Here is a 71,554-nt window from a genome sequence, read left to right as displayed (position 1 = left end):
CATATTCAGAAGATGCAGGGATGAAGTCCCAGCTTCTCTCTGGGCTGAACAACGCCATCACGCAGGGAGGACGCCATCTATCTATTGATACGACGTATTGAGGGCTTCCTAGAGTTTCAAACTGAAAATAAGAAGCCGACAAACACGAACCAACATACTCTCCCATGACCGGTGTTTTGCCTCTCTGTGTAAAGCGTTTTTGTTTCTTTTTATTATGGACTTCGGGTCAGAAGATTATTACAAACGCCTCTTGAAATTATCGAAAAGGGTTAAACTTGCAGCGCTGCAAACTGTTTCCCGTCATATATCATGAAACAAGTGAGAAAAATCATTTGCTGTTTCACTTATTTGCTTCTGTAACTGCCTGCTGGCACAGAGTGAAATTCGGAAGGTGAAGTCAAACGTTTACTGAATGGTTTCAACAAACGATTTCAATTTGGCGCCTGCTTCCGCATCTTCCTAAGTCACAAACAAGACACACGGTGTGCGCTGTGCGATTTGCACGCCGACGTTTTTGCTTTGATAGCGCCTTCAAACACCAGGCCAGTCATGCGGCACTGCGACCACCGATCCCGTGGACTATGCAAATCACAGGAACAGTCATTCATCGGCCTGTTCTGACCGCATGCTGTCATACTCTTGCGCTTTAATATCTTATTTACCACGAAACTTAGCTCCCTTTGAACCATAGGAGAACAAAGGGATCGTAAATTTTTTGCATATGATGCTTTGAATCGCGATACAAATCTTCGCGTCGAACAAACGTCATCATCAACGTCACCTATTCGCCCCTGTACACCTGCCCATGTACTACAAGGCGTCTACGCGATATCTAACAAAGATACCTTTAGTCTGCAGGAATGTGGACTGTCATGTGGAATGCAAGCGGATGATGTTTTGGCACAAATAAATATACACAAGTAAAAAGACAAAGGATGCTCGTGTACCGCGCATTATACTCTCGTTAAATAATCCCAGGGGGGTCAACGTTCCTCCTGAGTCCCACACTATGCAGCATGCCTTATGATCAAATCGCGATTCTGACCCTTGAAAAGCCCCGAATTCAACTGATTTTATTTTATCCTGCTTATGGCGTTAAGCGTGCGGGACACGTACCTGATGACAGCGCACTGCGTAGGCCCAAAGTCGACCGAGGACCCAGGACGCGCGGACCCCGTACCCGAGCCGGGAACCCTGAGGATAGTCGAGAGGCCCCGCTTGGGCGCCAACCGTGGAGCCCTTTCGAATAGGTGGGAGAGGGGCGTGAGCTGCCAGAGAGAGATGCCACGCGAGTGTGAGCATTGAACTTATATGTGCGAAAGTATGTCGTAAAGGCTTGACTGTTGGGCTAGTTGGTCATCCATACTTGAAGTAGTAGCTTAGCGCAAATAAAAACCACAGACACAAGGAAGACAGACAAGGACAAGCGCTACTCACAACTGTTTAATGGAAGGAAGGATAGTGCGTTATATATATATCCTCTTGTCACGCATGCGCCTACCAAGCAGAAGTGAAGCCGGTACATGCACATCAAAGGCGGTCGCGCAAGAAGTTAAATTCGGCATCCAGTAATGTGGTGGAAGGCTCACTCACACACCTATCTCTATTCTTCTTGATTAAGAAGGCCTCAAGAGCGAGCCTGGAAGACGCGTAGCCGCTCCTGCCAAGAATAGAGATAGAATAGATAGAATAGAGAAGAATAGAGATAGATGTGTGAGTGAGCCTTCCATCACATTACTGGTTGCCGAATTTAACTTCTTGCGCGACCGCCTTTGATGTGCATGTACCGGCTTCACTTCTGCTTGGTAGGCGCATGCGTGACAAGAGGATATATATATAACGCACTATCCTTCCTTCCATTAAACAGTTGTGAGTAGCGCTTGTCCTTGTCTGTCTTCCTTGTGTCTGTGGTTTTATTTGCGCTAAGCTACTACTTCAAGTATGTCGTAAAGCCTAGTATAACGTCTGTTGTCGGGCTAGTTGCCACGTGGCTATAGAAATGGTTTTAGGCGCAAAATGAGACACGGATGAAGATTAGACACGTACGGGCATGTATAGTTTAGACGCCTGTCCGTGTCTTATTTTGCGCATCAAACCATTTCTTGTTGTAAAGCCATATTCACATGATGGAGCAGGTTTTTCAAGTAGCCAAATGACGGGAGAGCGATTTGGAAAGTCACTGAAACATACATCCGGAAGAAGGTCCTTATAAGAGATAGGACATTTCTTATTACAGATGTGACATTCCTTTCCGCTCGAGTAGAAGTCGGGACTGGTACGTTTGAATACACGACGGGGGGAGACCTCGACAGCACCAGGAGCCCTCAGGCTGCATGTGCAAGAAAGTTGAACATAAGTATACATATATATATATATATATATATATATATATAGTGATGGTGCTACCTTGTCGCGATCTACAAAAAGAAGCCCGCTGTATAGATGCCTGACTAACACCGCTGCCAATACCGATAGAGGTAGTGTGAATGGAAACGGCTGCCGCCGATCTCCCACAATCCTTCGCGAACACACCCAGGAGTCCCAAGACCACTGTTTGAAAGAATTACCATCTAGTATACCGTGCAACTCAGTTCAAATCAAATCAGCATGCTGGCTATCGCTGTCTACACGTAGAGTACAAAACGCCGCACAACACACCTTTTCCGTGGTGGAGGATTCTTCCTTGGATATTTCCTTCACGTCCTCTCCGAAAGAGACGACGGACTGCAATCTCTGCCTGGGTGCAGAACTCGCCGCTAACGGAACGGCGGGGCTGCGCTTCAGAAGACCCGAGACGGTGGATGGCGTGCTCTCTTGCTGCTCCGTCAGTGCATTCTGTGGCTGCAGCACCGTCGACGTGGCCCCAGCCGCGGACTTGGAGTCGTCCCTGTCGGCGACCACCGCGACGGCAGCTGGCTTTGGCGTTTCGGCCGCTTTCGAAGACTGCGACTCCTCGACTAATTCAGGCATGCTGGCGCTTACGGCCGTTGCGAAAATTCCCTTTCGTTGCTCTTCTGCTCGGTCCTCGTCATCAACGGTAGGCTCGGGCGTAGGACGCGGGCTTCCGAGGTGGTGGTCCGCTGGCTTCCTCTTGGTGCGCCGTTCGTGGCCCGTCTTAGACATTTTTACCGCCGCCTTCTTGGCTCCCGTGTCGCCGAGCTTGCTCTTGGGGTGGTCAGAACCGCGGCTCTTTTTGAGGGACGACTTCGACAGCTGGCTGCCCTTGTGCAGGCTCTCCCTCTCGAGGCTACCATGCTGTCCACCCTGCTCTGCGTCACGCGCGGAAGCCGAAGCCGCGATTGCGAGGCTAACCTTTCTGGCTTCCAGTTGAACCAAGAATTGTTCTGGAACTTCCGGTGCTTCCCGTGCAGGTGGCCAACGGGCTTCCTGTGCATTTATGTCTGTGATCTCGCATGCGTTTGGTTCAACGAGTCGGGCGCTCGGCCCTTCGTGTCGTCGGCGCTCGGTAGTAGCGGCGAAATCGACGCCTTCGTAAGCCTTGGCTTCTCGGCCCTTACCATCACTTGAGGAACCATCAGGGTTAGCCTCCGAACCTTTCAAGTCATGTTGTTCCTCCTCTCTGAAGGAAACAAAGACGGGAGCGTTTCTTTTTCCTTGAAGGTTGATTTTGTTTGAAGCTCGGGGCGTCTGGCTACGGGAGGACCGTTCGGAGGACCTCCCCGAGGACTTACTGGAGGAAGCAGAACTCCTACACGTTTGCTGCTTTTTCTTTTCTCTCCCGTGCCTGTTTTTTCTGGAGCGCTTTTTCAAATGGGTCTTGTCGGAGGCTTCGTCGCCTTGGGCTTCTTTTTTCTCGTCGCGTTCGTCCGTCTTCAGGGCGTGGGTGGGTACGTCCAATGCGGTGGCTCTGTCTAAGCTAAATAGAACGGCCCCGTCCATCGGTGTGACACTGTTCGGAGCTGTTGCACAACCACTGCCCTGGACGGCAGGGGACAGAATGCTTGCCTCAGGTGTGATGCTGATCTCGGATTCGGCGCCGGGGATCGGAACGCCTAGCTCGTTGACGACGCCCGCAGCTGCCGTAATGAATGCCTTCCTCGCGAAGTCCAGGTGCTCGGCCAGAGCATCGAAAACGAACACTCTACCCACTTCCTTCACGTTGTCATCCTCGCGTTTGGTAGCTGGTGCTCTGCTCGACGACACAGACGCATAACGTTCCCTGCTACTCAATCGACATTCGCTCAGCTCAGTCCACGAGAGACTCGACCCTTCGTTTTCGCGATCGGCCGGACGTTGATGTGTCGGGTGCGTTTCACGCATCTTTGAGGCTGCGCGAGGCGCGTTACCCTCTTTCGATTTCTCCTCAGCGATGCGCTTGGGGCCCGACGTGCCCCCGAAGACGCTGAACTTGCGGAGCCACTGGAAGCGTGACTGGCTCGAGGGATGCTGGCTCGTTGCGCCGGTAGGAGTGTTGGGGTGCCGGTCGAGGTGGGAATCGTCTCGCTGCTTGTTACTGGACTCGTGTTGATCGTGAGACAGCCGCAGCGGTTCCGCCGTCGTTTTACTGGTGGCCATCGTGGATTGCACCGGAATCTCCGCGTCGGTCTTGCTTTCGGCGAACGTGGGATTGGATGACGGGAGCTGTTGTGGCCGTTGAGGAGGCTCCTGCTTTTGCGGCTGCCGCTGTTCTTGCTGCTGCTGCTGCTGCTGCTGCTGCTTCTTCAGCCTTCTCAACTGCCGCCGTTTTCGGACCGCAGCGAATGGCGTCGCGATGCCGAATGGACCTGTTGTAAGCATACGTAATGCGCACATAATATAAAGGGGATGGTGTGTCGCCACTGTATACGCGTTTTTCGTGGGCCGTATTTCGACTTGCGTTCTAATTCTCGCGTCTCTGGAACTGAAATACTTTCCTCGGACACCATCAATGCGTAGTCCAGCAACATTCTTTACGGATACTACACTAACATTCTGGGTGCCGAATGCGGCGATTAAAAACTGAATGAGGAATGTAAACTGCAAATGTGTGCGCAAACGTGCGTTGCAAGTTAATAGGTGTGCCCTCGTAACAATGCACTCTGTCTCTCTTTCTCAAGGAACACCTCAAATACATGTTGGCGACCCGCCGTGGTTGCTCAGTGGCTATGGTGTTGGGCTGCTGAGCACGAGGTCGCGGGATCGAATCCTGGCCACGGCGGCCGCATTTCGATGGGGGCGAAATGCGAAAACACCCGTGTGCTTAGATTTAGGTGCACGTTAAAGAACCCCAGGCGGTCAAAATTTCCGGAGTCCTCCACTACGGCGTGCCTCATAATCAGAAAGTGGTTTTGGCACGTAAAACCCCAAATATTAAAAAAAAGAAATTAAATACATGTTGGGGACGGCATGTTTTATCGTGACTACACTATATGAGCCTCTAGGTGCCATACAGGGTGATTGTAAATGCGTAAGAGGCGCGTTTCAAAGGTTTAGGAATTTGCTTTGGTAGCTGCCTACGAAACTTCGTGCTGTTCTTTCTTTTTTTCCTCTTGCGTTGCCATTTCGTGCGCTGAGTCCATAACAAGCACTATACCTTTTCGAGACTGGGGCACTTTGTCTGCTTGGCTTGCAGATGCTTGCCCTACGGGTGCAGCGGACGTTGGCATGGAATCAGCTGGGGCACTCTCGCCTTGCTTGGCCACGTGACCTAGGCATTCCCGAGGGTCGGTGGAGAGAGCGGCATCCATACTCGCGGCCGTCTGTGTCAACGCTTCCCTGCGGCCCTGCATCGAGGCGCAAGTAACAGCCGGTACCGTGAGTAAATCGCTTGCAAGGCTGCACTCGCTATTTCAGCCTGCTTAATGTAAGCGACTGTAAGACTCTTCAGCCTATCGTTGCTATGGGTGAAGACAAGACGGCTAAGACACATAAAGCGTAATCATGAGTAAGTCCGCTGCAATTTAGTCATTATGGAGACAGCCCGAAAATGAGAAAGGCGAGCGGTCAAGCGCTGGAAGATTGCAACTAGGGCTTGGTATTGAAATGTAGTGTTCAAGTCGGCGTGGTGGCTTCATTACAATATGTAACGTTGCATCTTGAGTTATACTTAAGAGGCAAGTCAATTGTAAAATTACTTCGATGGTGGCACAGGGGGTATTACTAAAAAGAAGCTTAATAATTTGTTGCCTGTTTACCTAACGTAATAGTTGCTAACTCTGTTCAGTGTTCTTATAAAAAGCCTTTTGTAGAATTTACATCCGTTTCTCTCTATTTAGCGTGATACAAATTATAATTTTGCCTCTATCAACTGGCACTCTCAAACCTGCATGATTGATGTAATCTTGAAGTAATACAGAATAACCGACTACGAGCGTGGCAATATTTCTTTTTCGAAGTTAGTTCTCGCAAATGTTGTTGCACAAGCAGCCCGATGGCGACGCTTCAGCTCATCTCCACACCTGTGCAAATGATGTCTGGACATCTCTACTGACCTTAGGCTTGGCGGGTGGTTTATTCCACTTGTACCAGCCCAGACGCCACAAGCGGAATGGCGCCTTCCTCTTGTTGTCGGCCTTGTGGGACGAGCTAGCGTCGATCCGTTGGACGTCCTCGTTAGAATGAGTCGATGGCAGCTTTCCCTGCGCAGCGCCACGGCACTTGTTCTTGTTTTGGAAGATACGCGGTATTATTAGTCCAGAGCACACCCGAACACCGCATCCGCGCACGTGAGCGCCATCCCATTTGACTAATCCACGAAGTGCTACGCTCCGCTATTCGTTTCGTCAATTCAACATAGCTGCATCAGCGGCACGTCGATATTCGTATCACTCAGTGCAGGATTCGTGGGAGACGCATTCACGGCTTTCCATGCGCTTGTCAGGAAAGTAGTGCAGCATTCGTGCAACATATGCCGTGCCCGTTCAGCACTAGCGAAAATTGCTACTGAACTGGTGGGAACTAGTTGCCAAAGTCTAAGGCGAATCGAACGGAACTATAGATAACGGACACCGTGTCTGTGTTGAAGGTCCAACGACAGTGGCCTTCAGCCGAACACAAGACACGGGTTAGGCATGGGACACTAGGTTCAACGTACCACTAAGTCGTATACCAACGAGTTTTCAACAGACTCAGTTTCATTTCCGCTGGTTCCCACATGCAGAACCACGATCTTTCAGCCCCATATCCCACTTCGTGCCTGACGTCGTGTCGCACCGTGGAATTCCGCCTTTGATCAGACGCATGGAGGCGTAGCGTACGATACGGCGTCCTATTTGTCGTGCCAACAGTCACATCCAACGAACTTTGTGCGGGTTCGGATGGGGTGCGGTGTCTCTTGTATTTCGGGCTAACCAGCTCCCTGCGCATCGTCGCATGATGGCGGGAGCAATCGAACGGCCGCTGTTAGCCGCACCGCAGATGGCTTGTGATCGACGTTGTCTGCCACAGATCCGGCGCCGCCTCCGGGCCGGTTTCTCGCCGTCGAGAGAATCCCTGCCGAGAGCAGCGTCGTACAAAGACGATTGCTTTGTGCTATAGTACAAACCAAAAATAGTTTGGCGAGGATGCGAAGTCTTCCGTGGCAATGCAGATGCGCTAGTACAAGCAGAAACACTGCATCTGTAGGCGGAGCCTACGCACCGCCCTCCTGTTCCGGCGGCCATAGAGTTTCCTACAAAAATTACTAGAGGGAACTCTGGCGCTAGTGTCTACGGGAGCTGCAACGAGAACGGTTGTCCCAGCATGGGAATTATGGGAAGTACATGGATTTGCCTAAACTTCGTTCTTTTGGCTTCAAACGGCTTTGTGACTTCGTAAACTCGTCATTTTCATCAGTATATTGCCCAATAAATAATTAAATAAACATCATTAGATTGCCCGACGGCAGGATTCGAACACAGGGACTCTAGCACAGAGGCCTGATATTGTAACCATTAAACCACGAACGCATGTATCTACAAGCGAATGAAACGCCCTTATGAATTTATCGTGGGCATGCCAGTGCCTTGAGACGCTTGGTGCGTTTCGATTTGGCCACCTGGACAAGCTCAATCGTTGCAATTAATAGCAATTGTACGCGTTCCCGGCGTCTTCTTCACGTCGAAGAATATAGATTGTGCTGAAATATACGACAATAAGATTTATATAGCCTAATATACAAAGCTACAAGAACGTCTGAATCCACAAGCACGAAGATTAGACAAATCCATGTACTTCCCATCATTCCCATGGTAGGACAACGACTGCAGCGCCAGAGTTCCCTCTAGTAATTTTTGTAAGAAACTCTATGGCGGCGGCCGTTCCGTGTACCCCCGAGTCTTCGCCGTGTGCGGCAGGTCGGACCGGCCAAGGCCATACGACAGATCGTAAGCGCTATACCGTACCGTGAATTTTCCATCTAGTTCCACATACACGCCAGCCGAATTGCCATTTCACGTGCTTTATCTAGAATGAGACCAAATGTTCTGCGGAACAAGCATATTTCACTGAAATGACACGCTCTCTTCCTTGTGTAATATTGTTTTTCTTGCTATATGCGAAACGCGTAAATTTCAAGTGACCTGTCGTGCTCACAATCGTACTCGGTGATTTCAGCGTTCGCCGCGGCTTTACCACTCCAACGTGTCGCCAGACAGATCGAATATTGTTATGGCTCACACGTGTTTCTCGCTTCCGGCGCTTAACAACACGTGCTTGGCAACTACTCGCGACCCATTGCATGACTAGCCGCGCCAACAAGTCTGCAGAAAACTTGCAAGTTTACATCAGGACTCCGAAAGAATGCAACTGGCTCCAACCTGCGGAGCCTTCAGCATTCCAATAGTGTGTCCCGACTGATGGCATGGCACGCACACGTGTTTTACCAGTCGATTGATGCTCTCCATGTAAAAGTCAAACGTCGAAGACAAAAGAAGCATCTCAAACAGCCCTTTCTTTTCTTCAGTTAGACGTGACAACTTGCCACGCCCCAAGTCTAAGTGTCCGCTGATTCATTCATTCATTCATTCATTCATTCATTCATTCATTCATTCATTCATTCATTCATTCATTCATTCATTCATTCATAGGTGTAGGTCTCAAATGGACATTTAGCTGTGCGAGCTGGACACCGTAGTGGAGCGCCTTCGATTTTGACCCCCTCAGTTTATTTAGCACACAAGTGCTTTTTCTTTTTTGCTTTGCGTCCCCATCGAAATGGCCACAGCGCTCGGGAATCGGACCCGCGACCTCCGGCTGAGCAACAGCACACCATAGCCACTGTGTCACCGGAGGCACATCAGTGCCATTCGCAGAGAATGCCCAACGAACATGGTAGAATGAAGCCCGATGTAGAAGTAACCGAAGTGCAAAAAAAGTCCCGAGTGGCGCTGTTCTACCACATTGGAAGCATGCGTTACCAAGTGATCAAGAAGTTCAGATGAACAACTTCTCTGTGTGCGTGTTTCTTCTACATTGTTCTGGACTTTTCCTGTTCACTTCCTTGCTTCTTCTATGCTTCGCATCAGTGCTTGTTTGCCCCCTACGTTCGTCCACTTATCTCGCGGTTTTTCTGGCCTCCGTGAGTTAGTTTACGGCGCACAGAGTACTAAGCATTGCAAGAGTTCAAGCACAGAGGGAACTGTGGCGCGTGTGTCTGCGGGATCTGAAATTGTGGACAGGAATTTGCGCAAACGTTTCGCTTTCGGCTTCAAACGGTTTAGTGACTTTGCATATAGTTCATTGTCCATAAAATATTGCGTTACAAGTACTGAAAATGCATGGGCACAGAAGGCCATTGCATGTTTGCGTTTAGAAATATACGTGATTGCTTAGTACTTTAGAAATAAAAAGCGTCACCATTTGCCATACGCACTGCAACCCGTCATTTTCACAGTAGTGGAACGACAGCAGCGCGCCAGTGCTTCCTCTGGTAATTCTTGCAAAAACCTCCGACTATTGCACATACCCTCCGCAACTACGCGCAGGTTGCGCAAGCTCGGGTGCCATACATTACGGCATATACTCACAGAGGTTTCATCGATAGTGACAGTAGTCGTCGCGCCGTCGGTGGGCTGGGACAGGTTGCTGACCTCGTCTGCCTCTCGCTCCCTTTTGAAGTGTCGCGTTGGGCTCTTGGGCTTCTGCGTGCTGAGGACCAGCTGCGTCAGCCGCTCGAAAAGCACGTGGTCCTCTTCGTGAGGTGGACGAGCAGCCATGGAGGCCGAGTCCTGCTGCGAGGAACGCCTGAAGACGCAGAGTGGCAGTGTGAGGTAATGCAGCAACGAAAGGTTTAACGTATACGGGTGTCCCAGCTAACTTTAGCCAGTGGGGAAGAAGCGCGCCGTCTTCCGTCGAGTGCGCGGCTCCGGAAAGAGGGAGGGCGCTTCCTACCCCCGCGGCTGTTGCGTAGTCGCGCGCGCCCGCCTGGGCCGCGCCATCTTGAAAGCCATCTGCGACGGAGGAGGAATCCGCCGCGCGCTGTGCTTTCGCGGCTTAGTTCGCGGTGATGCCAGTCGGAGTATGCAGGTCGATTCGCTCGCTGCTGCTGCCGTGTTTCCTCATTCCAGCGTTCTGACTTTCCGCGGTCATCGGGTGAGATGTGCTCATGTTTTCTTGTGCGCGCGTGACACCATGCCTGTTAGTTAGTATGCTTGTGTTTACAAATTTTCACGGCCGATAAAACTACCACCCTTACTTCGTATAGCTGTCTACTAATTTGCTGTCGCCATCGATGCTTGGCCTGTCGGGCGAAACTGCGACTTTCTTTCTTACAGACTCGCGAGGACATACAATTGGTAGTGAAGTAACCGCTGAGCACGTCCAATACATTTGAGAAGTTCTCCATAGCCGTCACTTTGCTGCTTCTACATGCACGAGCGACACTTTATAGATGCATACATGCATACATTACTGTCAATGCGATGATGGGCTAAATGAGATCAAATTCCCTCTCTCGATAGTGGTTGCCAGTGCTCATATATGCGTGTGTTACTGTTCTAATGTTTGTCAAGTTGCCTTCCTTCAGTGTACCTTCTCTTAATCTTATGTCGTCGCTTTCATTTTTTGTTTTCTTATAATATTTACATATGTTGCATTGCTTTTGTATTTTCTTTTCATGTCTGTATGTATATATAAGTACGTGCATACGCAAATATTTATGTATTCTGCCCCTCCTGCTTGGGCCCTCATTTGGGCCTGCAGTATTGTATAAATAAATAAATAAATAAATAAATAAATAAATAAATAAATAAATAAATAAATACATAAAATTTAAAATGTTTCTCATTTGCAAGCTCCTCAATTTACTGAAAGCCCACTTCTGAACAACATGGCTTGTATAAGATGGTGTAAGGAAGCCTTCTTCATATTCTCTCTTTTTACTAAACAGACTCCGCACAATCATTATATTTCATTTCGCCAGGAAATGATAAAATATTGGGCATTCGTCTCCATATCAGAAGGTTATATGCGTCTTAATATGCATCTTAATTTCGTTGACGCAGGTTCCACTGAGCAAGTGGAAGATGTGAGCAAAAATGTTTCACTTAGTGAAACCTTCCGGCGGCTGTTGTTGCGTGCTGCTCTTAATATCATTCTACTTGTGATCCACAGAGCGTTTCACTAAGTGGAACGCGCTGATCTCGTTCCACATATGTTTCACCAAAAGATTAATTGAACGTAGCCTACTTAACAACTTGTTGCAGGGCTAGTTGAGTCATAATGCTTATTAAAAAGACTCTATCCTGCTAGTTCCGGCCATCCGCCATTGAGTTCCTGTAACTTATCTTCTAAGTGCCGGCCCCAATGTTTATTACTGTTAGAATACAATGATAATGACGGTTCTTTTTTTTAAGAATATAGTCCGACACTCATAATTCAAGCTAAAGCTGGGGTGCGATCTTGTACGCGTTCCAAAATAGAACGGAGGCGGTTCGTTCCACCGAGCCAAATACGGTTCGTCAATTTGAACCGCGCCGAACGCCATGACGTCAATTGTGAAGTGATATCTGCTGCCAATCATTCCGTGTCGTCTGCTATCGGACGAACGGAACGGAACATACCGCCTATTTCGTGACGTAAAGAACCAACCGCCTCCGTTCTATTTTGGAACGCGTACAAGATCGCACCCCTGAACTCCGTACGCAAAAAAGCTTCGTGCCTGCGCGGGGGCGGTGACCAGAGGGCGCCACCATCCTGCGCTTGGTCCATGTTCTCCCTGAACGTCGTGGTCAGCACGCGGTCCAGGAAGTACAGCAGCGCCGCCGACGCGACGGCACTCGAGAAGACCCACGAGCACGCGAACGAGCAGGCGCATGCGCCGGCGAACAGCGGGCCCCGGCGCAGGCCGAAGCGCGCGCACATTCCCTGCGCCGTGGCGAGCACCACGTCGCTCCAGCGGTCCATCACCACCACCAGGAACAGCAGCGGGACCATGGTCAGGACGTCGGCCTGATTCGAAGACGGTTTCGCGACACCCCGCGCCGTAGTCACGACTCTTGACTGTTTATGGGGCAGTAAACAATAGTAACTCGCCCTAGCGGCGCGGTAAGCCGGCCCAGTGCGCGGGGGCGTGAAGTATTATTGCCAGACGAAATTCTGGAGAGCACAACTACATGGAAGCCACTCGACGCGGCAGCTGCATGGCTACGCCGTTATGTTGCCAAGCACGACGTCGAGGGTTCAGCTGCGCCAGCTGCACTACGACAGAAGGTTGAATGCGAAAATGCTCGTGCAACGTGGTGTCCTAACTCTCCGGAAGAAACATAAAGTGTGAGAAAATTACCCACTCAATCCTTGTATAAAATAACATTTCAAATAAGGCATGTCCAAAATCATCAGCTTTCGCTCAGTGCATGGTTCCTATACATCATCACTAGATGGCTACAGCGTGTGAGATGCGTTGAATAATTATTACAATAGATGAAGTATAACCACGATCAATGTGAAAGGCGAGAGAAGCGTGCGTCAGATAGTTTCAAACCCAACTTGGAGTGATTCGTAGCGGCCACCGTGGGAAAACAATGCGGACTGTGAGAGGCCATCTCGTTAACTGCCTCACCACCTGCCTTTCTAGAACGCAAGTGGCACATTTTGTCGGTGGATAGTTTCGGTAACGCCTTTGGATACCAGAAAACTGGTAATGCATTCCAGTGTAGCGATAAATATCGCAGCGGTGGTACTGCTCATTACAAATATGAAATGAATGTGACCGCAGGCGGAAGTCAGGGCGGGTCGATTGGACATGTAAGGTGCCACGTTACCAGGGCTGTGGAAACAAATCGCGGCAGAGTGCCATCGGCGAACTCAACAGCGCCTCCCTCCCTACTTCGATTTCGACGACGGCCACTGCCAATGGATTCTTTCTGGGTTTGGGACCATCTTACACGTGCTCCCGCGTTTCTTTTAATATCGCTCGCTTTGCACGTCCTGTCAGGTTGCGTTACAGTACACATCTCACAGCCAACAGCACACACTTGCCTACAGAACGCTGTAGTGCTGTGTGGCAGTGTGCACTGGCTCATTCTAGTGGAGGTCAGTGCAACGACAAGTAATACGTCCCCAAATGTACTCTCTAGACCAGGAATTGGCACTGCTTCTGTGGGGATAAACCATCTTTTGCCGAGGACTGTGGGTACTCGCGATAAGAACGAAATAACAACCGCTGTAACGCTGAGCCTGAACATTCTTTTCGCATTCTTACCACCGGTGTTCACTCTACGTGGCGTTGTCGACAGCTGCCCCGTCATCAAACCCGCAAACCAGCCCAGGATGCGCCGCCAGTTGGCGACGGAGCTCGAGATTAGGTGCGCTGGTTCCCCTGAACCGGTGGGCGAGAATGAAATATCCTGGTGCCGTACTCGCAAAGCTTTTCGTTTGTAAGAGTCACTTGCCATTCGCCGGCAACCTTCGTTACTATTCGTCCAGCATGAGGATTAGCTAAAGTTTGCTATTAAGTATGCAATTATATATCAAGAGCTTCCTCGTGAATACGGCGCCTAGCCTATACTGTTATGATCACCGCTTGTCACCCTGTCCTATGTGCAGCAAAGAGAAATGATATGGCGAGCGATAGGTCACGCGGAGTCATAAGGCTCATGATCGTTTTCCATATTGGCAACTGCCGAGGCCCGCCTAGAGTATAGAGCAGTATGGTGGGCAAAAGGAAGCCGTAAAGGCCAGTTGCCATAATCGGAAGCGCAAGTAGAAGGAATTAGTACTTCTGGCGTCGAGTTCACAAAGGTACTTTGTTTAAACCAGCGGCCAAGGACAGAAGGCTCAAGCCCCTCTGAGTGCACCACTGCAGAGCTTGAGACGAGCGTGCTCGACACTGTACCAGTCATTTTTCGCCGCTAAGTTTCCTTCTGCATCTATGAGATTGAGATAACACTATGTTGAATAAGTTAAGTGGCAAGGGAGGGCTTTGAACATCGAAACGATGCATGCACACACAGACATATACGCACTGCAAGGTATTTGTGAGCGACGCGTTCTGTATCCATGAGGCCCAGCAGCGGCACGGTGACCAGATGCACAAGCGATGTGACAGGCTTGGGCAGCGAGTTGAAGGCCCACAGTAGCAGCGGCAGGAGCAGGCAGTACAGGCAGCCTCCATACTGCATACATTGCGGTAAGCGGTATGGATATAAGGCCGGAAATACGTGAATGACCAATGAAAAAAAACGTATCAGGCGTCGACAACATGAAACAACTGAAAAAAAAGAGCAATACCAGAACAAGCTGAAAGCAGGAGCCAACGTTTCAACAGGTGGACTTGCCTTTTCTTCCTTCAAAAAAAAAAAAAAGTCAACCAATAGAATATTGGCTCCTGGTCTCACTTGGTTCTCGTTTTGCTCATCGCCTTCACTTTTCAAATCTCGCATTTCCCATGTTTCAACTGAAAAAGAAAAACATGATAGTTTGGCCGCCACAAGGGTCCTTTGCTCCTAATACTTGATATATGTACATTATGTATGCACATAATTGGGAACAAAACCTCCGTGTGGAGGTCAAATTTATTCACCTTGGTCGGCATCTGTTTCGTTCGCTTCATGACCCTTCACCAATCAGAAGAGACTTCGTCAGACTCTCGACTGCCATGCCTCAGTAGTTCGTTGAACTTTCCTAATGCGGTATCTCATACCGATGTGGCAGCGCTTACGTGAATTCGCTGTGTGGGCGACTACCCGCGTATTCTACTCTTCTTCGACCACGCTTTCCTCTGCTCAATGATGACTATAATGATCATAATGACGATGATGGTATGAGCATCCTTTTTGGAACTGGATGCTGGCACATGCCACCATGCTCGATCTTTTAACCTTTTCGGTTATATAAATGTTCAAATAACATTGTAGACTATGCTTTATTACTCACAGTACAGCAAGCGTTCACAGGAAGATGGAGATTTGAAATGATCAAAAGTGTTTAACAAGCGATGACTCTACTCCGTAGACATGTTTCGAAGCGGAAGCGGCACGTTCCATTCAGCATATTTTCGCAGAATCGCAGACTCATTGAATATTCATACAGAGATAAATGAGGAAGTATAGTTAGCCTGCCCTGGGCGTTAGGTTTTAACAACAGACGTAAGTTAATCTTCATTGAAGACTAGTAAGAAGCGGCTGATATATTCTTTGCGCAAAGGGGGGAGTAACGTACCATCAAGCGAGCATCCTATTGTGAACAATGGTCGAATCTGGTGCAAATTAGAGACGTTTCAGGAGCCAACGTTTTGACAAGAGGACTTGCCCAGTCAAAAACAAATTTTCTCGTTGAAACGTTGGCTCTAACGATATTTCTTGCTTCCAGTAATTTTGGCCATTGTTAACCATAGAAAGTTCGTCCCTATCCTTCCCTTTGCGCAACCAATATGTCAGCCGTCTCTTACTAGTCTTCATCGAAGATTCGCTTACGTTTCTCTTTAAAGCGTAGCGCGCAGTATAGACTGACTATACTTCCAGATTTATCACTTGGTGAATATTTAATGAGTCTACCAAAATGCCCTGAATGGTTTGTGCGCCGCTTCCACATGCCACGTTGAATTGGAGTCGTCTTTAAAGGTGGATGCAGTGCAGCGGTTAGGATGTTATGGTCCCCGCGCTACATTAACAGTCCGTTCGTACGTCCATCCAACTATTCATACACCCACCCACAAACCTAGTCGCCTACCAAGTCCTGTGAGTCGAGGTGGTGCGACAAGCGGATGAAAGTAGGGCAGTTAACTTCCGTTTGGATGTCCGCATTGTCGTAAGCATGAAGCTAAGCTAAGAAACTGCGACATAGGCGATCGATCGCTCTCTCTACCTTGGGGCCGAAGAACAGCAGCGGCAGCAGGTAGAGTGGCATGAAGATCCCCAGGTGGGAGAGGCTGCGACACTCCTTCCATTGCTCCTCGACCACCGACATGGGCGTTGCCGGCGGCTGATGGGAGTGCGAGTGGTGGGGTCGCTGAGTGTCTAGCTCCACGTGCCGCTTGCCTGCTCAGCGGTAGTAGAAAGTAGTGAGCAAGATGGTGGTATTATGGAGTGCAGTAGTAGTAGGAACTAATAGTAGTAGTAGTAGTAAGTGGTAGTAGTAAGCAGTACTACTAGTAGTAATCGTAGTCGTAGTTGTTGTAACTGCTTCCTTGATGAGCGGGTTTTAAGGCTTGGGAGGGGGTTGGGTAAAAATATCGCCACGCTCATATCGCTTCCCAGCAGAGAGGCCATTTTCATCTTGCAAGCTGACTTATCCTCGAGCAGCACGTCGATATGGAGTACTTTCAGTCGCTGCGAATATTCACAGCAAGCACCGGAGGAGGAGGGAAAGAGATAAGAAGAAGGCAGGGAGGTTAACCAGAATCACGTCCGGTTGGCTACCCTACACCGGGGGAATGGGAACGGGGGAAACAAAGATAACAGGGAGAGAGAGGAGGGAAGGAAAGAAGGAAATTGCAGTGAGTTCACTGACGTGTGTGGCCTTACAGAAATTGCATTAATAGTCACAAATGGTCGCACAAGCCCGTCGTCCTTAAGAAGCACAAAAGCGCCTTCACCGCTTTATGGGCCGACAGGCGATGGGGGCGGTGTTCCAGCAGCACCGGATGTGTACTGGCTCAGTCATCATCTTGACGTATAGCGGAAACATGAGCGTACGCATGCACCGGAACCTCTAGAGACGCAGAAGCGAGCATCAACGCAGATGGCGACACCTTGAGCCGCTGTGTTTCATTACCACACTCAGCAGTTCTAACTCCCTCTCAGTTGCACCAACAGCCAAACTGCGACACCCTCTGGGCATGCACAACTGACGAATCAGGTCGAGGCATCTAATATGGTACGCACGTACACCGCCTGGCTTCCAGCGGGCCGTAACCGAAACTTCCCATTGGATAATAGAAGACACACTTATCACTGAAGGCTAGCCTTGCGTACAATGGCTGCGTCTTTCCATGCAATAACGGGACCTGTAAGTGCTTTTGTAGCATACTCCGCACGGTGCTGAAGCTGCAAGCAAGATGAGATTGTAAACAGCCGAAATAAAGTTTCCTTCAGTCATTCATTTATTCAGCAGCAAAACGCCGTGGCCACTGAGCGCACCATGACCTATACGGTTTTCTTGAGATTGGCATCACATCAGCAAAAATATGGGCACGTCTATGGCCTTTGAAGCTGACCGGTACATTTCTACACACTAACCATTTTAACTCCTTTACGACTGTATGAGGGTTCTTGGTTGTCCATTGGCTAACACCCTCACGTTTAAGGGGTATATATCGAATCGCTGGTTGGGACCAGTGAAGTTTGCTCATATGCCGACTTTATTGGGGGATGTGAAAATGATGGTAGCCACGACAGACGGCATGACAACTGAAACAAATGAACTTTCATGGCTATCGCTGTCACATTATCGGGTTCAGATATTTAGGTAGCGCCAGGAAGTCGGACTCCTTAACGCAGTTCTTAATTACGCCATTTCTCATCGCAAACGTAGTAACAGGTCGCTGTTGTGCGCAATAAAACTTGTATAGCCCTAAAGGCAAGGGTGTTAGGGTATACGCCAATACCCTTAAGGGTGCAAAAAATTTTTAGAGTGTGCGCACACAGTGTACAACTGCTACGAGTCTGATTGCTACCAGCTACTACGGCTCTTGACTATCGGGCCTCTCACCTTGATCTGAGCCTGGCGCGCGTTCCTCGTCCTTCGCCAGCGCCTGTCGCCGAGGAGGCGTGCCGTAACCAGGCATAATTCGCGTGCGTAGTGCGACAAAAGCAGTGCGAGAAGTGCAATTCGAGCGACGAGAACCGCTCGGAAGCACCAGAAGCAGGGAGGCTCGAGCGCTGTTGTCTTCGTCTTCGTGCGGCGTTCCCACGCGCTTCAAATAAAGTCACGCGCTTTTGGGTTTCTCGAACGACAAGAGACTTAAACTTATTATATTCCTCCATACAGCTTCCTACTGGAATTATTAGACGGAGCTCTGGCACTACCAGCTACCATGGTAATGATCGATGCGGCGCATAATTTGTCTATTCGTCATGCTCGTTGCTACGAACGTTCTTATGGTGGTGCTGCATCTCTCGCTGTATCTTTGTAAATTAACATCAAAAGATGTGTTTCTAAACGCATCAAGACAATAAAGAATGTGTACATATGATCAAGCATTACGAATGGTCCCCTTTATAAAGTAATTGATTGTGTAGTCACGACATTGTACGGGGCAAAAAGGACGAAGTTTTAGGCAGTGGGTAACCGCCAAACTCATCAAGGACATCATCATCATCATCTTGGCCAATCTCCCACAGCGGGTATGAGCCAGTGACAGAGGGCAAATAAACAAACAAACAAGCAAACAAACCATGTACGCAATTTACGTTCCGGATGAACCGTTACCACACTTGCTGCTCCCGTCGACATTAACGCCAGCTTTCGCTCTAGTACTTCTTTGCCCGCGGAGCTCTCTGCTTCCCCACTACGCCCCAGAGTGGTGAACGACTGTCTTGCCTAGTAAGCTTGACCGATATCGCAGAAAGTGTACATACTCACACGAGTGGGCCGTACCTACACCCTCCGGATGCACTCTCTCTCGAGGTCCTTGCCATTGTACATGCCCTACAATCATTTCCCTCCCTGCCCTCGCTCCCAGAGTACACGATATACACCGACTCCCAAGCCGCCATTCGCCACATACAGAACCGCACCCTACCCCATTCACTCCAACAAGAGGTCGAACGAGCGGTCTCCGCACTGCAACCTTCCACCGTTTTCCTCCGCTGGGTCCCTGGGCATTCGGGGATTGACGGCAATGAGCTGGCCCATCAGCTCGCCCGTGATGTTTTTAACCGGGCACCGTTGATCCCCTGGTCGGGGCCCTCGCAGGATTCTGGGGGACTCTCCCTGCGCCGCACTATCAAGGAAGTTTACCTCCAGCTCCGTCTCGACAAGCGCCTCTACCCTCCCCCTCATCCATCACTCACTGTGCCGGAGGCTCGCCTTCTGCGGCACATCCAAATGAATGCACTGGTTACCCCTTCCCGCCTCTTTCTCTATCGCTATCGCTCCGACCCCTCCTGTCCCAACTGCCCGTCTACTTATGCAGACCTATCCCATTGCCTATTCTACTGTCCGACTGCTCAGCAATCAAGTTCCTACCCTCCCCCTTCGCTTTCCATCACCACCTGGCTCGACTGGCTTGGCGCTGAAGGTGAAGAAGAACAGCGTCGACTGGCCGCCCAGGCGGTCGATATGCTCGGCCTGTAATTTTTGGCTGAATAAAAGTCTTATACTACTACTACTAGTAACAGTGTAGTGTATTCAAATATGTAGATGTATATGTATATGTATATGTATATGTATATGTATATGTATATGTATATGTATATGTATATGTATATGTAGCTGTATATGTATATGCAGTGTAGTGTAGTAAGACAGTGTATTCAAATGTGGAAAGTTGGGGCAGTGCGCATCCCTATGGAAGTGCGATATCAGAGCACCCACCAACGAGGAAGGAAAAAAAAAACTCAGCTTTGCCCAACACGAATGAAGCAACGGGAGTAGACATAACACGTGATCGTGACGCCAGAGTGCGTGGGCACTTGTGGTCCCGCTAAACAAGCCGCAGCGGAGCAAGTGCCCGCCAAACATTCTCGGCCAATACGCAGAGTCTGAGAGGTCCCATGTTGCACAGCTACTGCGACGTAAAAAGCGGAGGGAATACATGGCTTCACGGAGAGTTGGATTGTCAAGGCTTGCCGCAATGATTCGTTCTAATTAGAACGCTTCTTCCTGCATGGCACGTACACGCTTCGTAACATTTAACCAATAGATATAACCAATAGGTGTCTCCAGAGTATGGCCAAGTTCGTCTACCGGGTAGCCATCACTTCACTTTTAACAATCATCCTCTTCAGGTTTCTACCCAATTTTCGTTTTCAGTCTTGTACTCTGTAAATGTCCCATTTTCACTTCTAATTACTTTATCTTCTATATCGTTATTTTTCTTGTTCTGTATTGTCTTTTACATGTTTCAGACTTTCATGCTGATCACATGGAGTAGCACGGCAGGCGTACTGTTTGGCTAACATGATGATGATGATCGTCATCACGGTCTGAAACCGTGGCCTGCACTCACTGTAGCGGGGATCGGCATGTACTCTAGTAGCGCAGGCAAAATGAATTGATTCAGTGTACTAGCCGATGGCGTGTTTTACAGCACAGGAAAACAGGAAGCTTGACCTTCATAAGGCGATCTTTCACGGTCAAAATATAATCACTCAGAAGCTGTTCCATAGGGTGCCGCTCTTTCCCCTGTTTTACATAATAGTTTATTGAGTTCAATTGTACTTTATGAGGACGCAGATGTATATGTTTATGGAGCCGACATTCCACGTTTTTGCTTCAGTGAGTGACATTCGCTACGACATAGAACACTACTAGATTTTGCTAATGGTCAGCGAAAACGGAGTCACTTTGTATTTTGCTCGGATACCCGAGATATACCCGGGGAAACGCAAGTCCTTCCGCATTGGGATCATACAGGAGAGGAATGGGCGTCTAACCTACGCCAGGAGCAACGACCGCGTACTCACTCCCATGCACCACATTCAATGTACGCATGTTTGAAATCTTGTTCGCAATGTGCTGTTCGTCGTACACCGCGATCTCGATGGTTGCATTCAGTGCGTTCACGCGTTGCAGCTGGTCGTTCACGTTGTCGAAATCTTCAAGATGTTCGACTTCGTGTGCCTTTGCCGAGACAGTGTCTGCGTTAGATCTTAGAATGCGTGTAGGTCGAAGGGTATGCTGCTGTATCTGTAAAGAGGTGTTTCTATGAGATACTCCAGCCTCACCTTTATCTTGCCCTTTTGCCACGTACGTCAATCTCGCGAGGTGCCTAAGGCTCAGACGCACATTTACTGTGACGTCACCGTATATCTTACGTGAAAGCGTCTGCAGTGTTTTTCTAACGTAGATGGGCGCGTTCACTACTTGTCCCTTTATTCAATACTGTCCGCGTCCGTGGAACAACTGTCGGATCGCCATGAACGTGATCCTCGAAACAACACATTCTTCCACGACGTTCAGTAGAGGAATATGGGCCGGTGTGGGTTGGTACACGTAGCTGCATGCCATAGACAGCAGGGGCAACTTCCCGTACAGAAGAGAGCTCTTGCACGAACTGCGCACGGCCAACGCACTCACATCCGCCTCTTCGCGGAATGATTGCGATAGCACTGCGGTCACAGCTTGTCTTTTACTCTCATCGGTCATCGTCGAAATGCATTTAAAATCATGCTTGAACCACAGTCGATCGCAGACTGAACAACTACGTCCAAACTCCGCGTCCACAAACATTCTCTTGAATTTGGAATTCGCCCCGGAGAAACTCACCAGAGGTGGCAATTCACCTTTCTGGCACTTGGACAAAGCCGCGTACGACTGAACTTGATCTTTACGAGTGGTTTCCTGCGCACGATCTTCATCCGTTGGTTGAGCGCGACGTCGTCGGTTGTGTTCCTGTATCTGACGTAGGCGACGTGCCTCGGACTCAGGGTCTTTGGCCGCATTCTGCTCTTTTGCACGGTCCTTCTGTCCCTGCATGTATTCGCGTTCCTGCTGTCGACGTTTTTCCGCTTGTTCTTCCAGCGTGAGCGCTCTGCGTCGTTTCACAATCTTCAATTTCTGGCAGTGCTCTAACGCGCGTCCAAGTTTTGTATGTACCATGCATGACGTCACATTACAGGGACGCGACCGAACTACGCCCACAAACGCCGCCGCTGTCACCGCACCTCCCATACTTCTGCCGCTATGCTACTGCAGCCACACCGGCACCTCGAACGCGCGTGGCGTTATAACTTATAACCACAGAAGCGCAAGCCACGTGCACAGACGCGGTCGCCGCACTCATTCCCCGTCTCCCCCCTGCCATCTCCACTGTTGCAGAGCTGTCGCCACGCTCTTTCCCTTTGTCCCCTATACCCGTCTCCACATCTGCAGCGCCTTCGCCACACTATGTTCCACTCTCCCCTCGCCCCAAATAAGCACAGAAGCGCAGGCCACGAGCACAATCGTCTACATTCCTGTCTAATCCTATCGTCTCCATTCCTGTCACCGATACGAGGTACCCCCGTTAGAACGCATGCGGGGGATGCATACCAGGGCTAGAAGTAGGATATGATAGGATAGATGAACTGTATTAGACAAATTATCAGAATAATCACGAATGGTCGAGTCTCCTAGATCAGGGCTCCGCTAGCTCTGGCCACATTCTCAGCACACTGGCTAGAGGTAAACAGCTTCGCTCTAAGACTAATATTAGAATAGAGAATTCGTGTACATTCGAGTGTGGTACAGAGCAAGGAAATTCGTGCATTTTCAATAACACAAAACTCACGCACTGCGATAGTGCAGTTACTTCGGAATAATGCGTAGCACATAAATATGTCTAGTATTTGAGATTGTGACTTCAGGCGTTTTGCCACGGAGAATACAACGCCCCGATTTTCAAAGTCCAAGGAATGATATATTTTCTAAACGCTTGAAGGCAGCGAGTCAGCGCAAACAATCATTGCGATTTGATGGCATATAGAAGCGATCAATTTGCCAAGTCACACAGCCATTTGTAGCCACAAAGGCAAAATATAGACGGGTACGGCTGTTATCAATCATTCACATGGTGGCTGGACTACCACCACTTGCAGCTCCCACAAACATATAGCGCCAAAATTTGCTCTAGTATTTTTTGTAGGAAATTGTGCAGTACGGGGTGATAGAAAAGAATAGCCCATGGGATGAATCCTTCATAGACAAAGATGCTAGAAATCTTCGGCGTACGTATGAAGGCTGCCTCACAAGGAGCGTTGCGAGGTGCGCACATGTCTGGGTGGCAAAATTGCTTGCATGTGCCAGCTGTGCAGGGTGCCTGTTCCTTCTGTCAATGACGGCCGTTCGCTGAATTAAAACACATGCATTCACCTGCTTCTCCGCTAGAATATAAGACATGCGGTTAAAAAGACAAGCGTTGTGAGCTCCGTAATTAAGTACCGTTGCTTCTGTTTTACTGTTCTCGCAGTAATTGAAAGAACAATTGGTCGCCACCGTGGGCAAACGAATAACCACTATGGAGGCCAAACGAGAAGCAAATGTGATAATGCACCTGAAGCGTCGGCCCCGAAAGCGTTGTCAAATAAACTTTTTCCAAACATATATGCGAATATATTGTACAATGTTAATTAAATATCAAAGCAAAACCATCGCACCTTATCTGAATCCAAAGCGTTCTGGCAGTAGTGGTGAAACAACTATGAACAAAAGCGACATTATTGTGTAATGTTAACTAACTATCAAGGCAGAACCAACGCACCTTCTTGGAATTTACATGCAGCTAAGCTTTGTTTAAATGCACACGCCTGCATTGTTCCTGCGTTATTGCAATGTCAGTGGTAGTTCATAGCGAAGGCCCTCGTCCAAACGGATTCATCCATGTTGCAGGCTGCGCAAACGCCAGCAGCCTCAGCTCGGTTGCGCGCACATCTACTTATTCTTGCGCAGCCGTATGTTTGTTGTTTGTTTGTTTGTTTTACTGGTGTGCGTCCAAAGTGAAGTAAGTTAAATTTGGCACACCCATTCAACGCAGCGTGAAGCCCGCGGCGACCACTTTAAAGACGTAGTTGGCGTTGACACAATAGCAGTATACGTGCGGTTCAGGCCCCACGGCTTGAGCGTCGGATTTCTCTCCTGTGGTATTTAGGTTCGATCCCACGATCAGGTACTTATTTATACTTTTTTTAATTATAAGCTGTTCAGCACGACTGCATCAGCACCCAGCAACACTCAGCAGCCATGGCCAGTGAAGTCCAGAGGGGTTCACAAAGAAATATTCGCTTTAAAGGAGCACGTATATTGCGAACATTTTTGTGGAATTGAAAAGTTACCTCGCTATCCCGGCCATGCAAAAGTGGATGCCCAGCGAAGCTGTTGCAAAACTACTACACCTGCTGATGGGTGTGTGGAATGTTTTATTACCTTTGAGTGACGCTAATGATAAACACTTTGTGATCACTGTCGCTTCTCTGGAGCCCTAATCTGCGTGACCTACCCATCGCAGTGCTTCAGCGGGAGTGTCTGTGGTAGCTGCAATCGTGTTGGTTTCGCCAGCGTAGGAATTATGGCAAGTACATGGAAGTACATCTCCAGGCTTGCAGTGGTGCCTGAAATCGACAAAAGATACCGAGAGCCAGTGCCGCAATGCTAATCGAGGTGCAAGCAAATTGAGAACACCCACTGAGCTTCAACAAAACATACTCCCTCACTACAACAGGAATTGGCCTCCCTGGTGCACTATGGCCCTCATCTCCCAGCAGCTACGGAGCCCCTAAGCAAAGCGGCGGTCAGACCTGTAACGCAGCAGAGGGTGCTAAGAATTTCTGGACCTGGACAGGCCGCCAATGGAAACTGACGCTGGCAAAATTTAACACCCGAACTCTCTCGAATGAGACTGGCTGAGCAGGACTCGCTGAGGAACTATCAGTCATTGTTTCAGACATCGTCGACCTGAGGGCAGTTAGAAGAACTGGTGAGGATTGTACAGTGCTGATCAATGGCCATGTCCTCTGCTCTAGAGGACTCCCAGATAAGAAGCAATACGGGGTAGGATTATTAATCCATAAGGACTTGGCGGGTAAAATTGACGAATTCTACAACATTGATGAGCGGTTAGCAGTAGTAACAAAGATGAAAAAGAGGTACAGAATAAAGGCATTACAAATCTACGCTCCAAACTGATGATGACGATGAAATTTATTAGTTTCATGAGGATGTTACATTAGCGATCAGAAAAGTACGAACTCAGTACACTGTAATAATGGGCGACTTCAATACAATAGTGGGGAAAATCCAGGATGGTAAAGAAGCAATTTGCAACTACGGCGTCGATGGGCAGTGAAAGAGAGAAAAAGAGAAGTTAGGTGTAGGATGTCTATAGTCTGGCACTCAAGTCTGTTGCTTTCAGGTAGGGAAAAAGCGCTCGGACTGCTTTGCAAGATATTGAAGTGTTAGGTAGGGTAAAGTGCTGTGATCATAGCTTAGTTAGGCCTAGGATTCACGTCAATTTGAAAAGAGAAAGAGTAAAATTGGTCAAGGAGAAACAGACCAACCAAGACGCGTTAAGGGTAAAAGCAAACCAATTCAGTATGGTACTTGCAAACAAATATGCATCCTTATAACAGAGAGACGAAGATGACATTGAAGTAATGATTGAAAACGTAACTAGGCTGACTTCATGAGTAGCAATTGAAGTGGGAGGTAAGGCCCCCAGACACACAGTAAGTAAGCTCTCTCGTGTAGCAAAAGACCCTATAAAAGAACGACAAAGAATGAAAGTGTCCAACACAAGAGATAATGTAAAATTAAAAAAACTGATCAACAAGGAGAAAATAAGCGATATTCGAAATTATGACGTGAGAAAGACTGAGGAAGCAGTAAAAACAGACGTAGCATGAAATCAGTGAAATGGATACATGACATAGGACAAACCAAGATGTATGCATTGTAAAATAAGCAGGGTAATATCAATAGCAATCTCGAAGATATAGTAAAAGCCGCAGAAGCATTCTATACTGACCTGTACAGTATCCAGAGGAGCCACCATACCTCCATTACAAGTAATGATCAGGTTACGAAGACTTCTTCTGTAACTAGCGACGAAGTTAGAAGGGCCTTGCAAGACATGAAAAAGGGAAAAGCAGCAGGATAAGATGGAATAACAGTCGATTTATTCAAAGATGGAGGATACGTAATTCTTGACAAACTGGCGGCCCTTTATACGAATTGCTTGCTGACTTCAAGGGTCCCAGCGAAACGGAAGAGTGCCAAGATTATGCTAATTCCCCAAAAGGGAGAAGTCAACGAATTGAACAATTAAAGGCTCATTAGCTCACTCCCAGTATATTATAAAATATTCACCAAGATAATTTCCAATTGAATAAGGGCAACATTGGACTTCAGTCAACCACGGGAACAGGCTGGCATCAGGAAGAGATACTCTACAAAGAATCACATCCATTTCATAAATCGGGTAACCGAGATATCCGCAATGTATAGTCAGCCTCTCAATCTGGCGTTCATAGATTGAAAAAAGGCATTTAATTCAGTAGAGATACCAGCAGTCACAGAGGCATTACGCAATCAGCGAGTATAGGATCCTTACTTAAATATCTTCTAAAATATCAACAGATATTCGACAACTATCCCTTAATTCTCCGCAATTCAGAAGATACATATAAAGAAAGGGGTCAGGCAAGGAGACACACTATCTGCAATGCTATCCACAGCGTGCTTAGAAGTATTCAATCTATTAAACTGGGAAAGGTTTGGAGTGGGGATCTTTAGCGAATATCTCAGCAACCTTTGGTTTGTAGTTGGTATTGTCCTGCTCAGCAACGCTTGGGACGAGTTACAACAGATGATTAAGGACCTTAACAAGAGATAGTATAAGAGTCGGGTTGAAGATTAATATGCAGAAGTCAAAGATAATGATCAATAGCTGGGCAAGGGAACAAGAGGTCAGGATCGCCAGTCAGCGTCTAGAATCGGTTTCAATTACCAAGGTCAATTACTCACAGGGAACGTTGATGAAAAAGAAGGAAACTTGCAGAACAATAAAAATGGGTTGGAACGCATACCGCAGACATACTCAGCTCCTCACTGGAAGCTTACCATTATCATTGAAAAGTAAGGTGTACAATCAGTGCATTTTACCAGGGCTGACATATGGGGCAGAGAAATGGAGACTGACAAAGAAGCTTGACAAGAAGTTAAGAACCGCGCTAAGAGCGATGGAACGATGAATCCTCGGCATAACTTAAGAGACAGAAAGAGAGAGGTTTGCATCGGAGAGCAAACGGGTATAGACGATATTCTAATTGACATTAAGAGAAAGAAATGGATCTGGGCAGGTCATGTAATGCGTAGGTTAGGTAACCGGTGCACCATTGGAGTTACAGAATGTCTACCAAGAGAAGGGAAGCGCAGTTGAGGAAGGCAGAAGGCTAGATGGGGCGATGGATGGATTGATGGATGGATGAATAACTCTATTGAGGTCGCTCGGTGCGCACGATGGGGCGACAAAATTAAGAAATGGGCAGGCGCTAGTTAAAATAGGTTGGCGCAGGACAGTAGTAATTAGAGACCGCAGGGAGGTGTCTTCTTCCTGCAGTGGACAAAAAATAGGCTGATGATGATGATAGTGATATAGATTTGCCTAAACCTCGTCCATGTGGCATTAAACGGCTTCGTGATTTGGTATACTCATCATTTTGAGCAAGGCACTGTGGAATAAATAAATAATTTCTATAAGGAAATGTTCCACGGGAACATTCGAACACATGGATTTTAACGTAACGTAACGTAACCCGCCGAGAGCAGGTTACGTTACGGAGGCTGCGTGTCCAGGTCGCGCTCACCCCGTCTGTGACCGCTCTCTGGCCACAACAGTATTATGTTCCTTACGATACAGCGTGCCCATTTTGTGACACAGATATCCAAAGTGTGACAGTGACACACCTACTATGGACGTGCCCAGGATTTCACCTAAGCCGTCTTCGTTTACTCCAGGCAACAGGCCTTCGACCTAGCCGTCCACCTGACCTCTAACGTCGCATTCGTGGTCCATGTCATCGCTCACTTACAGATTTTTTGCACACGTCAAATCAGTTAGTGTACTTTTGACATGCTTTGTATTATGTTCAAGGGCAAGCTTTCGAATGAAAAATAAAAGCCAAAAATAAAACGAGCGAATCTTTCATGTGTACGGTCGCAAGTGTATCATTTTTCTCAGTGAACAGATACCAAACCACGTTGGCTTATTCTAAAATGGGAAGAATATGACTTTTGTAAGCCAATAATCTGATTTCTAGTGTTCTGGCGCAACGATCTCCTGAGGTATTCCAAATGTTTTTCATGGCCTTCTTTTGTATTGAAGTGATGTGATCATTCCGCCGGAGGTCCGAAGTAATTATTATTCCTTGGTATTTTCTTGCTGATTACAGCAGTAAGAGAGTAGCCATTCATTCAATACGGAAAAGTCAGTGGCTGCATTGCTCTCGAAATTGTCATTGAAACGATTTTTTTCCTTTGCGTGTGTGTGTGCTTGTAGGGCTGTTTGTTTCAATGTGTGTGTGCGTATGTTTGTTTTGATGCTCATTTGGCGTTTTTTGACATCAACCATGTAATTTCTCTAGAGTAGTGTCTAATAAAAGTCAATCATAGGGAGTACTTAACTCCTGTTAAATGATGCAGTCATCCGCGAACGATTTCAACCGGTATTTCTTGTACGATGAACATTCATGAATAAGAAAAAAAAATTAATTTTCTATGGACGGACCCTTGAGGCATGCCTTATTTTACTGGTGCCGGGTGTGAGCACAAAATGGTGAACCACGCACGTTGGCACATACAAGACAAGTATGCCTCTGTTCACGAGAACAGGGAATTACCTCTTCAACAGGGAATTATTTCAGTGTAATTATTCACTCTGTGCATTGGGTTTGTTTTCATAACTGTCACACTTCTCTTGACAAATCGAACATGCCTTCTTTGACGGGGACACCTTCAATAAATAAATAAGTAAATAGATAATATGCACAAATAGAAGTTTTGCTTTAATAACCCTTGGTACGATGTGTTCATTATGCCTGATGGCTTATCGGCAACACCACAAACGACAGCACCTATCTACACGAATAAATGAACCTAAGTGTACAATTGGACAATGGACGACCTATCGCAGCATATAGTGCTCAATGCGATACACAACAGGCATAAGAAACACAGTAATGCTCCTCAGATGCGCCCCAGTTTGCAAAGCGACATACAGTGCTGCTTCTATAGCCGAAATCCCGAAATAAACCACGAAGCGCTAAACTTGCGCCAGCGAGGCAATCAACAACCCAGTAATACGCGAGCGTTGATCTTCTTTACGATCGTAAATCCCTCGGTCGCCTAATTAATCGATAAGAGACCGAACCGTTCGCTCGCGGACAGCTGCATCGCCGCAGCCGTCACCGCAGACCGGCCTGGATGTTCATTATGCCAAAATGCGGCTGCACGTTGACGCAGCCGCCCCTGTACAGGTCGAAGTCGAGGTCGTACACGGCCGCACAGCGCTGGGCGTCGGCGGCGGCCGTAGCGGTGTACTCGGCACGAATCGTGGCCGGCGACACGAAGGCGTAGTAGTCGTGGATGGCGGTTCCCGTCGGCACCACGGCGCCGCTGGGAAGCGTGACGTCGTGCTTCGTGTGGCCGACGGGTCGCTTCGTGATGCGGGTGCAGTTACCGGAAGCCCCGTACGAGGAGACCTGCACGGAATGAAGTACACTTAGATACATTGCTTTCGCCGTGTTCTATGGCTTTCGCTTAGCACAGCATATTGTTACTCTGAAACGTGTGTATATACGTATATTTAGAAGGCAAGACAAGAAACGAGGCTAATACCAAAGGAGGTTTGGAATAAACAATTTCCGGAGCGGCGATGACGTCTGAAATCTGAAACCCGAGCGCTATCACTTCTTTTTCTGGACTCGCGAGTCTGGCTCATATCAAACACGTGTTGCGACTTTCGCACGCAACAAATGCAAGACGGCCGACCATGTGCCCAACTCTGCTCCCTGCAGCGAACACTAGGAGAACAAACGGATACGCAGTCAGCAGCGGCGCCAACTGTCGGAATCGCACTGTTCTCCACACTGCGCTGTACACAGCTGGTTGGCGTATGCGCGACGCACCGTTATCTCACCTCGAACGCCTGGACACTGTCCGCAGAGCCGGCCGCAGTCATGACGATGCGGCAAGGCATGCGCCCTTCTCCCTATTACTGCCGCCATGACGGGAGCCGTGATGCTTGCCCTCAATCACCACGCTAACTTGCTGCTATGAACTATAGCGTACTACCATATACACTTTACAATGAACGCAACTAACTAGTGGCATTGGTGCTATACTCAGCTATACTACCGGACGACTTTCCATAGCAATAGAATCCACGCCTTAGCAATGGCTCCCTCTGAATTCCTGAAAGTAATCTCGAAGGCCTCAAAGGCCACGTGCGGTTACTCGTGAAGGAAAACCTACAAATATCACCGAATTTCTTGCTGAAATTACAAAAGGCATCTTTGGTACGGCAATGGTTCAGCCTCCATGCGAGTGATGATTAGTACATTAATTTCTCACAAATGATGTCTAAAACACGGCAGCCGTGACATATGCGTGTATCCGGCTCCGTAATCATGTCCGATGTGTGCACTCTACAAAAGAATATGCTTCGAGGTTTGTGTCTATTAGCGGAAACGGTCGCTGGTATGGAGATTCTGCCACCACCTATTGTTGACACTAAATGCTCGCCCCTAGTGGCCGCGCAGAGAAACAGCTCATCCAGGTTCAAGCCGGAAGCGAAAGAGGACCTCTCATCCCGACACGCGCTGAATGTCTCGTAGTTCTCAAATCTTCGTGATTCCGCCGAGCAGAAGCGGGAAAATAAAAAATAACAATAAAATTACGTAAGTCGAATTACTTGTTGCGTGCCATTATGCGTGTCATCGCGACGGAAAAACAGCAATGTATGGTTACATCTTTTCGCGAAAGAAGCAGACAACGCGCATCGGAGAGCGACTTGCATAGGAAACTTCGCATTAGAAAAGGTGACGACCGATTCTATACCGGTTTGTTCGAAACACTTCACTCGTTACTTCCGCGTTCCCGGAGAGCACAACATCGTTTTCAATATCTTGCTGGCGTTTCAAATCGCGAAGTGTGCTTTGTTTAGGCAAGCGCTTTGATCAATTATAGGGATGTGCGTTGAAGCTTCATTTGGGTTTGTTCGTTAATAGATTTCTGCACCAGCCTTAATGCTTCACGCAGCAGGAATATCCTGGCTAATGTACTTTTGTCTGCAGGCATGGTAGCAGGAATGACGACTACCTCGGAAGGTCTGAAGTTGATCATGTCATATTCACGCGGCGAGGCGATACGTCGTTTTCATAGCATGCTTTGGTTGAGCAGTGCAAGCAGAAGATGCTGTTTTCTCATTCAACGCGTTGAGTTACCAGTTTATTTGCTCGCAAGAGACAAACTTCGAAGCCATAGCAAACAGCACTCGTTCCAGCTTTGGAGAGTCCGACCTGCGCACAGCGCCGCTAGTTTCCGATACTGTGTGTACACCTAAATTCCATTGCAGCTGGTTAAGTTCATTTCCAAGTCAGGCTTTACGCTAATACAATTGACTTTGCCCAAACGGAAAGCATCGCTAAATATTGGAAGCCTGTTGGAAGAGACTTGGTCCTCCCCCCCCCCCCCCCCGTTAGTTGTTATTCAATTATCGCACTTCACTAGAGCTTGAGAATGCCTACGTGCGGCGAGTGCCTGCTGTATTCGCACGCCCGAGCCCTACATTGAGTACTGCGTATACTAGAAGCATAAACAAGTACCATTCCTTAGACTCAGACGACCTTATCACACGTGTCAGCTAACTATAAAAAGAAAGGCGCAACCTCGACTCAGAAACGGAACTCCCACTTGTTTTTATGCCAAGATACACTGACCAAGTAACATCACACTTTTTAGCTTCAGCGCAGAATATCCGTGTTTAGCTTATGAAAACAAGACATATGCTACTGCCAATATATTGTGAGATGTTATATGTGATACGCTACAACACGAGTCTCAGTGCGTAGTTGCCTACGAAGATCGAAAATAGTCGAGTGTCGTACTTGTACCAGTGGAGCAACGCCACCTCGATTCGACGCTATGAACGAGAAACGCGCCAGCGCAGCACCAAGTAAAAGAGCCGCTGTGAACCCAGAGGTCGTGGCCACCTTCGTTTATTTCGACGTTGTCAGCACATTCCGGAGTTGCCATTTGCTCCTTGTCACGTTATTGCGGCTTGTCTGAGATTGTACTCGTCTTGTTTATGTGCACGTCTGGCTTTTGCACTGTTCTGCTGCCGGAATAAGCATTGTGTGCTTGCATACAGACGTTCCGGCAAAATGACTCTGTAGAATTCATTAGGATGAGTCACAGAGAGGGGTGCGGATCAAAAATGTCAGCTCGATCTGATGTAATTGTTAACCAGCTAGCAAAATCAGTCGTCCTGCTATTCAGTGTACCTTCAAATGAAAGCTTCTCTACACATGTCAACTTGACACTGATATATACCTCAGTTTTCGTGTCACGACAGAGCGTTGGCTGCAGGTTCCGGGAAACGCACTCTTTCGTAAGTTTCTATGACATCGTTAATTAGAAGCATACTAAAGATATTGCGCACTTTTACTATAGGCCATATACAGTATCAGAAGTTACAAAGTAAAACCAGCGAATGGAATAATGTCGAAACCTTGAACGAATACTATACACCTTTACTAGAACTTGCAGTGTATAATGGGTGTATCGCACATGCTCTTTTCTATAAACGCGCAGATGATTTATAAACTTGCACCTCTTGTAAATGTTGCGAGATTTAGAGTGAATACATAATTTGTACCTGACGTCACGGACACAGCCTTCCCACACAAGCCAGTGCCCAAACATGACGTCAGTGTGCACTATACCATCACGCGTGCAGACATCCTCCTACACTTTTGGACGGTGACCTTTCCCAGTGGATTATGGCTGTCACCGATGTGATCGCTCGGTGCAAAACGCGCCTGTTTACCTTTCTACGAAGCTTCTCGGCGTGCTAATATACCCGTATAGCCTATACAAAATGGCGGCCACGACAACATCACTGGAAATCCCGCATATGCGAGGAGCCTTAACCTGGGCGACCGACGTGAGCGCGCAGAACTCGTAGATGGCCACGATGCCGGGCGTCAGGCTGACGTTCCCCACGGGCACGGAGTCCAGGACGGGTGCGGGCGGCCTCGCTTCGTAGGCCCGGCTCACCGGCAGGCCCGCCGTGAACGAGACGCACAGCCTGGGCGTCGCGACCGGGGGCTTGGTCCTGGGCGCCATCGCCGCGACCCGCTGCATGTCGGCGATCAGGGCGATCGCGTCGGCGCTGGCCGCCGAGCACATGCGCACCACGTCGCCGAGGTGCAACCGGTGCGTCTCGTAGATGACGAAGTTGGCCGTCACCTTCGCGGCGACCCGCGTGACGGCTCGCGCGACAGCCGCGTCGGCCGGGGCGACGACGCCGAGGGCGTAGTTGTCCGCGTTCAGGTTGCGCAGCCTCACGACGGCCGCGAGCACTCGGCTGAGGTACACGAAGTCGTCGGAGTAGCCGCACGCGCCGCCCATGTCCTGGAAGGGTGGCCGGAGGGGGTACTCATTTGCTGCCTTCCTTCGCGGGGTTCCACACAAGAAGATTAAGAGGAAGCTTTAGCACGGGCCCAACTCCGACGCGGCCTATTCAAATACATGTAAAACGCAAAAAACCTTTTTATCAGATAACCCCTGGACCGATTTTGATGAAATTTGTTGCATTTTAAAGAGAAAGTTAAATTCTAGTGACTGTTGGAAGCGGAATTTCGATTTAGGGCTTGAATTTTCTTAAAACGATTTTCAAATATTTGACCGTTTGAAAAAAATAGAAGCACGAAGTTTACAAATTCATAGCTCTGCATAAAGAACTGATATCGTGGTATTTTAAACGGCATCCATTAGATCATTCAAAGCGGACAAATTCAATACGTCATTTTACATCTTACATGAATTTGTTACGTTGGTTACAACGGTTTTGCAAAAGTTGTATTTCCCTATGATTAAAATTTTGTTATATTCATGTGTAACATATCAATTTTGTCCGCTTTGGATGTACTACTAGATGCAATCCACAGAATTGTATTATCATTTTTAGTGGTTGAGTTACAGAGTTCTAAACTTCATAGTTTCGTTTTTTGAAAATTTTCGATTTTCGCCAATTTTTAATAAAAAATTGACAATCTAACTCAAAAATTCGAAACCAACAGTCACTAGATTTTAAGTTTTTCTTTTAAATGCAACAAAACTCGTCAAATTTGGTGCAGTGGTTGCCGAAAAAATCGAATTCTCCTTTTACATGTATTTAGATAGGAGCACTCGAGCTAAAGCTTCCTCTTAAGTTGTATCGTTGGAGTTGACATGTGTAGAGAAGCTTTCATTTGAAGGAACACTGAACAGCAGGACGATTGAATTTGCTACTTGGTGAACAATCACATCAGATTAAGCATAAATGTTTAGATCCGCATTCCTCTCGATGACTTACCCTAATGAATTGTACAGAGCCGTTCAGCCAGAACGTCTGTGTGCCAAAAGATCGAAATGATAATGAGCTGCAGTCTGTTGTATGAGACTCCTGATTAATTTCTCCAACGAGGGGTTATTTAAGTTGCACCCAATGCGCGGTACGCGGGCGTTTTTTGCACCCCCATCGATGTGTGGCCGTGGTGGCCTGTATCGAGCCCACGACCTCTAGCTATAGAAGCAGCGCAACGCCGTGGCTGCTGGTTGACTAGGGCGGGTTCTTACAAAAAATTGCTAGAATTACCTGTGGCAGCCGCAGCGAGGACGCGATGTTGCTACCTCTTAATTTCGTAACGCGAAAGATAGTCAAGATTTCATGCAAGAAGCATTTACACGTAGAATGTACGTATGGACAACGTATTCACTGCGTATATATCACTCTAAACAAAGTTTACACCCTTAGGAGTGTATATCTGCCACACAGTAATAATCGTCATCTGCCTTGCTTGCGTTTCCTACCTTGAAAACGCCGCGCCCGCTACTTTACTGTCGGCAATGCTATGTCATGCTGATAACGCGCTTGCCCTTGGGTACTGGGAAGTACCGGGCTCGCAGCTGTAAAAAAAGAAAATGCGGACAAGTCAGATGACGTTTATTGCGGTGTGGCAAGATACGACTCAAAGGCCATAAACTTTTCTTAGAGTGTGTGTTTATATATATATATATATATATATATATATATATATATATATATATATATATATATATATATATATATATATATATATATATATATATATATATGTGTGTGTGTGTGTGTGTGTGTGTGTGTGTGTGTGTGTGTGTGTGTGTGTGTGTGTGTGTGTGTGTGTGTAATAATAATAATATATGGGGTTTTACGTGCCAAAACCACTTTCTGATTATGAGGCACGCCGTAGTGGGGGACTCCGGAAATTTTGACCACCTGGGGTTCTTTAACGTGCACCTAAATCTAAGTACACGGGTGTTTTCGCATTTCGCCCCCATCGAAATGCGGCCGCCGTGGCCGGGATTCGATCCCGCGACCTCGTGCTCAGCAGCCTAATGTGTGTGTGTGTGTGTGTGTGTGTGTGTGTGTGTGAACGAAAAGAAAGGGGGTTAACCGAGGGGCCCTAAATTTTTAGTCATATCATAAGAAGCCAACAAAAACTGACACCAAGGGCAACATAGGGGAAATTACTTGTGCTTAAGAAATGAAATAAGAAACGCTAAATTAATGGAAATTTTAGTGGATGAACAAACAACGAAATGCGAAGGTTGTGGGTTCGGTTCCCACCTGCGTCAAGTTTTTTTCATCCACTTTAATTTCCATTAATTTATCGGTTATTTATTTCATTTATTAAGAACAAATAATTTCCCCTATGTTGCCTTTGGTGTCAGGGTTTGTTGGGTTCTTACAGTACATATATATATATATATATATATATATATATATATATATATATATATATATATATATATATATATATATATATATATATATATATATATATTATATATATATATGTCTTAGAGGTTGGCGGTTGACTGACATCGCCAACCGAAACGGCTTTTGGAAGGAGCTCGTAACAGCTTACACTGTACAATCAAGTGGCCGCAGGTGGGATACGAAGCTATGCCATCGCATTACGCCTGTGATGCCCTTACCAAATGGACTATCGCGGCGCCGTTTCCCCATCCACATTCTGGGATTTTTATGTTCATCTGGTAGAACGAACTTAGTGATCGATTGAGTGCATAATTTGAAGGCCTTTTTTTAAAATTTTTGGTTAGACGTTCGATTACGAAAGCAAAAATAATTACTAGACCATTTTTTCTTTCTTTTTCTTTCAAATTTTGAACATAGGCACCAGCGCTGTCACGTCAGTGGGACGCCGCAGACTTCAGTGCATTTAAGTACTTGGGGCGGCTGCGGCGCGGTCCCGACTTCATCGGGCTCATGTTAGCGCCACTACGGTGACACCGTATATAGCGCTCGGTGTGCCACACATTCCGGTGTTACCTTAACGGTAATGGTTCAATTTGAGTCTGATAAAGTGAGGGATACCTTCCAGTCAATCACGGCACCTCCGATTCCGTGCTTGTCGCTGAAGCGCAACAGACTGGCGGCGAACTTGCTAATCAGGATCGAATCGCGGCCCATCCGCGAGAAGTGAGCGCTGTCCTCGCGGTGTCCACCCAAGCCGACGAGCAGCGGCGGCAGCGAACCTCCCTTCGCCAAGCCCTGCACGAGGTCGCGCAACTTCCAGACGCCGTAGTGCACGTCGAACTCGGGCACCCGGTTCCGCACGACGCCGTCTTCGACGGCCAGCGACCAGTAGAGCAGGCTGTTGCAAAGCGACAGCGGCATGCTCGCCGGTGCGTAGTCGTACAGGTGGGCCTTGCGGAATCGAGAGTTGTTGAACAGGCAGATCACGTCCCCGCGGTGCGCCGCGACGGCCTGCAGGGTCGTGTTGCGTACGTTGATCTGCTTGATGTCGTCGTTGAGCCTGACCGGTCGCAGGCAGTCGCGCGAGACGTTGACCCACGGGTAGGCCGTCGTCGGACGCGTCCAGCCGGCGGGCCTCGCGGGGGTCGGGCGCAGGCCGCCGAACGTGATGAACGGCGCGATGACCAGGCCCGCGGGAACGGCCAGCGCGGCCAGCACGAGCAGGCAGAGGAACCACATCTGGGAGACGCTGGCGCGCAGGCGTTTGAGCTCGTTGCGCATCCGGCGTCGCGCCTCGAGGGCCGAGAGACGACGCAGTCGGGGCACGCCCATGAGTCGGCGCATGTCCTCGGGGGGCGCGATCAAGATCGGGTAGTCGGTGGGGATGATGGCCGAGCTCGACATTTGTGTCAGGCGCAGAAGGTCCTCGTGGGTCTTGGGTGGCTCCGGCAGCTTCGGGGTCTTGAGCGACCTCTCGCGAAAGGTTTTACGCTTGGTAATGGTGGCAGTGCCGTCGCCTGTCACGCTCGTAGAGGAGCTGGTGAAGTCCGAGGAGTCCGTGCTGGAACTCGAGCTGCTCATCGAGTCGGATAGGATGCTCAAACTGGTCTTGGCGGTGGTCCCCCTGGGCTGCGCCATCTTGGGACTTGGCCGACGTTCGCCGTGTGTCTGTGGTGACCAGTAGATTTAGGGTGACTTGAGCGGGTCCTGATGATGATGATGATGATGATGATGTCCTGGATGAGTTTGGCGCTTACCCACTCGCGGGGATTGGCCAAGAGTCGGGCAGACTTTGCTTATGTGTTCAGAAAAGGAGGTAAAAATCTAAAATTTTGTTACATGAATTTAGGCGAGGGAAAATCGAAATGGTTCAGTAGATTGTCATGCTACGTAGAGGAGAAAAAAAAAAGTATCTTGAATATATCAATGAGGCAATAGAGGAGGAATGAATAAAATAATATGGTCATCAATGAAATCGGTTTGATTCAATAAGAAATTTTTCTAAGGCGAAGCAAACATTCCTGTGTGAGTGCCCAAGCACAGACGCTCCGAAAGACAGCAGTACCGGAGTGTTCAATGGCAGACCAAGCTGTCGCACTGTAATTTCTAATGTCATTTTCCTCGTGGAGGAGAAACGCCGGCATTCCAGTAGGTAGTGCTCAATCGTCTCTAATGCATTGCAAAAATGGCACAATGGGGATATTGCCAGACCAGATCGGTGCATGTAAAAATTTAGAGATGGGACTCGACAACGTAGTCTCGTTAATGTAACCTCCGTTTGTCTAGTTTTGCAAAACTTCCTGCTCCAAGGGAATTGTAAGTGGCGTAGTTCCAATGATGAATTGAGGTTCGAGTGAGATGTTAAAAGGATGTATCTTCTGAACCTGGCGGACGTGATAAAGCCCGTTGTTGGAAGAAGGGGAAGCACTGGGCCGCTGATAGAAGCCTTGGCCAAGCTGTCTGCCACCTCATTCATAAATATGCCTTTGTGGCCAGGTACCCATATTAATCGTAAACTTCTCAAATGACTTGGAGCCAGGGAGTTCAAAGTTTTCAATATGTGTGTCTCGCCGGGAGCAGTAAGTGAGGTGCACAGCGACAAAGAATCTGTGATTATTACCGCCGTTGACCTGGAAGACTGTAGCTTTCGTAAAGCTAGGACAACAGCTAGGAATTCCGCTAGGTATATTGGAGTGAAGTCGGGAAGCCGAATAGAAAAAGACCAGTCCAATGATGATGAGAAGATTCCAACTCCTGCCTTTTCATCAATCTGCGAAGCATCCGTTGCTATAATTACGTTAGTGTGGAGTTGATTCAAGTGATCCTGGAGTAAGCCGTTAAGAATATGTGAGGGAAGCTGCTTTGCATTATTTGGGTATAGGTCATCATAAGTAATAACTAGTGAATTTGAGATTCTGTTTTCTGTGATTATATCATTTATATTTACGTCTAACGGATTCAATAATGATTGCGATACAATGACTTGTGGCGTGTGAAACCGTGGCCATCTGACTCCAAAAAATTGGACTCGTTGTTTGATGAAGATCGAATGAGACCTTCTTAGTGGGGATTCATAGAGCCTTATAAACGCTTGAACGGTGAGTATTTTAAATCTCATTTCAAGGGAAGGTAATCGTGCTTCCTTGTAGAGTACAGCGTTGGCTACAAACTTTGGAAGCCCCAGACATAAGCGAAGCGCTTCCCGTTCTAGCAAAACTAGTGGGCGTAGCTTGTAAGCCGCGGCGCCGGAGAATAATACACAACCGAACTCTAGTATAGGTCGAATGTACATGCGGTAAATCATTATGAGTGTGTCTCTGCGCATGCCCCATCGATAATTACTTATCCTTCGTAATATCCCCATTGCACGAGAAGCTTTTGAAGTTATATGTTCAATATGCGGATGCCAATCAAGATTACCATTATAAAGAATTCCAAGGTACTTGACCTTTTCCACTTGTGGGATAGTGGAGTGACGGTATGAAAGGGATATAGTAACTGGGTCTCGTAGGGGAAAGACAAGAACGGCACTCTTATTTACATTAAGGGACAAGCGAATACTGTCCAGCCATGCTTCTAGCTCGCATAAGTATTTCTGCAAGCATTCGTACAGTGACTGAATATCACTTGCTGATGCAAAAAACGCTATATCATCAGCATAAACGTACGTGCTTACATTTTGATGATGAGGAATGGAGCTGAGTAGGATGTTAAACAGCAGCGGGGACAAAACTGCCCCTTGAGGAACCCCGCGTGTTTGTCTGAATTTTCCCGATGAAATTCCGCTTTGTGCACAGTAAAACTCCCTGCCCTGCAAGAACTCTGCAGTCCACGTCACGAAGTAGTCTGGCAATCCAATATCCTGCATCCTTTTTATTAATAAAGGGTATTCCACACTATCGTATGCTTTAGAAATGTCTAACGTGACTAGGGCAGCATATTGTTTTTGGTAACGAGCCAACTGAATTCGGCTTTCTAGGTCGATATGTGCGCACCAAATGGACATCCCTGGTCGAAAGCCAAATTGGCAGGGGCTCAATAATTCTCTTGTGGTTACAAACTGAACCATACGTGCGTTTAATAACCTTTCTATTAATTTTACGAAATTTGATGTTAGAGAAATAGGCCGAATATTGTCTAGGACAAACCCTTTGGTTTGGTCTTTCAGCAGAGGAATCACCTTCGCAATTCTCCACACAGGAGGGAACCATGCATATTTTACTGAGTAATTTATGGTATCTAACAAGCCGTTAGGAGCGACTTCAAAGAGAAGTTTAATCATCTTGGTAGTGACTCCATCGTGACCTGGGGCTGCAACTGGTAAACAGGAAACGGCTTGGGACAATTCTGACATGGAAAACTCTTCGAAATCTTCTGAAGTGCCCTGCGCGTAAGGAGAGAAGGGAAGAGAGGTAGCGAAGCGGGTCTCTAACCCTTGCGCGATAACATTTAGAGAGTCAGCTTTCTCACTTGTGGTTAAAACTACCGACTCCCAGTTGAAGGGGCGTGGAATCATTTTTTGGGATCTTAAAAACCGAAATAATGCACGCTTATTATTTGCTTTCGAAAGGAATTCGAAATGTCGGACATTGTAAGCGTCTTTTGCCTTACCTACCGTTCTTTTAAATGTTCCAGCAATAAATTTATAGTTTTTCCAGTTTTTCGGAGATTGGTTATGCATGAGTTGTTTCCATGCAGCCTTGCGTCGCTTGTAGTCCCGCGAGCAATCGTCATTCCACCAATTTGTAGAAGCAGTGTTTTTACATGCCTTTAACTGGAACTCTGATCTTTTGCGCGAAGTATCAATGATGGAGCAAATATCCTCGGCTTGCAATGGAGAATTTTCCATTGATTGGAAAGTAGTCCGCAGGCAATTTTTAAATGTACGGTAATCCACAAAAGAGTGGATGCGAGCCTGCACGGTGGACTGCGGAACTACCACTTCAAACACAACAGGCAAATGATCGCTTGTAGTCCCGACATTCACCGTTTCCCATGCGGATGTGGGAATACCTGGACCTGAAAATGTAAGATCCAGCACAGATATGAACTGTCCGCGAAGAAACGTAACTGATCCCGAATTTTGACACGAAAAGTTATTTGTGATTGCCCAGTCCCATAGACGCTTTCCGCACGAGTCTGTCCTGGATCCCCATGATGCATGATGAGAGTTGAAGTCTCCTGCCAAAATTATATCTTTACCGCATTTCGCCATAACCGAGTCTAGTGGGTGTGTATCCTGCACACCCGAAGGAAAGTATATATTGACTAATGAAAAAGGCCTACTGCCAGGGAGAGTAATTTCTACTGCTAGAATTTCACAATCTGGAGACATCAGCTGGAATGATATATTTGCCCTGTGGCAAAACTTGCTTGAGACCATAATTAACAGTCCCCCACCTCTAGATGGGCGATCTAGGCGGAAGGACCTAAAATTGCGCAGAGAAAATTGTTTTTCAGGGGATAACCAGGTTTCTTGCAGTAAAATTACATCTGGAGAAATTTGAGACGATAGAACGTTTAAATCTGTAGAAGCAGCGAATACTGATCTGCAGTTCCACTGCAATACCCTCATCTACCTTCCAGTGATGAGAGCACCGCAGAGGCCACAGCCTCCTCCAATATGTTACCCTTCGGGTTGACTTCAGGGAGGATTTTCTTGGATTTACTAACTGAGTGGGAAGTGGTAGCCTCAAGGGGAGAACACCTCCTTTTATGTGCCCTCACGTCAATTTCCATGTTTGAGGTATCTGGATGATCAGGGTTGTCTGGGCTATTAGTTGCCTTGGTTGAGGTACCTGCGGCAGACCTGACTTGCTCTATATGGGTTGCGGACGCAATTGCTCCATTTTCCTGAGAGTGGGTTAAACAAGCATTCATGTCAGAGCATGATGGCATGGCAGGAACACTCGGTAATAATTTTTCTAACTTTGAGGTAACCAGTCCATTGAAGCATTCTGTGACGCTTTCTACTATGCGCTCCATAATTTTAGCCATAGACTTTTCAATAGCTTGTGCGATTACCTCTGACAGGCTTCCATCAACGACAGCTTGGGTTCGTGCTGTCACACTCGCATAACCATGGGCTCTTTCTTTTACCGCCGCAATTGCCTCTTGACGTGAGCAGCGCCTTTTGTCCATAACCTCCATTATTTGGACTTCTTGAGTTCTCGCAGGGCAGTTTGAGCAATCAGCTTTGTGGTCTCCACCACAGAGGCAGCAAGAGTCCGACTCGGCCGAGCAATTACTAGCGGAATGGCTCCCGCCGCAGACGCAACAACGAAGGCTGGATTTGCAACCACCCATGCTGTGACCATAGCGCCAACAATTTCGACATTGTAATGGACGCGAGGCAAGCGGGTCCACTCTGAATATTAGAGGCCAGACTTTTATCTCTGAAGGGCAAGACGTACCTGCAAACGTGGCAATTACTGACTCAGTAGGGACGCGTGTATTGTCCACCATTCTGTTGCACCGGTAAACCACAATTACTACAGCCGCGGAGAGCTTTTCTAGGGTCTCTGTCGGACTTAAGGAGGAGTCTACACCACGAACTATTCCCTTAGTGCAGGCAAGATGTGGGGGAATGAAGGCACTTACTTGCATCGATCCAAATGATGAGCACTTAAGTAAGTCGTACACACACGCCTGGTCTGGCGAACGGCAAACAATCCCACCTCTGCCAAACTGTCGCACATCAGTGATGTGCAAGTAGTGACGCGTTGCCGCCTGAAGTTCCGCCTGCACTGCCTTCGGGTTGTTGAGCCGGATGGCTCCTCCATGCAGAGGCACCAGCGCCACAGGAATGCTGCTCACCCCACTACGAAAGAAAGCTTCAAGAGGCATTTGATCAGGTGGTAGCGAGGCCGACCAGGGCGGAGATCGCCCTGTGCCGTCCCCTGGAGAACATTTAGACATTTGTGGCTCTATCTCCGTAGCAGACAATGTAAATTTATCTTAAAACCCTGCTAGGTATCTACAAAGCTGGACTAAGTCCGCCCGACACTTAGCCAAAACCCCGAAAGCTCACTGTTACGATCCGAACGACGCCGAGCTTGTTCTTGTTCGTGGCGGGTCCTAAACGAGCGGGGAACGCGGCACCCGAATCCTCTTCTTCTGCACCTTGATGCGTGGCACGCGAGCGCACGAGAGTGTGGATTGCTGTTTCTACTTTAATTCGATGCCAAACACCGACAAGTGCGCGTTTACCAAGAACTGGAGGAAGGAAGGCGACTACAGTCGTGAGTAGCTGGCGATTTAGCTTAACATGCAAGCCGAGTGGCAGATTGATAGGTTCGGGGGTACACACTGTGATACAGTGGGTTTGGTGCGGTTTCGGTTTCGGACCCAGGTTTACTCGTGCCCCCCTCCGGGCGCCGCGGTAACTTGTCGCATGACCGGCCCAGTCTATGAAGCTGCCCAGCCCAACAATAAAATAGTTCTTCATCTCAGTAACCAGCCACGTTTAGCTGCCCTCCGTATCATCATTATGGCCGGCCTCTCGGCTTGACCACAGAATACCCATAAACATTTTAGAGAAGGGAGACTGCACCTTCTGATGAAGAATGGAATTAAGTGTAGCGACGTCGGGGTAAACTACGATCTGCTACAATAGCGCACCGGTGAATGGCGTTGATGACACTGTTCAATCAGGAAGCGGAAATGCGTTTTTTTTTAAATATATCGTCGTGCCTGGTTTTGCGCGTCGTACCTGGTTGTACCTACGCCCTCCCATGGCCTGAAAATGTGACTTGCAAGGAACCCAAGGCTCCCAAGGGACTATGCGAGTGTCGCTACCGTGGTGTGTGTATTATCTCGCGTTGCCGTGGGGTACCACGCCAAAGGACCCAAGAGCAACATAGTTACTAACTTGCGAACACCCACACAGAACAATTTGTAAAGTGGCGTGTTTGTATTGACCAAGGGAAAAAAAGGAGGGAATTGGCTCAAACAGTATTAGAAAACAGAATGAAAAACGCTAGCAAAATCGGCACAAGTGCATACAAGCAAGGAGATGAAACTTTGGAAAGAGTACGAAAAGTGCATGATAATGCTTCCTAAAGCAGAATTTGCCTGCACTTTTCTGTTGGGTCTGTTTGCTAAGCGGAAAGAATGCAATAGTCGACCCTCGGCAAATTTTTGGTGACCGCAGTCTTGTCAAAGAAGCTTACCTGATTTTACCGGTCCTGCGAGAACATAAAGTGAGAACGTTGTATCACGTCGTTTGATTCTAGCAACGGAGCTTTAGACAACGGGTGTTTCATCCTATCGTTGCACTCTCCTATCAGCTTTGCGAGTGTTTGCCAGGTCGTCCTGCTCTAGTTAGGTGTGTGCACAGCGCGGGTTGGAATTGGGATTGGTGCGCATAGCTGGTAGTTCAAGTTGTCGCGATAAGAACAGTGTAGGTCGTTCTGCTATGCTGAGTTAGTCCTGCCTAAAACAACGCCGTAGCGTACAGTGCTGTTTCCCACACTTTGTGCTATATCCTTATAGTTCAATTGTTTCAGTCTGACTGCGTCACAAAGAGACAGGATCGCACGAAAATACTCGTTTCAGACGTTGTGTCAAAAGGATGTGGTCAAATTTTATTGTTCAACTGCGATCTCATGCTTAAAGTGGTTAGGCTTTAAGTTCGCAAATAATTGTTTACGCTTGTTTTGTTCTTCATCATAGCTCAGTTTGGTACGTTGACACAACTCTCGGATTTCGTGGTACAAGTAGTCGTCTCACAGCACATACACGGTTCGCTGCTATAAGACAATGAATGTTGTGAAGGCAGTGTGATCGATCGTTGTAATTACGCAAAGTGTGAATACAGTGCTGGCCGTCTCGTCATTCGCAATTCATGAAAAAGAATGAGTTTTAGGCATGCAATCTAAATATGCCTTGTTGCGCCCGCACAGTACTATTTCTAAAGAAGGACTCAGCCATAATCGCAGTTTGTGTACTATCTTTAGCAATAGGTGAACGTATCAACTCAAATTATGCACTTTTGAATAAACATATACGAGGTGCGTTCAAAAAGAAACCGAACTTTTCAAATAGCGCGCCAACCGGCAGAGCCAGCGTGTTGCGACTGCTGAGTGCACGTAGCGGCAGGTATAGACAGCAAACACGTTGATCGCGTTCTGCTCTGACCGTTAGTTGGCGAGCTACAACCGTTGATGTGAGCTCGTACACAAGCTGTTCGTCGGACTAGTGCAAAAGTTACAATGAAACAGCTTGAATAAGAGCGCGCGTGTGTGTGAAATATTGCTACAAACTTGGCACGGCTTTGACAGAGACATTTCGTTTGCTTAGCCAAGCATACGAGGAGGATTGTAGAAGTCGCACGCAGTAGTATGAGTACTTTAGGCGTTTTTAACACAGCAAAATGTCGGTTGGTGATGATCCCAAGCCTGGGCGTTCTTCCACAGCAACAGATGTCGAGAGAGTTCGTGCTGCGATTTGTAGATCGTGGAAATCGTCTTTTAACTGTTCGAGAAGTTGCTGACGAAGTGGGAATCAGCGTAGGATCACGTAATAAAGTTTTGAGTGACAAGTTTGAGGTCAACGAGAAGAAAGAGGGCTAACTTGAGATCAGTTGTGTCACTGCGAAATTCGCGGCGCTTTTGTTGACTAACGATCAGAAAGAGATTCGTCTGGAAATCAACCAGGAACTGCTTCCCACTGTCAATTACAGTCAGGCAGTCAAGAACTTCATTGAGGTCCTGGGGAGTTTTAAGCCGTTGGAGATCCCATGCAGGGAACTCCTCAGGCCGAAACCGTAGGCGACGCCCAAGTCGGGACGGGAACGTGGTGACGCTCCGCCAGTTCTTCGGCCCTCTGGATGGCCTTGAGCTAAAGTTTGATGTCCGGACTTTTGAGGGCTTCTGCCCATTAGGGCTGAAAACGTTCTTAAGAATGTCATAACAGGCGATTAGACGTGGCTTTATGGCTGTCATATCTAAAAACAAATTATGGAGTTTTACATGTCACTACCACTTTCTGATTATGAGGCACGCTGCAGTGGAGGCCTCTGGAAATTTCGACCACCTGGGGTTTTTTAACGTGCAACTAATTTTTAGTATAGGGGCGTTCTTGCATTTAGCCACCATTGTAATGCAGCCGTGCCCGGGATTCAATCCCGCGACCTCATGATCAGCAGCCCAACACCACAGCCACTGAGCAACCATGGCGCGTGGCTCTCATTTCGACAGGAAGGTGCAGTCATCGCAATGGGTGGGCAAAGAGTCTCTTCGTACGTACAAAAAAGCACGCATGAGTCTTTGTCGCAGCAATAATTAACCACAACAGAAAATGCTGCACAAGTTTGACTACAAACACGACACGCATCGAAACGGCGGAGGAAGCGGCTATAGCGTTAGCCATAGCACAAACCAACGCATACTATGTAATCAGCGATTCCCAGACGGCCGTACCCAACTTCGCGAACGGCCGGATCTCAGCGGAGGCGCTAAACACGCCCAGAAAAGGCAAAACAACATGGGAAGACACATGCGTCCAAATCCTATGGATACCAGCGCACAGCATTGACTCAACGGGAGAGGACAACCCTAACGCAGCGGCACACAACGTAGCTCGAGCACTCACTTTCGGAGCTGCGACGAACGTAGACTCCTCGACAGGGTCCTTTGAAGTGTGGGATGGGAAGACAGAATGACCAGTTTTGACAACATCACCAACCATCGCAAGATGCCACCACCCCATCCAGAACTCAGTAGATCGCAAGCTGTCCAGTGAGTACAAACTAAATCATATATAAGAGTCTGATACTAATGTATGCTATTTATCCATACTTATACACAACAGATAGATGCAAAGTGCGTGGCACCAGAGCCACGCTATAACACATGCTATGGCAATGCCGGAGGCTAATACAAGACAATGAGAGCGAAGCCTCCATCGACAGCCTCCGCGCGCAATGGCAGGCCGCGCTGCACAGCTGGAACCTGGAAGGCCAAATCTGGGCAGTCCAGCGGGCCAAGGAAGCCGTCGAGAGACAAGAACTCATGGCCCTAACCTCGGCGGGTGTCCTGGCCCACTAACTCGCCGGACGCGAATCGTTCTGATTCAAAATAAAGTTTTCTCACTCACTCATGAGTCCCAAAGATCAAGGTGGTGTTGGTTGCAATTTTTGACTGCAAAGGCACCGAACATCAGGAATTTGTATCACGTGGTGAAAGGGTAAACAACGAAGTCTGCCAGGGAACTCTAGCACAATTGAAGGCTGCCGTACACAGCAAGAAGCCTGAGTTGTGGGTAAAACAGATTTAGATGTTGTATCATGATAATGCGCCAGCTCACTTGTCACTCGTTGTCCGCAGCTATCTAGCGAAACATCACACTCCCGTTGTGCCCCATCTACCACATTCACGGGACCTAGCCCGAGCAGACTCTTTCCTGCTTCCCGAACTCAAGACCACGTTGAAAGGGCGTCGTTTCCAAACCATAGAGAAGATTCAAGACAATGCGACAAGAGACCTGCGCGCCAGCCCGGAAAGTGCGTTCCAGGAGGCTTTCCAAAAGTGGAAGAAACGATGGGAACAGTGTATTGCCACTTTGTTTTGGACAGTGTTTAAGATGTACAATAAGCAATAAAGCTCTCATAGAAAAAATTTGGTTTCTTTTTGAACACACTTTCTACGCACAAAACGAACAACTCAGGCATGCTATCGAGCTCTGCCAATGTGGAAGCAATAAAGGTCACGCGCATCACACATGAGTTTGTTGTCATTATGTTGTTATCCAGAAATTGCAAAGCGTGCTCTCACTGGTAATTTTACGTAGACACTTTAGCAAGCTGCAGCTTCAAATACGAATAATTGCACAGTGTACGGCTTGGCAAGAGCGATATATGTGCGTTTTCACTACCTCTTCAATTTCATAGCCTTTCTTGAAGAGCAGTACTGATTCTGCCTTCACAGCCTGTCCAGCCTAATAGCGGCAGCCAACATGATGGCCCAATATTCGCTCTGTCAGCAGTAGCAGGAACAGTGATCCTCAAACACATAAATTATGTCTTTTCTGCTCTTGAACTGAGAGTGTCTTTTCCCCTCTCAAAGGTGAAGGTCCATTTTACAGCACAGAAATGTCAAGGTTGAGTGTCGAAAACCGGCGAGATCTCTGGCAACACTTCTAGGAATTTGGCAGTTCGTTGAACTCCCGTTCTCCTAACCTGATTGGCATCGAAGCGTGGAGACCGCAGGTGCGCTGCGCACTATTGTACCCTCCCCCGTGTCGTTTTCGGTTGCTGAAGGGGGCGGGGGAGTCTGGTACGGTGCTGGGCGCCGGTGGTCGGAGTGTAATTATCTGTACGGGCGAGGTCACAGCAGTATTTCAAAGCTGCCGGTTTGGTCTTGCCCTGATGGACCACCTGCACACCACATGGAACTATACTCCTGTAAAGGATGCACCGCCGTAAATATAGTCATGTTGAGGCAAAGACGTCGTCCAGTAAGCTTTTCGAAAATGAAGCGAGTTGGCTTTGGTGAAATTGAGCGAGGCGACTTCGGCGACGTCCACAAGAAGCGAGTAGTAGTCGCAGAATATGCATGACCAACGGTACGGCTGTAATAGAGACTTTTAGCCTGTCCTCTATTCCGGTAAACGGGTGCGGTTTGGGTAGATTACGGGATTTGTGGGGGCGTAGCTAGATCGCTGTAGCCGCCTGGTAGCGTAGAGTTCAACCAGACAAACACAGAACTAAAACTGCAGTAACCCACTATATCCTGCTTCGCTAGTGGTGCTAATTTTTGGCAGCGGCGTAATTGTGAACACGATTGCGCCACTGTCAATATTTACACCAGCAGCTAAGCAGAATATAGTAATTAGCTCTGTGTTTGTGTGGTTGAGCTTTGCACCACCAGCTGGCGCCACCAATCTGGCCGTTCACGTTTACGCCCCCGCTATACCGGCAAACCACCCGCACTTGCCGGAATACCGGACACGCTAAAGGTCTCTAATGAGCGCTAGTCGGAAACTAACCATTGCGGACTCTGCTCCTGTAAAGGATGCACCACCGTAGATTTAAACCAGTTGTGGCAAAGCCATCGTGCAGCACACTTTTGGGCAATGGAGCAATACAGCTCCGGCGGCGTCCACAATCGAGTATTAGTAGCGTAGCATGCAAAACCAGCGGTACGGGCTTTGTTAGCGCCAAAAGTGTCGAAAATTAACAGCATCTAACTGCACTCGCGTAAAGCATGCACCGCCGTAGATTGAGGCGTGTTGAGGCAGAGGCATCCTGCAGCCCATTTTCTGGAAATGGAGCTAGGCGGCTTATGTGGCTTCCACAAGAAGCGACGATTAGTCGCAGAATATGTAAAGTCAGCGGTGCGGGTGTAATTCGCGCCAATATAGTCGAAAATTAACCACATCGAACTGTACTACTATTAAAGAATGCATGCCCGTAGATAAAGACATGTTGAGGTAAAGCTGCTGTGGTGCACACTTGTGGAAAATGGAGCAAAGTGGCTTTGACGGCGTCCACAAGAACCGAAAATCAGTCGCACAGTAGATAAAATTATTAGTAAAGGCATAATCAGCACCAATATAATCGAAAAGTGACCCCATCGAGCAGTATCTCCGGGATCGGCTCACACAGGAAAAGAAAATGTCAGCCATGTGTTGACGTACAACCCAAGGAAAACAAGGTCGACGTAATTGTACCTGAGGTACGATACGAATGAAAGGCAAAACCAGTGAATAATGAGCATAAAAAACAGACAGATAGGGGGTTAAAACCAACATTTACTGGTCGAAATCATTAAATCACCACGTACCTTCTTTACCGCCCACACTCGATTGACCTCTTTTTATGTTTTTTTTTAGTGGGGAGGCGGTATTGTTCCTTTGTCGTTGCATAGCCTGCTGCTCCCTTTCACACTTCGATCTAAACTATGGCGTCTGTTGTGTGAAGCAATATGTTTCCTAGTTTTTTTGAAAAATTAATATATTGTGCTGTATTGCCACTGCACAGCTGCTATGAACGTCAAGACGCATTCACCTGACTGGCCACCATCTTCGCCTTTAGCAACCATGTTATCATCATTATCACCAGCTTAATTCACCTGCTACGCGTGATATTGTCACCCAGGTATTACAACTAAAACAGTTTGGCAAAATACAGATTGGCAAAATACAGACTGGCAAAAAAGGTCTGCCTTTAGCGATGGCTGGTCCTCGGAGAGCCCGCGCGCAACCACTAACTTCGTCGTTCTCGCCTTAAGGATCCTGTGTCAACACGTGCAAACTTATTTCGCGTCAATATTAAGTGTTCCCATCGTCGACATTCTTCAGCAAGTTTATTGAACGACCTCGCCATCGGACGGAGACCCATACCGGTGCGTGCTCAGTTCTGCTGACAAGCACAGTTTATCCGAAGGTGGCAGAAAGTAGAGTATGGTATGGCCACTACGGCTGAATAAGCGCTATCGCGGGTTACGTCGCCTACGGACAGTCGTGACTGGCGCTTCCGCCGCCTCGTCGGGACAGCCGGCGCATGTAGGCGCGCAGGCTGCGCGTCCTGTCGGAACCCTTCATGTGCGACGCGCTAGGCTGTGCGCACTTCCCGCGCCAGTCGTCGCACTCGACGTCGAACAGCGCCACGCTCAGGTTCCCGGGACGGTGCCCTCTCTCCAGGGAGCATACCTGCGGACAGGAGAGACGGCAAGGACAAGAAGGCAAAATGTTCGGCCCCAGAGAAGTGAAGAAGCAGCACGGAGAACCAATAATAATAATATATGGGGTTTTACGTGCCAAAACCACTTTCTGATTATGACGCACGCCGTAGTGGGGGACTCCGGAAATTTTGACCACCTGGGGTTCTTTAACGTGCACCTAAATCTAAGTACACGGGTGTTTTCGCATTTCGCCCCCATCGAAATGCGGCCGCCGTGGCCGGGATTCGATCCCGCGACCTCGTGCTCAGCAGCCTAACACCATAGCCACTGAGCAACCACGGCGGGTCGGAGAACCAAGAGAACAGAACGGTACGAGAGTAGGCACTGAGCGAGGAGTGAGTGAAGAACTCAGCAACAGAGAAGTGACGACCTCGGCTACAAAGGAAGTGCTTGAAGTTGCGTTCCAGCTGTACACGTCTTGTACAAGACATTTCATCCATCAGCCTTACGTTTCGGTAAGATATGCTCTCCCATTTGAGCAAACGTCACAGAAAGTTCCCTCATGAACATGTCAACCGCGTAATTTTAACGATTCATTTGGCATGTCGAGCGAAAAATCTAGACGCGTTTGTCATTACATCTATCCTTTCTTCATAGTTGCATGGTAGCTTTTTATTTCAGCATTTTCCTCGTGCTTCTTTTCCTTTTTCTCATGCGTGCAATACAAAGATGACCTTATAGTGTTTGGCTGCTTACAAGGACCCTCATTCCTTCTACGCCTTGCACACAATGTGCTAAACAAGCCATCTATAAAAGGTGGCAAGCATCGGCGTATCCAGAGCCATAGTATCACTGACGGACAGAAGCTTCGAGCTCACCTGACGATGCGTGAAAGAGAATCGCACAGCGCATGCGGTGACGACGACGCGGTCACGCATGATTGCTAATTGCTCAATCTCGGAATAGCGAGAAAGATGCGAAGTGCTAAGATAATACCGCGCGAGACACTGCAGAATGAGCCCAACGTATAATGCTATACTGCTAATTTCGGATTGAAGTTATGTTAGAGTCACTGCTGGAGTTGGGAATGGACTTATGGACGAAGAAAGGGTCGATGGCTGCACGCATTCAACGACGGCGCATATTTGCCTAACAATTTAAAGCATTCTCATCTCTGACCCCAACCAAATGTATTACTTGGAAGAACGGTTGCACATTTCGAACGTTGCCATAACGTTCACAGCATAAGAAAGACTACGTTTGCTTGCCATGAATTATTGGTGACAGCCATGTATGTTATCGTAAAGGTTTCCTTGTTACTTTCTCTCTCTCTCTATCTCTCTCTACCTCTCTTTCTCTATCTCTCTCCCTATTTACTGGAATTAACCGTTTATGGCTAAATGTACAACCCGAACCAGGCCACACCTTCCTTTCTTTCTTGCGTTTTTCTTTTGTTCGGCCGGAAGCGGTTATACCAAGTATTTTTCACAAAAGGCACGGGTTTCGTAGTCGGGGAACCATAACCGAAAAAGGGCAATTGCCAGCCTTTTCTTTAATTTCTTTTTTTTTAAATTTTCATCTCTTTACCTGCGAGAGACTTTCAGAAAGTAATTTTCGTCATTTTTTAAAGACAACATGGCACACCAGGCGAAACAAACAATAGCCATAAGAATCCACGCCCGTTGCCGGTTCAACGAAGGAAGGAGTGTCATCGGAGGAGGAATGATGCATACGAAGATGGCCGAAGAAGAGAGAGTAGCAGCTGACCAGCGTGCTCGAGGTTATTCGAGTACAAATCACGATGGAAGACAGACCTGTGCTGTAAACATGGCCGCCAATTTAAGTGCGTGCTGTTATCCGGTAGGAATGGACACGTGTTCCCTGCATTGAAAGCTGCACTCTCGGCGTGTCACTTCCAAAACAACGCTGAGGTGGAGCGGGCTGTGCGGCAATTAATTACGTCACAGGGCATCGAGTATTAACAGAGTTGTTTCTCGAAACCGATAGCACGCTACGACAAATAAGTCAGTGTCGGTGTCGACTATGTGGGCAAATGATGCAAGGTGTAGAATTCATGATGTCATGGGGGATTTTTTCTGGCAGTAAAGCTTCCACGTGAAAATAAATGACGAATCTTATTTTCGGAACGTCCCTCGTATTTGTCAAATGAATATTTAAGCCATGAATAAAAACTCTTGTGCAACTTACTCGCTATAGCATGACTCATTGTGGTCGCGTGCACGGCGCATGTTCATCTTTTCGGCGCACATCTGTCTTAGTTTTGAACGCAAACTGTGGTCTCATCGCTGCACCTTGAATGCACACCATTTTCCTCATTGAAGTCCTTCGTTTCCGGCCTTCGGACTGACACGCATTAGGCGTAGCCTCGGCAATCAGCGCAAGCCAAAAACGAAAGGGGGCTGCTTGCCTTCCATCTCATCGTGTCGGCAGTGTCGTAGGTGGCCACGAGATCCGGCTCCTTCCACGAGTAAGCCGTGTGCTGCATCTTGTCGATCGCCTGGTTTCCGTAGAAGTCCGGCCTTTCGCTGCACATCTGGCAATTTGGAGACGTGCGCACAACTTTACCATCGCAAGTATACGGCGTGAGCAGTTTTCAAGTTCTAGTGACTTTTATTTTTTATACGCCCTGTGGCAGGCAGCATAATCTTTGTCCTTGAGCTGGATTTTTCGAAGAGGTGGACATTACTAGCACGAAAATTGAAACACGTATCTTACTGATCAATAGAAATCCACTAATTACCTTCTTAATTACTTTATGTCAAGTATTGCAATTTACTAATATTGGCTGGTCAGTTTGTAACACGCATCTACTTGAAATGAATTTCCAGGCGAACGCCAGTTTCGAGATATTATTTGCCAAAGAGTGGGACGAAATGCATCGGCGTTCTAGTTCTTGCTTCAGTTCTAGCGTCTAGTTCTTGCTTCAGTGCATAACACAGCGTTTTGTTGAATAGGTGGAACAATAGTGCATTTTTAGGGCCCAGTATGTTAAAAGCCGGTGTCATTCTGGAAATTCATTCCAAGTGGACACGCCTCGCAAGATCACCGTCTTCAATTCGTGAATAGCAATATTTGCCGTAATGTAATTCAGAAATTAATTAGTGATTATTTGTTAATCCTTTTAACGTGTTTCCAGTTATCTTTCAAATAATGACCGTCTCTCTGAACAATCCAGTTCAAGGATAGAATTATGTTGTCTGCAACTGGTATTTCCTAAAGATTCCCTAAAAGTTACGATTGCTCCCCCCGGTTTTGTGGGTTTCACATAGGAATAACGAATTGCACTGGGGTATTGGGCAATTGTGTGTGCTCTCGTCCCCGTTAACTTCTGTGCCTCCATTCGTCCAGTTTTCACTGAGCACTTCTCTCTTGAAGCTTAATGGAGTGTATTTTATGGACTGATTTTGCCGGCTTAGTGATTGATTCTCTTGTACGCACCATCCTATAATGTACTATCCTAAGAAAGCTTAAGGCGGATTCCACCTGCCCGCCAAACATATTCTACAGCTAGGGTGAAAATAATGAATTCACGTGCCAGAACCACGATCTGATTGTGAGGCACGCCATAGTGGCAAGAATTCGGTATAATTTTGACCACGGGGGATTATTTACCTTGCACCTAAATCTAAGTACACGTGCTTTATTTCATTCCGCCCCCGGCAAAATGCGACCGGTGCGTGGCCGGAAGTGAACCAGCAACCTCGATCTAAGTAGCGCAGTACCAGAGCTACGAAGCTACCGCGGCGGGTACTCGGGCGGAAAAGCTTATCAATCACGCCCACGGGAAAAACACTGAACTTCTCCGTAGCCTATGCATGCAACTTCTAATGCAGAAAGGCCAACTGAATGAAAAAAAAAAACTGGTCTTTTTCAGGACACCGCGCACATAACTTTTCAGTCTTAGGTTGTCACCAACCCTAGTAAGTGTTTAACGGCATTTAAAGCTTTGCAAATGAAAAACGACCAATCGAATGCGCCACGAATTCTCTCGCTCCAAGAGGAGCAACACGATGACTCAGTATCTGGTTTTCCGCGGTGAATATGAGGAAATAACGCGCATTTTTTGCATGGGCGCGGTCCACAAAATGTTGTCCCCGCATGTTCACACAATTAAATTGATTGATTGATTGACTGATTGACTGACTGATTGATTGATTGATTGATTGATTGATTGATTGACTGATTGATTGATTGATTGATTGATTGATTGATTGATTGATTGATTGATTGATTGATTGATTGATTGATTGATTGATTCTAACTTTCCGAAGCAACACTGTGGGTTTTCATCATGACATAATAAATCTAATTGTACGAGCGTTCTTCTTGCATTTCGCCCATATCTATATGCGATTGCCGTGGTCGGTAATGATACCTAAATCTCGAGATCGCAAGACGCCACATAGCCATTGAGCCTCAGAAGCGGGCACTAGTTTCATATAGATGTCTTACAGACGTCTTATAGAGCGTTTTTTTTTTCTTCACAAGCCTTTTCGCCCGTAAAGTCTACGTAAATCCTCTACAGACATGTCGCGGATTGCTTTTGTCTCCCAGTGGCCCTTTCATTTTCACAGCCTAATGCAGACTGTTCTCTGCATATTTTACCCTGGCTTGCAATCCTCACAGTGGGAAGTCTTCCGGCACGAGGTAACTATTTAGGAATGGAGAGCGACACCACGCAGTTACGACGTCATATAAAGTCACCCAACTAGAGCGAGACATTGTCGCCACGTGCTTCACAGAGTTCCAGAATGAGTGGTCGACATTATCTTTATCACCCAAGTGCATTTACTACAACGCAGTCTCAGATGCCACGTTCGTATACAGTTCAGTGCTTTCTGTATGAATGGCGGGAACGTGGTAGAATGAAAGCAGCTCGTACATCCGTTGTGCAATTGTTGACCCTATCGGCAGCTGTTGTGAACGCTTACTCACCACCGAGGAAGTGGTCGTCATGGTGGCATTGTTGCGGCATTTGGCGCCGACGCGGAGTTCCTTTCTTGACCGGTATTGGCGCGTGCATAACGTGAACGAGACGACCAGAGGCGTACGCCACACCCACGAGAAATTTCTCACGTATGACATCGTACCAGCCTGTCGAGATAATAATAATATCAGGTTTGAATTTGTGAGAACCATCACATAGAGAGGAAAATAAACTAGCAGGAAACTGCTACCAGGAGGGGCACAATCAACGTGTGCCAGCTCCCCCCCCCAAAAAAAAAAGCAGTACATAGAGAAAGGCATAGTCATAGTAAGTGAAAAATCGGAGACAGATTGAAAAGTAGATATTCGGGTGTTTAGGCGAACATTCTCACATTTTTTGAAAGGTTGCCTGCGGCAGATATATCACCGTTCTAGTTCATGTGGTGGCGTACTTGAAGTGGCGGACACTAAACGCCCAAAAAACTGACATGCATAATCTACTAATTAACAAACTAAACTAATTTTATATCTAATTACGTGTCGGCCTATATTGTAATTTACAAATTCTAGCGGTGGAGTTCTCAGGAACGAGCTCTCAGGATGGTGCCAGTTTCGAGATACTAATTCCCAAGCTTTGCGGAGAAATGCATTGGCGTTGCAGTTACTTTTTAAACAGAACGTCGTTTTATGTATTCAAGCGCAAAAGTAACCGGAATGCCCAGCATTTCTCCGCAAAATTCGAGAATTAATATACCGAAAATGGTGTCATCCTGAGAATTCGTTCCAAGTACATCCTCCTTGCGAACTCCACGGCTAGAATTTGTATATTGCCATAATGACCATAAGGTAATTAGTTAAAATGTTAAGTAGTGAATTTTTTTATTAGTCAATTATGCATTTCAATTTCTTGTGCAAGTAGTGTCCGCCGCTTAGGTTGGGCCACCTGATCAGCTAGAACTGTGCCATCTGCCATAGGCAACCTTTCAAGATTTTTTGAAGTGTTCGCTGAAACACCCGGTATATGAAGGCATAGGGGACATAACAGTGAAGGTCGCGAGAAAGGGTTCCATGCAGAGAAGAGATACTTATAGCAGACGCAGAAATATACCGCGTTCCTCTCGGGTTTTTAGATGCAGGCGAGATGAGGTAAAATGACGAATTAATTAATAAAGCTTCGTAGCGGAGCTATATACTTCGATATCTGCGCAATAATAGTTGACACGCTATTATCATTTAAAGGTTTACTCAATAATGTGGCGTGTTATTAGATAATTTGGGGAAGTACTGCATAGCTGCCGAATCGAAGTCCGGCAATACTCAAAGCAAAAGCTTTTGATAGAAGCCCTGCATTGCACGTAGTTGACACGAGCTTCAAGTAATACGCTCTCGAGGTGTGGGACGATATGTGTATTACCGTATTCACTTAACGTTTCCGCACTGTGGAAAATTACAGTGCGATGATTTGATTGATTGATTGATTGATTGATTGATTCATTCATTCATTCATTCATTTTGATTGATTTTAACATTCTAAATAAAAAATTCGCTATAAAACGCCGTGGTGCAGCAGATTACTAATGAATAATTTTGGCCACCGTTAACTGGAAGACCAATGCACTTCACGACGCATTCTTGAGTAGCGTAAAAGCATTCGCTGATGCGTTCATACCATTCCCATAAATCGAAAATTTTTCTTCAACTTGTAAGGCGCAGGGCCGGCGATACTGCATCCGTCGGACAGCGTCAGAGCTTCCCGTTGGGTGATGTGAGTGCGAAGTACGAAGGCACTGATCGGAAAGGACCTGTCGGCAGAGGAGGTGTTAAGTCTGAGCAAATTTGCCGAAATCAAACACTCGGGACACGCTGCTGTCTCTTGTGGAACGTTCGTGGAAAGTACGGTGCAAATGCCTGCCACAATTGCACAGGCACCCGCCCCAATAACGTTAGCAAGCAAACGCAAAAGTTCTAAAAGAGGTGTTCGAATAGCGAAATCGCTGAATCGAACACGAATAACGCACCCGACGTGGCGTTCGAGGGCCTTGAACAACTCCTTGTTCGTGGACATGCGGAGATGCGTGCCCAGGATGACGTACGCCTTGCGGTGCCTCTTCGCCGCCATTTTCGGCACCGCCCGGCGGATATTCTCCTGAATGCTTCTGAACTTCTACAACAAGAAAGAAAAATGCACAATACAGTTACAATTTTTAAGCATGGTGCTTTCACTTGACGGTGATATAGGCGCCCGCCCATCTTTAGGTGGTGGTGGTGATTATTATTATTATTATTATTATTATTATTATTATTATTATTATTATTATTATTATTATTATTATTATTATTATTATTATTATTATTATTATTATTATTATGGTGATGATGATGATGTGTGGCGTTCAATAGCGCAAGGGCCAGGTCTGGCCAAAGAGCGCCAAGCAAGTGACTTGAGAATGGGGTGACGAAACTTCGTCCGTGGGAAATGAAATAACGCAATAAACACGGGAAACAAGAAAGATGCTCCAACAAGTTCATTTTCTTCCTTCTAGCTTGTCCAGCCTAGAACGCCACGCGTGGCTCAATCAGTAACATCATTCAGGGCCTGGTATTAAAATTACCATAAAGAGCTATTTATCTCAGTAGTAACCTACTTGCAGATGAAAAGGGTTTCGAACTTATTGAAAAAAAAATGCACACGTATAAAAGTCATCACAGGAAGCTGTGGGCCCTGTGTAAGAAAAGTGAACGCTTACACAAGTAATTAAGTCTGAGGACGAAAAACGTTTCCGGTAATTAATATCTTGCGTAGCATATTGTCGCAGCAGCCTAAAGTAGAACGTTAACTCGTCTGACTGTGAAATACAAGTCTCAGTTGCAAGCAGATCAAGTTGAATGCATCTGACACCAACAGTGTACCTCAAGCACTCCGAAGGCTTTGCCCACAACGCCGTCAGGGGGCGTGGTGTCCTCGGGCTTGATTCGCAGGTCAAGGATGGCGTAGTGGTAGATGTTCTTGTGCATCCAATAGTTCCTCATCTTGTTCTGAACTCTTTTTCGTATAAGGTCGTCCATAACTTTAGGCACTTTTCTGAAACAAGCACACAAAAGTTTTTATGCGAAGCATATTACGAGGGCTCAACCCAGCTCCTCAGGCGCGGCGGTGACCATGAAATCACGTGACACCGTGACGTCACGACAGAGGAGAAGTGGCTTTGGCTCAACTCTTGCAAGACGGGCTGGGTGGGAATCGAACCAGGGTCTCCGGAGTGTGGGACGGAGACGCTACCACTGAGCCACGAGTACGATGCTTCAAAGCGGTACAAAAGCGCCTCTAGTGAATGCGGTGTTGCCTTAGAAACGAGCTGTTTCTAAGGCTCAGGCGTGCGACGCTTGCTCAGGCGCACATTTCGTTGCCGCGCCGAACGCTGCGTTGCTCGACGCTCACCGCGTCCAATGCGGGGCGCGTAGTCGCTGGCGGGTCGACGGGAACGCTGTCGCGTTCCACTCTTGAAGGCGAAGCAGGGTAACGCATGAGTTGTTTCTTCGTCTAGCCGAACCAAATATAGCCAAGGAACAGCAGTTCACCAGGCTAAACAGTGGTTCAACAACTAAAATAAAGGCTAGTATGCTTCGCATCCTGGGCTTAACCTTAGCTAAGCCACAGCCATTTTTTTTCCATGTAATATCCACTTCGTTGATGAGGAGTGGGGCTATGGTTTACCTTTTTTTTTGGTGCAGCATAGAATAAAGAGGCATTTACAATAGCTAATTTAGGAAAGCCGTGCCTGTGGTCAAACCATTATCCCACACTTTGCAACACGTCTGTTGGTTGAGTCTCGTGGTATCACAAGTTATGTGTCGAGAACGATAGAAACATTCAGCGCTGCGCTTGTGATTGTTAGCCGTTGATCTAGCTATACGAGGGGCTACATGTTGACGTAGCACTAAGAGCGCCCTCGCAGTTATCAGGCGTTTCACAACGCCGGCGTATCAGGCACACACGTGGGGCTCTTCAAGTGGAGTTTCTACACTGGCCTGGTGAGGAGCGCCGACAAATAGGTAGGAGGGGACGTGCATCGATCGTACACAAGTCGCATGCGGCGTAAGACCGTTGGGATTCGTAGTTTCAGATTGACCTGTTTGCTCAGACACCCTGAGTGCAGCGTGTTGTGGCATATGCACATAACTGTAAAGCAGGAACGCCAGTGTTTGTGAGAACTACGATCATGACGGCAGCGGAAGGAGGAAACGCTGCCATCTACGCCAGGGCCGTGACAGCACGTTGACGGCGACGGCGCCAACGGCAACAGCGCACCTCGATTACCCGTACAATTGCAGTGATATAAATGTAACGATCGATCCCGCAAGTTCGTGTGAATCGGTGATAAGCGAAGTGGTCGAATGCTTACTGAAATGTGTTCACCTCAACTTATTCCCTTTTACTCAGCGTTGCTTGTTTAATGCGCACACTGGTCATGTGTTGTTCCCTTCAATCCCTTTATCCACATTTGGCCGGCTTCTTCTATTTTCTATTGCCGACCTCTTTGCTTCTCGCCTTTTGTTCTCTTTGATTATTCGAGCATCCACCCAGTGGTACACACCCATTTTAGGCGTAGAATTTCTAACTATATTAGCCAGAGGGAAATCTGGCACTGCTGCGCTGTGGTATGCGTGGAAATACCGGTATATTGTGCTTTCGGATTGGCATCATTCTCGGAGAGCCAGGACGCCTTGAAGACGCGCCTGGCTAGCACCGTTCCTTCTGTCACAATGATTCGTTTCCTACTGAAACAGCACATAAAAAGCTTTTTTAGCTTTGTTATTTCACAAAAACTTGTTTTGTTTCATTAGGAGCACTTGTTATTGCATGTACAATTTTATCAAACGTAAAAAGGATCGGCGGATCGTTAAAGTTGAAAGACAGACGACAAGATTCGCGCTCGCTTTGGAACAGCTTGTCATCTGTTATTGCTTTTCTTCGTTTATTTCTGCATTGTAGGGGAGCAAACTTCATTGAAAGATGGAATATGGGTGAATGGAAACCATTTATGTAGACTTTACTTTAAGAACGCATTATTTTTTTAGCTATATCCACATTTTAAACCAAGCCTTGTACAATATCAGACAATGCAAGCCTCTCACACCCATATACCTATGCAGGAAGGAAAACGTAAGGAGGGAGCAATCACGCAACGCGATTGAAGCCAAACCTGGTGGCCCAACACGTTATTGCACGTCAAAGTGCGCGATTGGCTTTAGTGTTCCCGCTCTTCAGGCAGAGCCACGGAAGGGCAGCCGAACAAACGCGCACCGAACAGAAACTACTGGCATAGCTTTTGGCAACCAAACGTCTCAGCAAATCTCGATTCTCGCTCCGTGATATCGACGCAAGAGGTCACGAGCTGGGCCACCACTTGGCAAATGTATGGACTTCATGGAGGGTTCGCTTACCGAAGCAGGCTGCGTGACGTAGTGCTCTCCCCTAAGGTTTTCCATCCTCTATGCATATACTGTCATTCCCATGACAGCACAGAGCACTTTGGAATTCTAAACTCGCATATACGGTGGTGCCAGATTTCCTTCTAGGTAATATAGTGAGATATTCTATGATTTTAGGCGTTCGGCCAAGGATGTTCAGACACACCCCAGTGTCACATTCCCGCATCCACGTACCCAGTTGTTCAAGATGTGCAATCGGCAAGACACCAGCAAAAGACAGCAGCCAAAACTCGCGAAGTGGGAAGAAAAGGCCGAGAGAGCCTCGCCTTAAAGTGTGTGAAATGCTCATAAATACAACGTAAATAATTCGGATTAAGCATGACTGCAATAATTTCCAATCAAAAATTGGATATAATTTATGTGCTGCTTTTTAAAACTACTTTGTGGCTTCTATAAGCAGAGATATACCTGCAGTTCAGACAAATAGTATATAAAAAAGAATAAAAGAAGCTTGTGCCACTGTTACGGCTGAAACGAAAGAGCCCTAACTGCATATTACGTCTAGGCTATCGAACCAACGTTTTAGGGTAAGGTTAGAGATGGGTACTTGAAAAAAAATGTGCGTGGCTCTGCTGTCGGAAACATGGGAGACCAGTGGAGCCGGGGTAATGCCACTAAAGTAGTGCCAAACCGCACACAAGACACACGAGCGCCTGCAATGGCATCCGTGATTCGATTGCCAACTCCGTCGAAGACGCCGCGGTTGTCTCCACTCTGTATGGAGTGGCGGGTGAGGAGGACATCGAGACACCCCGTAAATATGAAACGGAGCCGCCGGAGAAGAACGCCCTAAACGCGCATGGGCAGGCACGCAAAGTGATACGCTAACAGCTCCAGCCAATGGCCTTGCCCGCTCTTCATTGCTTTCGCGCGCAAGGACGTTCGTTCCGAACGGCTCCGTGACAATGTGGCGAAACACGCGTACTTGAGAGGGACGTGGATGCCGTAGGTAGTCTTGACCGCTTTGGCGGCCTTGTCGAGAACCTGCTGCGTGGCCCTGTCACCGTCGTTGAGGAAGGTGTCGCCGCCCTTGGGCAGCGCGTAGAAGGGCACCAGGGCCACGTCACACAGGCCGTCGAGCCACATCGGGCCGTACTCCTGGGTCCGACCACCCAGCACGCACAACAGTGACCGGCTGGGTAGCAGCGGGGGTGAGTGACCGGTCTTGCGCCCGGTGGGGTTCGTCCTTGACCCTGCGACGACCCCGCGCACAAGCGTGTGGCACAGCAAAGGTATTGATTATGCTGGCTCTATGCTCAGTGCTCGCCAATCACATACCCGTCGCGGTAGCTTATAGTGCGTATATGCCGTGTTGCTCCGCCGAGCTCGTTATGCGTTCGATCAATCGATCGATCGATCGATCAATCAATTAGTCGATCAATCATTCAATCAATTTTATATGTTTCTGAAAGTTCTGAATAAAAGTGAAATGCATAATCGGCTAATTAGCAAACAATCGCTAATTAAGCTTTTGACTATTTACCTTATGGCACCATACTGCAATTTACTCATTCTTGCGGGTGAGACTACAAAGCATATCCACTTGAAAAGAATTCTGTGGAATTTACGAGATGTACGCGGTACTTCTTGCGCTAAAAATGTACTGTCGTTCCAAGTCAGAAGGAAGAAGTGGTTTTATTTAGGCATAAAATGAATTGCCAAAATTTGTGTATACAGGAGGAGGTCCCCTAGTCAGAGACTGTGAGACCTGTGGGACTGGTCCAAGTGGATATGCCTTGAGAAATCCCCGGCCACAATTTGTAAATTGAAGTATGGGCTTCTTATGAAATGATCAATGGATGTCGGGCCGCTCGGTTACCTTTCTTCTCATTCATAAAATTGAAATATGTGTCATAAGGTAATTACTCAAAGACTGAATAAGTGATTGGTTGTTAAATATTCAATTATGCGTTTCAATTTTGTTTTTGTGCATATTATATCTGCCTCCGCCTCCTCGAGTTGAGCAGCTCATGTACTAGAATTGTGCGATCTGCCACATATATATATATATATATATATATATATATATATATATATATATATATATATATATATATATATATATATATATATATATATATATATATACTCTCGGGATGAGTTTCGATTTCAGTGCAGCAAGGCCAGCAACACGTGAACACGCAAGCCAACCAATTTTTAGCACGGCGTATAGAAACTTGGTAACTTTTGACATAATTAAGCATCGATTAATTTGCAGGGCACCACTCAAATACTTTCCAGGGTGTTTTCTTTCTTTCTTTCTTTCTTTCTTTCTTTCTTTCTTTAGATCATACAGAGCTTTAAAATTCGCCTGTGGCCGATAGTGTAATTGCAGTCCTTGAGCTGGATTACTCGAAGCGACAGACATTACACGCCCCAAACATTCATATGCGTGATCGACTAACGTTTTAAAAAGATTATATTACTACTTACTTTCCTATTGGTAATTTTGCGGCCTATACTGCAGTGTAGGAATTGTATACCCGGTGAGTTTGCAAGACGTATCCTAATCCCGGCCACGGCGGCCGCATTTCGATGGCGGCGAAATGCGAAAACACCCGTGTACTTCGATTTAGGTGCACGTTAAAGAACCGCAGGTGGTCGAAATTTCCGGAGTCCTCCACTACGGCGTGCCTCATAATCAGAAAGTGGTTTTGGCACGTAAAACCCCATAATTAATAATTACTTAATTAATTAAGGCGTATCCAATCAAAACGAACTCTGAGGATTGCACGGGATTTGACAGATGTGCCATGAAACTCGCGGTGAAAATGCACTGTATTGTTCCACCTGCACTTTTTAACAAATCACCGTTTTGTTCACTGAAACACAAAAGTAACTGGTACGCTCATGTAGCACTTCGTTGTACACTTTGGGAATAAACATCCTGAAATTGGTGGCACCCTGAAACTTCGTTTAAGGTGGATACGACTTTCAAACTCATAGGGTACAATTCGTAAGTTGCAATATGTGCCGTGTAGTAAGTAATAAAAAGTTAATTAGTGAATCTGTTAATTATTCAGTTATGCATTTTCATTTCTCCTACAAATAATGTCTACACCTTTGAGTAATTCATTTCAAGGACTAGAATTGTGCTATCTGACACAGGCGTTTTTTGAAAGTTCTGTGATGTATGTATGTATGTGTGCACGTATGTATGTATGTGTGCACGTATGTATGTATGTATGTATGTATGTATGTATGTATGTATGTATGTATGTATGTATGTATGTATGTATGTATGTATGTATGTATGTATGTATGTATGTATGTATGTATGTATGTATGTATGTATGTATGTATGTATGTATGTATGTATGTATGTATGTATGTATGTATGTATGTATGTATGTATGTATGTATGTATGTATGTATGTATGTATGTATGTATGTATGTATGTATGTATGTATGTATGTATGTATGTATGTATGCATGCACAAGCACCCGGTATTATAGACACCCTGCAGAAAATGGACGCAGCGCACACGAGTGCAGGTGCGCAATTACCTGGCGGCTTCAATAGCACCCCCGTCCCGTGGTCGTGCCCCTCGGACTCGTTTACGGCGCGTCCGATGATGTGCGGAACCTTTTTGGTGGAGACCACGCCCTCGTACTCTTCTGTGGCCTCCAGACGGGCGGCGTTTCCGACGTTGGCTGTGAAATAGGCGCATGCGCAACAAGAGCTTGTGAACGTGGTCTTGTGAACCTGGACGCACCGGTAATCGTGGCAAGCACACACAAAGTAAAAGAAGTTTACATTAAAGAAAAAAAGAGGAAAAAGAAGCGGCATTTCGAAGATGCCACCCGAGCTTATGCAAACACATGAAGTATTCTATGTGCTTTTTGAAGGTTCCTAATCCTTTCAATTTGCTATAAAATATTCCTAAAGGGAACTCTGATGCTGAGAGCGTTCAGCTCATGTTGCCATGCGCTCTGTACAAGCGTGAGGTAAAATTTATATGACGATCGGGACAAGGACGACAAGAGGCAAGATATATACCAACTGCTTTATCACTGCCTTCTCTATCTTCCTCGAGCGGGACTCGAGATCAAGCTGGCAAGAATAGTCAGGTAAACTGGAACCATGAACCTTGAGATGGTAACTTATTGGCTGAATATTGGCTGTTTTTAATTTTCCTAATTATCCTAATTTTTTTCAATTTTATTCTTATTTTTAAGCCGTAGGCATCTGCACACGCCTATTGAACCGCATCCCACGTGTGGTCTGTTTCCAGTTTGCGCCTGGTCGCCTTTGTCTGGTGGGTCCTATCCCGTTGCAAGTTTTACTCGTTTGTGTTCGGCGCATTAAAAGATGAACGAGTTTCTCGCTTTACTCAACGTCTGTTCCCTCAGCTACATAGAAAGCCAATTGGCACGCATTAACGTGCTTCCTGTATACACATCCATTCCTTATACCGTTTACGGATGTAAGGGTGTGATTTACAGACCGATTTACGCCCTCAAGGACCCTTAAGGGTTATTTAGGGTTAAAGGAGTCCTTGGAAAGACGTAGTGTCGGGCGTCAGTGGTGGCTGCGCCCGAGCCTAACAGGTGCTGTCCAAAACTCGACGTCTATGACGTCGTTTCCGGATCCCGCAATCGCATCCGGCGCATTCAACCTACGATTCGATTAAAATATTAATTAGAAAGGATGGCCTGTGGCCTAAGATGGTGGCGAGGGATCGGGTGAAAGGAAGGATTGCCTGCCTCCTTAGCGAAGGACAGCAAAGCGTTAATTCTTCCGGTGGCGCATCCTTGCGATTCAAAAGCTTTTGCAGCTTTTTAAGGTTGGCGCCGCTGTACGGGCCGTGTGTTTGGACATCACCTATTGCCTGACGTCATGCTCCCTCTAGCTTTTATCCTGTCTCCGTACCAGCACCCATGCGCTCATGTCATGGCGTCATTACAGGAAAGCTAAATCAAATTAAGCACGTTATTGTCTTTCTCTCTCTTGAAAGTTGCGTATTGTGGCTGGCTCCTTTCCTCCAATCCCCCGCATGGTCAACGTATTTCAAGATCCGTTACCGTTGACGAACATGAACAGGTTGGATCCGATGAGAAAGAACACCAGAAGGCCGGCGATGGTGAAGAACAGTGGGGGTGTGCAGCTGCGGTTAAGAACAGATGCGCACATTAGGAAGAATTTGCCAGTATCAGCGCAAAACGTTGTCTTAGCCAATATTAATTTCACCTTCTAGCTCTTCTTTCATCGTGTGTTGGGTTTGTTAGCCTTAATTTTCTAAAAGTCTTGTCTCCAAGATTGCTGCGACGACGGCGAGCTGTCGGCTGAGCGCCTTTGACGTGTAGCGCCTCTAAGTAACCGAATAGATAGAGGCCTCCGAGATCTCCGTTGTGGAGCGACGCGCCGTACCGTAGCTCTCCGAGGCGATGTCTCTTCTTGACAATACGAGAGGCAAAATTTTTACATACCTTTGCACGAAATATGATATCGTCGTAAGATACTGTGCGTGGGTTTCTGGTGGTATCGTAGGATTTATTTGAACAGCACACCACGTTAAACTGCAATGAACACGGCACCTGTTTGCACCTTTAGTGATTTGATTTCGCTATGAGAGGTTATGAGAAGCTGGAAAATAAAAGTAACACGTGTACTTACAATTTCACTGTGTAAGGGAAGGGCCACATGCATACACTGTTACTGTGAATCCGTCACTGCGCGACGCTTTAACACCGCCCTGATCTAGTATGCATGCCTACCTTTCTCGTCGGTTACGATTATGGATGCCTGTGACGTATACTCGCCCTCTGAAAAAAAATGAAAATCGAATTACGGCAGGTACGTTAGAGCGACCTCGTCCTGTGCTTTAGAATTCACATTCGTAAAGCCGCTCAGGCGCTGTCTGATTGTGTTTTTTTTTCCTTTAGAACAAACTTTATTTTAGAGGTTCTTAGCGTAGCGCACGTGAAACTTTTCCAGAAGAGTTGTAAGGCAACGCTGACATATAACTTTGCCGCTATTGTCCTAATTTTGGGAAGACAAATAAAAAAAAGATTATTTTTATTTACTGGCACCTGGTAAACGGTTCTTTATGTAGTAAGTTTGGAGGCAGTTACATATTAAGGCACCCGTTCTCCAGAAGTTCTGAGATATTCGCACTGAATTCGAGGCATTCATGATCTAGTTTCAACTCCAAATACAAATATTATCGTAACTGACCGCGCCCGAAGCGTCAGAAAGGCAACCCCACTCTTACGTCACACCTAAGCGCCCTGCGACGAAGTGCGGAAAGAAGTTCGAATGACAACACGGTACGGAAACTAGTGATAAGCGGATCGCTCGTGCTTGCAAAATGACTTACCATTGTGCCTGGCTAGCATCAACCGTGACGTGCCACGATTGAAACTTCGTCGCGCACTTTGTCGCGCACTTCGTCACGGAGTGTTTCCCTGTCAAATAATAGCGGGGCTGCCTTTATAGCGCTCCAGACGCACTCGATTCCGATATTGCCTGCACTAACCGTTAAAATTTCACCATGATTATCTCAAGCTAAGTGCGATTTCCAGGAATGAAAAAAAAATTAATTGGGGTGCTAAAACATGATGGTATTCGAATTAGCCCCAATGATTTAACAAATAGAGTAATTACTGACTTTTAATAAGGGCGTGAATTAACGAGCTAGTTAATTCGCTTTATGAAATTATTACGCCAGTAGCGTCAAACTATGCCCGCCTTAGCTTAAATCTCTTATGCGATGACGCAATGTGCGCTACACTCACATACTTTTTAGTTTGACACCTGCATAGATTTAAAAATAAAACTACATATGCGGTGCTCGTTAACTCTCTATATTCTTTGTATAAAGGTCGAATTATACGGACATATATAGTGTAGCTGCTCTTCGTTCACCGTTTATGCAGCCGGTTTATGTATTGGACGTTACGTATGTATATGAATCTAGATTTATTACCGACTTGAGACATGATTAACTAGCCCAAAAAAGGACATCGGACGACAGCGAGGAGCGCACACGACAGAACGCCAAACTTCAACAAAATTTTTACGGCAGAGAAACGTAGGATGCATGGGACGCGCAGAATCTCGACGCAAGTTAGCAACATTCCTTTTTCCCTTCCCCCTCTACCACAGGAGCCATCGCAACAAATACATGGACAGGCTACTTTCCAGATAGGAACGCACCTCCTTGGCGTTAGCCAAGAACAGGGTGCTTACACCCGCTCTTTTGGTACGAAACGCTTGACCTGCCTCTGCAGCCACTGGAGCACGCGAGTGCTTTGAAACTGCGTGGTGTAACCTTTCTGATCTCATCACATTCGGCAATGATGGCCACTAGCCGATATTGCACTGATAGCTGCCCTATGCTCCCTCAAGCGATCGTTTAAACTTCGACCCGTTCGACCAATATAGCACTTGGCGTACCTTAGCGGCTGGTGGCCATCGTTGCCGTAGGTGATCGAGCACCGTGCAGTTTCAACGTACACGCGTGCTGTGGCTGCTCCAGAGGCAGGTCGATATATATATATATATATATAGCACACTACGGAGTCCACCGCTACGACCTCACGACCATAGTATATACATGACTGAAAGATGCGCGTGTTTTCAACAGGATCAAATGTCTGTCGCAGCAATTTTGCCCCATATACATAGAGCAGGGATTCCAAGGAAGAACCCTCAGAACAACATTCCATCCAGGTAGTTCGTATAAGTTGGGTCACACCAACTATAAGAAGAAAAAGCTTTCGAGTTCAGCTGCTCGCTGCTGCAAATTCGCTTGCCGTGAATCATGGGCACAACCCAGCCATGAATGAAAAAAAAGAAAGAAAGTTACAGCTAATACTGCGACGACGTAAACCGGAGCTTGGGAGCACAGTGACGACGTTCTGCCAACATAACTCACCTTCCTCTGCGGCCGTGATCGCAGGCTCCATCATGGCGGTCTGTTCGTTATCAGCATCTGAAGATACGAACGTATGGGGATGTCGAGAACACATCAGGCGCGTTCTTAGAACGATAAAAGTTGAGAACGAGAAAGTTGGTAGTAGAGGAGGGGGGAGGGTCCTGTCATTGAAAAGCAGGGTTGAAGAACCGACACAAGTTTAGAACAAAATGAAGTAGAAAGGTTGTTGGTGTCATCCTTTCTGTTCTTACTTGTCTCGGTGTTTGCACGCCTTCCTTTCAGCAACGTGAGGCGTGTGTGTTGTCAAAACATGTTTGACCAAATGCGATCCCGTATACTTATATCAACCGGTCTTAAATACTTATTATCTTACGAACGGTCTTTTCTCAACTAACATGGGAAAGGCGTCGGCGCTCCCTGCCTAATACGATACTAATGTCTAACGCACTCTATAGATAGTCGGCGAAATACGCGATAGCCTTAGCTACGCGCGAATAACGCTGGTTAAGTAAAGGAAGCGAAACAACGGCAGTCTAAATAACCAACGCGACATGTGCCGTTCCCACTGGCTTTTTTACTAGCGTGCCTAACAGCCAACCTCGCCAGGCCTCGCTGTCAGGTCGTTCTGGAACTCTGCAACATCATTCGCGGAAACCCGAGGTAATCGCAACGCGAATAATACCTGTAAATGTGGCAATTCGCTCGGTTCTTTCTTAACTTCCTCGCTAACATGGCAGTTAACTGTTCGGCCCGTCATTTCTAGAAAAAAAAAATGATTCTCCGCAAGCCGTTGGAGACCGCACGCGGGGAGCTCCTTGGGCCGAAACCGTAGGCGACGCGCAAGTCGTCTACGGGCCAAGGAGCTCCCCGCGTGCGGTCTCCAACGGCTTAGACCCCTCAGGACCTCAACAAAGTTCTTGACTGACTGACTGATTCTCCGCGCTTACCCATAGCTGGCACCGGATGATCCGTAACGGCTGAAGACCCGAGAGCAAACTTCTTCTTCTTCTAATTAATGTAGCGCTCGTGACGAGAGCCGACTTTTCCACGTCATCGACTTTCTTTAATGGGAATATTTTTCTCAAAAAATTGAAAGGAAGCGCATTCTTTTGAAACACGAATACGTTATATGCGGATGTGTCAAAGGCGTGTTTTAACGTCGATGACACCACACCTGACTTCGGCAAAAATCGGAGCCATCCACGCTTGTAATAATACTTTGGTGCAAAGAAATACTCCCTTTTCACATGCTGCATATCATGTGGCGTCGTATATTCATCATTGTAATGCCGAACGTTATATATATATATATATATATCATAGCATCATATATATATCATATATATATATATCATATATATAAGCATCATATATATATATGTATATATATATATATATATATATATATATATATATATATATATATATATATATATATATATATATATATATATATATATATATGATGCTTAACATAGCATATATGCGACGCTGTGTTTCCCGTTTCCTAATATTGCTTAAAGCGCGGGAACATTAACGCGGAACCCATAGCAGTGTTTTTGATATGCTGTAGTGAGTACTTAGATGTTATTACTTGAATAAACCAATTACTAATTCATAATTTGTTATATACTAATTAAGTTTTAGCACAACCTATATTTCAATTATATCTTTTTCTATACAAATGTACTCGCTATCACCAGAAATAAAGGTGCACAATTTGCTCCAATATTATTTTACGTGGAACTGTGTTTTATCATTAGGGGGTCAACCGCGCGCTACAGGACAGTCTTCCGCGCTTACTCCTGTTCTGCCTGAACCACAAGTAACTATCCTATGTCGCGAATTTTTCACTCTATGCCTCAACCGACTTCTCGCGTACTTGTAAATTTTCTAATCTTATCTGTCCATCTAATCATCTTCAATCCTCGACTCTGTTTTCCTCCACCTCCACCCGCATTCTGTTGAACTGATTCGTGACCACTTATTGGCTGAACACAATGAGGATGATGCTGATGAACCTCATTGTAACAATGGCACGTACATACATCATTGGATGCCTCAATAAAGCGGGTGGCAAGGGCCAACATAAAACAAGACTTCACGGAGAGGGCGAAACTTGAAATCGACGACCTGCCCAACTTTCTCTTAATCTGCGATTGCTTTCTGGCCTGGATCATGCCGCTGCGTTACCATCTCCTAATGTTACACGCGTCTATCAGTTTCCGTTCTAACGCCCGCTGCATAGCCTGTGGCGTCCTTTCAAGTTTATGTTTTTTATCTTCCAACCTTCCACGTTTGTGCCTTACAGGTTAGCTTTAAATTGTTGCAGCGCACGCACAAGTACACGGACACAGAAGGTATGCATTGGTCAACACACAGCGAGCACGCATCGCCAAGACTCACGGGACGTGGCGCTCTGCTGCGGAGAGTGAGGCTATGAGCTCCTAGAATTAATAAATCAATCAATCAACCATCAATCAAGTAAACAATCAACCAATCATCAATCATTCAAGTAAGCAATCAAACAATCAAT

The 71,554-nt window shown here is 47.0% G+C and overlaps 3 protein-coding genes across 8 annotated transcripts in view; all 3 read right to left on the bottom strand.

Annotated features, from left to right (window-relative positions):
* The window catches only part of LOC135897455 (uncharacterized), a 48,117-nt gene extending 29,878 nt beyond the window's left edge, over positions 1-18,239 (bottom strand). For all 3 annotated transcript variants that reach the window (XM_065426066.2, XM_070534185.1, XM_070534184.1), the window contains exons 1-9: positions 18,067-18,239; positions 16,222-16,394; positions 14,382-14,531; positions 12,077-12,366; positions 9,945-10,161; positions 6,432-6,578; positions 5,534-5,723; positions 2,659-4,745; positions 1,117-1,268 (exon numbers count right to left, since the gene is read on the bottom strand). In XM_065426066.2, coding sequence (XP_065282138.2) covers positions 1,117-1,268; positions 2,659-4,745; positions 5,534-5,723; positions 6,432-6,578; positions 9,945-10,161; positions 12,077-12,366; positions 14,382-14,531; positions 16,222-16,394; positions 18,067-18,142 — 3,482 coding nt within the window. In that variant the 5' untranslated portion in view covers positions 18,143-18,239. The remainder of the gene's footprint in view (positions 1-1,116; positions 1,269-2,658; positions 4,746-5,533; positions 5,724-6,431; positions 6,579-9,944; positions 10,162-12,076; positions 12,367-14,381; positions 14,532-16,221; positions 16,395-18,066) is intronic.
* Positions 18,240-29,007: 10,768 nt separating this feature from the next.
* On the bottom strand, positions 29,008-43,139 carry LOC135897439 (uncharacterized). The gene is made up of 3 exons (XM_065426050.2): positions 36,692-43,139; positions 33,202-33,684; positions 29,008-29,750 (listed from the first exon to the last, which is right to left on the bottom strand). Exons 1-3 carry the CDS (start codon positions 37,709-37,711, stop codon positions 29,454-29,456), a joined length of 1,800 nt encoding a protein of 599 aa, XP_065282122.2. The 5' UTR covers positions 37,712-43,139; the 3' UTR covers positions 29,008-29,453.
* A 7,221-nt stretch (positions 43,140-50,360) lies between these two features.
* LOC135897457 (uncharacterized) lies at positions 50,361-70,046 on the bottom strand. Of its 4 annotated transcripts, none has more exons than XM_065426070.2 (13): positions 69,966-70,046; positions 69,019-69,075; positions 66,857-66,904; positions 66,330-66,762; positions 66,164-66,246; positions 64,646-64,792; positions 62,063-62,330; positions 58,555-58,726; positions 57,663-57,808; positions 57,314-57,446; positions 55,654-55,812; positions 53,126-53,251; positions 50,361-50,725 (listed from the first exon to the last, which is right to left on the bottom strand). In XM_065426070.2, exons 5-13 carry the CDS (start codon positions 66,174-66,176, stop codon positions 50,525-50,527), a joined length of 1,365 nt encoding a protein of 454 aa, XP_065282142.1. In that variant the 5' UTR covers positions 66,177-66,246; positions 66,330-66,762; positions 66,857-66,904; positions 69,019-69,075; positions 69,966-70,046; the 3' UTR covers positions 50,361-50,524. The 4 variants fall into 4 exon arrangements, with proteins under 4 accessions (XP_065282142.1, XP_065282143.1, XP_065282140.1 ...); XM_065426071.2 differs by having other exon boundaries at positions 66,569-66,762; XM_065426068.2 differs by having other exon boundaries at positions 66,164-66,762.
* Between the last annotated feature and the right edge of the window lie 1,508 nt (positions 70,047-71,554).

Source organism: Dermacentor albipictus, chromosome 2, assembly GCF_038994185.2.
Source record: "Dermacentor albipictus isolate Rhodes 1998 colony chromosome 2, USDA_Dalb.pri_finalv2, whole genome shotgun sequence".
NCBI classification, from domain to species: domain Eukaryota; kingdom Metazoa; phylum Arthropoda; class Arachnida; order Ixodida; family Ixodidae; genus Dermacentor; species Dermacentor albipictus.
The sequence above is the reverse complement of the archived record's forward strand: the minus strand, read 5'-3'. Positions and strand labels throughout refer to the sequence as shown.

Bases quoted from the DNA above. Each gene is read 5' to 3' on its own strand.
- LOC135897457 (XM_065426068.2), bottom strand. From the start codon at position 66,272: ATGTGCGCATCTGTTCTTAACCGCAGCTGCACACCCCCACTGTTCTTC. The intron at 53,252-55,653 runs GTGAGTAAGCGT...CCAAATTGCCAG, and splicing joins TGACGACCACTTCCTCGGTG to ATGTGCAGCGAAAGGCCGGA. The intron at 50,726-53,125 runs GCAAGCAGCCCC...TCCTGTCCGCAG, and splicing joins CCGACACGATGAGATGGAAG to GTATGCTCCCTGGAGAGAGG.
- LOC135897439 (XM_065426050.2), bottom strand. From the start codon at position 37,711: ATGGCGCAGCCCAGGGGGACCACCGCCAAGACCAGTTTGAGCATCCTA. The intron at 33,685-36,691 runs GTATCCCTCACT...CCACCCTTCCAG, and splicing joins GTGCCGTGATTGACTGGAAG to GACATGGGCGGCGCGTGCGG. The intron at 29,751-33,201 runs GTTAAGGCTCCT...CATTCCGTGCAG, and splicing joins CGCTCACGTCGGTCGCCCAG to GTCTCCTCGTACGGGGCTTC.